This window comes from Malus domestica, chromosome 17 (genome assembly GCF_042453785.1).
Source record: "Malus domestica chromosome 17, GDT2T_hap1".
In the NCBI taxonomy this organism is placed as follows: domain Eukaryota; kingdom Viridiplantae; phylum Streptophyta; class Magnoliopsida; order Rosales; family Rosaceae; genus Malus; species Malus domestica.
Genome location: NC_091677.1, coordinates 6,486,442 through 6,557,545, shown reverse-complemented (window position 1 = coordinate 6,557,545; position 71,104 = coordinate 6,486,442). Strand labels below are relative to the sequence as shown.

Below are 71,104 nucleotides of genomic sequence, written 5' to 3'. Positions count from 1 at the left end.
GAGGAGGATGGCAGAAGGAGTTCGAATCGGTTCAATCTCTTCTTTATTTTAACTATTAATTTAAAAAAGATTTATTTTTTTGGTTTGGTTGTGTTTAATTTGGTTGATTTAAATTTGGTTGTGTTTTATATTTTTCGTTTGGTTGTGTTTATTTTTTTCGTTTGGTTGATTTTAATTTGGTTTTGTTTTTGTGTTGTGTTGTTGGTTAATTTTAATTTGGTAAATTAGGAGTTTTCTGTTTGTGGTTTATGAAATAGTTTTTCTACTGTTGGGTTTTTCTCCATAACCCGTAACAGCCCTCCCTTCACCAAATATCCCCAATCTCTCTTATTTATTTGTCGATTTATAGGTTTTTATGCTGCACCTGTTTTGCTTTTCTTGATTGTGCATGGTAGTAGAAGGGTGAAATGGTAGATGTCAGCTGTAATGCATAATTCAAATTTCTTGAATGTAATTTGATTCACTTGGAAATTAAGAAATGCAAGGATTGTTGTTTAATTGCTGATGAGCAGCTTAAATCTCATATGTTTCCTGATGGTGCACTTAAATTTCTTGATTAGTTTAGATGTAATTTGCCAATAACCAGTTGTATATGTTTGTTTTAAGGTATCTCATTAAGTGCATTTGAGGACTGATTGAAGAATGTATTCAATTTTTTCGGCAATTCAGAATTCTTTTTGCTATTGAAGAAGACGAAGAACGGGAGGATAAAAAAAATAAAAATAAATAAAAAACCCGAACCGGGCCGAAACCGAACCGGAAAAAACCGAACCGAAAAAAACCGAAAAAAAATTGAACTGAATTTCGGTTCGATTTCGGTTTTGGCAAAAAACCGAAGCGTTAAGAACCGAACCCAGCCCTAAAAACAAGTGTGTGTACCTAAGTACTGTTAGTGTGTGAGTATCTAAAAACACAATATCGCATGGATTCTCAAGAAATTTTGGTTAAGAATCTGGTAATGAAAGTTAAACAAGAATTGTTTTCACCGGATGTTGATCTTGTTTCTCTTGTTCTTCCTTCTCCTTACGACATTGCGTGGCTGTCGATGATTTCGAATCCTCACCGAGGATCAGATGAACCCTTGTTCAAAGGATGCTTGGACTGGGTGCTCCAACACCAAACCACACGAGGCTTTTGGGGAGATGATGACCATGTTCCAACCATAGAGTCCCTCACTTCAACTCTTGTTTGCATTGTTGCACTTGCCACATGGGATGTTGGCCATGATGCCATTCAGAAAGGTACGTAAAAAAAAAGTAAATGATCAAATTTCGCAAACCCCGAAAAAATTTACTGTCGGAAATACCCGTTTATGCATTTGGAATAATTGGTTGTTACGATTTTTTCTTATGTTTATTGTTTAGGGCTAGCATTCATCCATGCAACCACAGAGAAGCTACTGGAAGAGCAAAATAATTCTTTTCTTGAGTGGTTTGTGATTGTTTTCCCAGCAATGGTGGAACTTGCAGAGAGCAAAGGACTGCATGTTCATTTTTCTCATGGTTCAACAGCGTTGGTAGAACAAGTCTTCCAAAAGAGACAACAAATATTCCAAATGCATAGGTATATATAATTTTTAGTTTTTATAATTTATTTAGAAATAATGAGAAAATACAAGAAAGAAATTAGGGATGAATAAGGATAGAGGATTGGTGGCCGGTAGAACATGGAAGAAAAACACATTAAATGATACACAACATAAAAACTAAAAACTGAAAACAATTTTATCGTAGATTTTCTTTTTAATTTTTGTTTTCATTTTCTATCGCATTACATGTGCATTTCTCCCTCCTCCCACACTACTCAAGCTTATTGAATCTAGTTTTTGTCGAAATATTTATCAAATCGACCGTAGTTAAGTATTTAATCTAGATTTTGTTGGAGCAGGTTGGTGCATAGTGGTGATCAGCAACAGTACTATTCACCAGAACTCATGCAATACCTAGAAGCTTTGCCTGCTGAAGCATATGATATTAACCTCAATGAGACTCTACTATTATGCCAAAGTGAGGAAGATGGGCTGTTAATCCAATCCCCATCAGTTATTGCATATGCTTTTATGAAGACAGGACGCAAGGAGTTTTTGTCCAAATTGAATTCTATTGTCCAAAAATGCGGGTTCTCAGGTACGTAGGACATGCATGCATTTCAACTCCATCTATTGCCCAAAATTTCCAAATAATGTTTATGTTTTGTTTTTTTCTTCCTATGATGTGATTGCTGGTCTACGATGCGTAGTCTGCTGTCACCTGTACAAATGTCATCAGATTTAACCCTGATTTGGTACTGAGGTGATTCTGAAAAAAGTGGTTATTAAAAAAAGCTGAGAGTTTTTTTATATTTGGTAAACATTCAGCTTCAGTTTTTTTTCACAGTTTTGGATGAAAAAAAGCCAAAAACACAAAGCTGCAAAACCCAGCTTTGAAAAACCAGTTTTTTTTCACATCTGTTTTACATAAAAGTTTATCAAACACTATAATACTGCTTTTTTTTTTTCAAAAGTACTTTTACAAAAAAGTTTACCAAACACTCTGATGCTTTATTTCACAGCTGCTTATTCTCACAGTACAGCAGAAGCAGTTTTTTTTCAAAGCACAACAATACCAAATCAGCCCTATATATACACACATATGAGATATGTCTGAGTATGCTATGTTATTCTTTCAACTGTTAAACTGTTACTGAAAATATAAAAATAAAGATCTAACGTTTAAAAATTGAAGTTATCGTACACTTGGTAGCATTGTCGAATTTTTCATATACACTGTACCAAAAAAAATCATTAAATCATAAAATAACCAAGCAAGTGGATTGTAACTTAGTTGGTTAAGAGACGTTTGTCCTTGCACCCAAAGTCTCGTGTTTGAATACCCCTCCCCATATTTACAAATAAAGTAGATTATTTTAGCATCTATGAAAAAATGACTAATTAACCACATGAAATCAAAGAGTAAGACAACTCTGTTATACATTTACAGTTCCTGCGATCTACCCCATGGATGAAAACCTTCCAAGGGTTTGTCTTGTTAATCGTACTGAGAGGCTGGGACTGGCAGAGCATTTCATGGCAGAGATAACAACTATGCTGGGACAAGTTTACAGGTGACGACCTAATATTCATCATTAAGCAATATACGCACACGATTAACTGGTTAATTAATCAATTTTTTTTTTAAAAAAAAACAGAAGTTACATCAGTTGCGAAGAGCCAAAGAGCAAGGAAAAGCATGCCATGCCACTTCAACTATATAAAGATTCACTTGCGTTTCGACTTCTCAGACTTCACGGTTATACAGTATCTCCTCGTAAGGATCAATTAATGCTTAATTGCTGTTATGTACATGCTTTCAGATTATAATATTTGTGATGACTTGAAACTTGGTTTTTTCTAGTCTCGTTATGATGTTGTAACTCTGTTGTGACACTCTAGGCATACGTTGTATAATTTTGTATATATCATATCATTTATCAATAAAAAAAATCAGTTTATTTATTAATTTACATACCAAAATTTGTTAATATTTGCAGGGAAGTTCTGCTGGTTCCTTCATGACGAAGATATGATGGTGTACATAGAAGAGCACCATGAAACTTTTCTGAGTGCCATGTATAATGTATACAGGGCGACTGATGTGACCTTTACAGGAGAAAGTGAGCTTGAGGATGTTAAGGAATTCTCTAAAAGAATACTAGAAAAGGAAACAATAAAAGATTCTAAGAATCTGGTCGGGCCTTCTAGTATGAATGGCTTGCAAGACCAGGTATACATATTCAGAATAAATATAATAAAAATTGCAATAAGAAAATATATTCAATCATTATAATTAGTTATTTAATGATAATGATCATCTCCTGATTAATTTTGTTGCATATCTCCCTTGAGTAGATTACGCATGAAATTAGTATTCCATGGCTTGCTCGGTTGGATCATCTGGAGCACAGGAAGTTCATTGAGACGAAATTAGAGCCTGCTGGTCCATGGATAGGAAAGGATTTATCCTGCAGGTAATTAAATTAATACTAATTAATTGAATAGATTAAGGCAGTCAAATCTCGGATTAAGCAGTTTAATTCATTAATACCTTGCAGATTATCATGTCAAAGCAATGCCATGCTGCTACAACTTGCTATAGAGAACTATACACTACGGCAGTCCATATTCAGAAATGAATTAAAGGAGTTAGAAAGGTTCGTACTCACTCTCTACACTTTCACTAAAGAATTTCCATTTTTTTTTAAATTTTAATACTGGAATTAGTTAACCATGAAAACCTTTTTCTTTTTCCGTTGTGGGTGAAAAATTAATCATGCAGGTGGTCAAAGGACATTGGTCTTGTTGACATGGGGTTTGCTAGACAGAAAACCGCGTACTGTTATTTTGCAGTTGCTTCAACAGCATCACATTCTTCCCTGTCATATGTACGGTCCGCACTTGTGAAAGCCGCAGTCCTTGTTACAGTTGCTGATGATTTTTTTGACAAGGAAGGTTTGATGAATGAATTGGAAGCTCTTGCCAATGCCGTCGAGAGGTACAATATATTAATGTATGATTAGTGTGTGCATGGGTTATGTGTTGAATTTCACATGCATGTTCTAAGACGGAAATATATAATCCACGTATAGAAATTTAAAGTAACTCTTGTTATTATTTTAACTAATTAAATCTGTACATCGTACAGATGGCAGGAAAAAGGACTAGAAGGACATGGAAAAGCTATATTCAAGTCTCTAAAAGATTTTGTTGATGACATTTCTTGGCAATTCTTCAAACAAAATGGATATGACATAAAGAGTTATCTTCAGGATCTAGTAAGATTTTTGGTAAAATAATTTAGTTGAAATAATTGTAAAAAATAAAAATAAAAAAGTGTTACTTATTCTTCTTTTTACTCTTTGCCGAATGAATTTAGTGGCATCAAGCATTTGTAAGCTGGTTAAAGGAAGCAGAATGGAGCAAAAATGGGCATCCCTTGTCAATTGTTGAGTACCTCCAAGTAGCCACAAGCTCCATTGCTTCACAGACTATTATTCTTACAGCTGCTCTTCTACTTGATACACCTCCAGGATTAGAGATCCTAAAGTCCCCTCAAAGTCATCCACTTACAAATTCACTTATGCTTTTGACACGGCTTTTGAACGACATTCAAAGCTATCAGGTATAGGAAGAGATATTTTTTATTGTGACCGTCACACTGCCATATAATATTATTAATGTACCTATTATAATAGTAGTAAACAACTATATTGTTATATTAGGGAGCCAGAGTATATCTTTAATAAAACATGCTTTGAAAAAAAAAATTCGCGTAAATAGATTAATGATAACTTCACGTAGTGGTGGGATAATCAGACTGAAATATCTCTCGGACGAGAAATTCATAATGACCACGTTCTTGATTAGTTGTCACCATGTTAATTAGTATAATCTTAACTAATGGAGAAAACTGAATTTAATGATTTCATTGCAGAGGGAGCAAGAGGAGGGGAAGCCAAACCTTGTTCTGCTACACATGAAGGGAAATCCCAATTTGGGGGCTGAAGAATCAATTGGGATTATACAGAAGGTATTGGATGAAAAGAAGAAAGAGTTTCTAGAACAGGCTCTGGTGAATAATGGCATCAATGGGGATGATATGCCAAAGGCATGCAAAAAACTCCATCTCTCCTGCCTCAAAGCCTTTCATATGTTTTTCAATTCTACAAATGCATATGACTCCCCAACAGAATTGCTTGCGGACATCAACAAAGCGATTTATGATCCTTTGAGGATGGATGCACAAGGAATATTAAAGAAGGATAAACCTAAAAGCTTGGCTAGCTATGGAAAATCCCAGACTACTTGTGTTGTGAAAGTCCAAGGGAACTTAAGGAAAGAATTTGTGGCCAAACCTTACTTTGGATATGAGGTCTTGTCACTTAAGCTGAGAAAACCAACTATTTTACGAGATTTCGGAATTTCAAGGTTTGCATCTATTCCGGCTACTGGGGTTAACACTCCTCCTTTAGCTTCGTGCACTCGTCATGTTAGTGCAGAAATAAATTATAAATTATTTACTTTGTAAAGCAGATGAATAAAAAGATGAGAGTGAAAAAGGCTAGTTAGTCACCTTAGAGTGAATTCCACATTGATAAGAGGGGATAGACTTTGAATGAGCTTATAAATAAGTTAGATTACTCTCAGTCTTCATGTTGCCAATTAGTTTTATGTTGAAGCTTATTATATCTGGCAAATGATGCGTATGCATGGTTTTGTTGATGTATAATAATGTTTATGAGTGGAATTGTTCCAAAGAGTATTGTACATATTATTTTGCTTGCTTCCCCTTTTTGCTAGCAAACTATTATTGGTATTCTAAAAATTCAATGGTGCACTCTTCTTAAGATTATCTTTCATTTTAAGTGTAGAAAGTTAATTTAGAGTGCACAATTAGATTATTGGAATACCTATAACAATTCCCTAAAAGTAAATCAATTAGGAAGATAACTTGTAACATATTTTTAAATCTTGTTTTACATACCAACCAGATTTCATCTTAAATGAAGGCTGTCTAGGTAGATATATAATAAGGGAACTTTAACGAAAAGCTCCCGGTATTGTTCATTTTAACGAAAAACCACATTTTTACATTAAAAAGTCAATTATGATACTATTCATTTTACCCTTTATTTTGTCCTTATAGTTAAAACTCAAAATTTTCAAACTTTTTTCATTAGTTTTCCTATATAATAAAGCACCTTAAAGCCTGATTTTGTTATTAATAAAGCACCTTAAAGCACCTTTGCCCACTCAATATATTTAACGAGTAATCTAATCAGGGTTTAAGTTTCACAAGCAAAAGATTGCTCAACATATAATTTCTTCGAATTTCCATATGCTAAGCGGTTGTAAACAGAATGTATAAAAGGGATTTTCCCTCTCTTGTAATGTACTGTTGCATTTTCTGAGAAATACAAGTTGTCTTGTATTTTAAGTTTCTTCTTTTTGATCGTCTGCATTTCTTCTTTCTGTAATATTGATCTTAGTGTTAATATGGTATCTCAGAGCCACTTTGCTTGCGTGATGGGTTCTTGGTGATTTTTTTTTTTTCCGCTATGGTGTTCTTCGAGGTTTGGTGGTCTCTCTCCTCGACTTCAGTCATCTGGTAAATTGTAAATTTTGGGAATTTTTTTTTCGGATCTTGTTTCTTTGTTCAAGACTATAGTAGTAGCTTGTCTGAATTCAAGGCCGATGCCCAGACAGCTTGATTGATTAGATCATTTCAGATTATATGCTATTGAAGCGTTCTTGAAGGCTGATGCCAATTCACATGATTTCTGTGATGAATTAAGGTCGATAACCAGTTGTTCATCCAGTATTGTTAGTTGATTGTTCTTCTTTGTGAAATTTTGGACGCGAAATTTGAGTTTTACATCTGGGTTTTTCTCCGAAGTCGGTGATTTTTTCCGATTTCATCTTCTTGGTTTGTGGTTGTGATTCTTGATTGATATTGTTGCTACGTAATCATGTCTGAGTCAGTGAAGCTTGAGAATCTTTTAGGGATGTTAACAATCAAGTTGAATGATGATAATTTCATTAAGTGGAATTTTCAGTTTTGCTCAGTGCTTCGTGGATATGATCTCTTTGATCATTTCACTGGTGAATTTGTGTGCCCTCCTAAATATGTGCTTAATTTTGAGATGGAGGTTACTAAAGAAATTAGCACTACTTATAAAACGCTATGAGTGCTACAGATGGTCTAAAGAGAGGAATGGAAATGATTGACACTGGAGCTCCTTTAAGTGTTCCAGTCGGTGGAGCGACTCTAGGACGAATTTTCAACGTTCTTGGAGAGCCGGTTGATAATTTAGGTCCTGTAGATACTCGCATAACATCTCCTATTCATACATCTGCGCTTGCCTTTATACAGTTAGATACAAAATTATCTATTTTTGAAACAGGAATTAAAGCAGTAGGCCATTTGGGTCAAGACAGATATGCCATTGCTTAGTCTTCTTATTGCTACACTTAGTGATGATGCTATTGAGCATGTGGTTGGGTGTAAGACTTCTCATGAAGTTTGGACTGCTTTGCAAAATAGATATATGTCTATTTCTAGTGCTAGTGTTAATCACTTAAAGGCAGAGTTACATATCATTCAGAAAGGTGGTGATAATGTGGATAAATACTTGTTAAGGATGAAGGTTATTAAAGACAAACTTACTGCAGCTGGTGAAAAGATCATAGATAATGATGTTGTTATAGCAGTTTTGACAGGATTACCTGCCGATTTGATATGATTTGAACTTTTATTCTTGCCAGAGACACACCTATTACTTTGAAAGAATTCCGAACTCAATTGTTAGGGGTAGAGAAGAATCTTGAAACTATGATGCAATCTCTTGTTCATAGTATGGCTACTATGTATACTAATGCTGGTTTATCTGCATCTAGTGTTGTGTCAACTGCTTTTGCATCTTTTCCAAGCTCAAGGGTTGCTTAATTATGCTTCATTTCTCCAGAATTTTGGTTTTGGGTTTGTTGCTCCTAAACCATCTAATATGGGGTTTTCTCAAGCTCCAGTCTTTTCACAGAATAATTCTTCTTCTTTTTTTGGTTTTACATCTCCTGGAAATCAGTTTAATGGACAAGGGCATAACAGTTTTGGTGGTCAAGGACAAAATAACTACAATGGGCAAGGGAATTGATGTTTTGGTAATAATAATGGATATAGAGGCAAGGGTTCTAGTGGTTATAAATCCAAGTTTAATGGTCCTAAAAATGGTAACTTTTGGTCTGGCTACACATCTAATAGAAAAAGATTGTTCCTGAATGTCAAATTTGCATGAGGAAAGGCCATACTGTAGTCACTTAAATATATAGATCTGGTAACACTCAAGTGGTTCAAAAATGTCAAATTTGTGGTAAAAATGGACATATTGCTATTGATTGCAGGCAATGCAGGGGTTCCGGCTAATGTGTTATTTTCCATAAATTTATTTTCACCTGAGTTACTTATCATGTTAATATCTTGGTATAGCATACTTATGATTATGAATATGTGAAGCATGATTTGAATTGATATATATATATATATATAACTTGTAAAAAAAAATTTGGGCCTGGAACTTTGAAGAAGCGGTTTAGGGGGTGATTTTAAAGTGGGAGAAGAGAAGTGGGTTTAAAGAAAAAAACCTTCTTCATTTTTTTTTAGAAAAAAATTACACATAAAGTATATTTTTAATACTTAATTTTATATTGAGATTATACTTTTTAAACATGTCAACGAGAGACAAAAATTAATACATATGGAAAATAACATCATTTACTTTTTTTTCTTCTGGACTCTAAGTTACGAAAATACCTTTTATCTTTAGTGTCTTTTCACATTTCTCTCCCCTTTCCCTATTCCCATTTCATAAAGAAAATAAACAGCAAAAAATGGATTGGGTTCCGAATTTATTGCAGGGAAAGAAAATCATGTATACGTATCATTTGTTTGGGTATCTAATCCCAAGAAAAATGTATTATCATAATGGAACAAGATTTATTGTGAAGGGAAGCTCTACAGAGTTCACAGTCACAATACTCCACACGACTTCAAAGCAACTAGGGTTGCTTTTTTTTTTTTTTTTTTGGAAAACAGCAACTAGGGTTGCTTAGCTTTTTTGTTGTGTCGGAATTTAATTCCAAAAATAAAAAATAAAAAACAATGTGATGAAGATAGTTGGTGATAGGCATCCTAGTGGGTACGTCCCATTTTTTATTGAGAATTTTAATAAAAAGTTTTTGGTACTGTTCATTTTAATGAAAAATTATATTTTTACACTAAAAAGTTAATCCTGGTACTATTCACTTTACTTTTTCTTTTGTCTTTATCATTAAAAATCAAAGTTTTCAAAACATTTTCATTAATTTTCTTTTTTTTATTTGACAGTTTTGAAGCTTTGCCAGAAAGCTTCTACTTGTTAAAGCTTTGCTTCCCCTAATTCCAAACACAAGTTGAGTTTTTCAATTAAGCAAAAATAAACAATTGGGTTAGCAAAATTCAAAATAACAAACGAGTGAAAAAAACACACCTGGGTAAAGGAGAGTGATGAGTAGTAAGAGCAACATATATAGTTGATATACTATGTATGTATGAGAAAACAATTTCAAAGAGACATAAATTATATATAATTAAATTGTCCGTAAAGGGTATTGAATTGATTATCAAATAAAATTGTCACCTCTTCCATCCATCTCTCTCTCTCGTCACTGTTTCCTTTTTCTTTCTCTCTTTTTTTTTTTTTTTTTTTTGGAAGTTCTTTTGGCTTTTGACATCTCTCCAGCTTTGTTTCTTGATAGTTGATATCCATAGAAAGAGTAACCAAAATGAGTATATGAGATTTTTTTTAACTAGTAAAAAATGTGGAAGATTAATTAACTAAATTAAAAGTAATTAAAAATTATGAAAATTTAAAAAAAAATACAGAAAAATTTTAAATTTTTTTTCCCTATAAATACCTAACCCTCATTTCAACACATTTCAATATTTTCTACACTTTCTACATTTCAATATTTTCTGCACTTTCTACCTCGTCTTTCCCTTTTTCTATCGAAGTTTGCAGCACGTTTGGGCTATCTGACCCACAGCTTCCATAACACGGCAGGACTGTTAGGCCATCTGCCTTCTATGGTCATCATTCTCATCCTCCTCCATTGCGAAAGACTCATCTCCACCTCCACCTTCCTCGAGATTGATCAATTCTTCCTGTTGTGCCAACAATCTTTTATTTTGCTCCTCAAATTGTTTATGCACTCTCCTTAAAGAAGGCATTGTAAAAAAAAACTCAAGATTTGAAAACGATGAAGAAGGATTCTGAGCTAAAAAGAAGGATTGAGTTTGGTGTGAGGATGGATGTGGAGATGTAGGGTTTATATGGACAAAAAAAGAAAGAAAGGATGAGGTTTTGGACAATGCCACGTGGCAGAACGTGATTGGTTGAAAATCTTATCGAAATATTAGCTAAATTATTGCAAACAAGAAGTAACACTTGGCGCGTCGGGATTGGTTGAAAATCTTATCGGAAATCTATCCACAAAATAGTACGTTCGAATAATGACATGTGACATAATAAGATTGGTTGAAAATCATATCATAATTTTGGCTAAATTATTGTAAACAGATAGTGACACGTGACGTGTTAGGATTGGTTAAAAATCTTAACGGAAATCTATTCACAAAATAGTACGTTCAGATAATGACACGTGACGTGACGAAATTGGTTAAAAATCTTATCTGAAATTAAAACTATTTATTTATTTATTTATTCTTTTATAAAAAAAATTTTTAAAATTTAAAATGGGTTGGGTGCCAACACATTTTGTAGGGATGGAGATCGTTTGTGCCATGCATTTTTTTAGAGGTGGAGATGCATTTGACCTATTACTGTTCATTGCGGTCTATCACTGTTTACTGAGTGGATAAATGAGCTGAGTGCTAACGTATTTGTGTTAGGAGTGGAACTGCTCTAAGTATTGGTATATTGGGATTTTGCATAAAGGAGAAGTGGTTGTGAAGACGACATCTTCCGAGACTAATCACCCTTACGTGGCAGCCTGATGTCATATCGCTTTAGGTGTACAAGGGACAAGGATTGTCTGCCCTCCTAGTTGTGGTGCCCTTCCATGCCCTCCTATTTTATGCGGTCACGGTTAAATCACGTCAATATTTTATATTTTTATTATTTTTTGTCTTATTATCTCATTAAAAAATTAATATAAAATATTGACGTGGCTTAACCGTGACCACACAAAATAGGAGGGCATAGAATGGCACCACAACTAGGAGGGCAAACAATCCTTATCCGTGTACAGGTGCCCACCGCCCATCGAATGGCCCTGCTGATTTGGATGGGCTTGGACTTTGGAGTTGTTTTGTTGCCCACATGGAACCATGGGTCACGACACAAGCGGAAAAATATACTGGAGACTTTGGAAGCTAGCAAAAGACATAATGAATAGACATTTTGTGACTTTTCCTTCAACATGATTAAGACTCTCACGTGCACTAGTCTCAATCCTCGCATTTGCCGGCCGCCTCCAAATATCAGATTCACACATGCTTAATTTAAGTTGAGTGGTATTTCTATTCACTTGTAAGTGAGAAAACGAATTTAAACCATATTATTGCTAGTCTGAGGTTAAACCCATCATTTTCCCCCTTATTATAGATAATATCGTTTATTAAAAAAAAAGAATTTTTTAAATTTTTTTTTAAAGGTGAGGAATTTAAAGAAATTTGAGAGATTTCATACTATATTTGAAGAATGCACAATCTCACCTCTCCCCCTAAAATTTCGAAGGAATTAAATCAAAATTTTACATAAAATTTCTACAAATCAATTAAACCCATCAAAATCCATGAATTTATAAATTCTTTTAAATCACTCAAAATTTCAATTGAATACACACCCTATTGCATCAAGATACCTTCAAGCATAGCCTTTGGTGCAAAGCACCAGTAATCATCCCCACAGAACACTTAAAATCTAACTCCAACTGTATATCGGAAAATCTTTTCTCCACACATGAAAAAATAGCCGCCCTTATTGCTTCCGCTTCCGCCATTAAACTAGGATTGCAAGGAAAGTTCCCGAACCCACCCGCCCCCAGAAAAATACCTGTAAAATCCCTTACTACCCATGCAAAGCTCCCTCTCCCCTTGCTCCATGCTCCATCACAATCAATAACGGAGCCATAAAATTTTTCTTGGGTGGGCTAACTTAAATTATTAGCATGTAATCTTATGAATTATTATTTTTTGCCTACATAAAATTATATAGTAATCTACATAAAAGTAAGAACATGAAGTACTAATCCAAACAAGTTTATTAATTACTTTCCAACTAATTTTTACACAAATAAAACATGCATACAAAAAAGCAATAGAAAGAGAACAAATATTATCACTTTTGTTGATAACAAGTACCCAAAAGAAAAAAAAGGTTAGGGGATACCAATTCAAGTCGTGCCGTAGATATATGGAATGAAATTGAAATCTTTTGTTATTATTAGAATCGATATTGTTGTTGAGCCCTTTTTTTTAGTTACAAATACAAGAACCATGAAACATGGACTATTCCCATAATCTTTAACCCTAATAGACAAATTCAAGGACTAAAAAAAATTAACCTAACAATTGAATCAAGAAATAAGTTAAATGAAGACATGAAGAGCATACCTAGTGTTGAATTTCATTAGAAAATAATTTGATGGTGATTTATAGTTTTTCTTTTCTTAGGGTAGAGGGTTTAATTTTTTTTGTTTTGAACGAATAGGGTAAAAAGCATGGGGAATAGGAGAAACCTAATTATGTATTAATTTACCATTTTTACTTTTAGTCTAAAAATAATAAAATAATATATAAGGTAATAAAAGTATTATTTATAAATTAAGAAACACATTAACTAATAGTTTTGGCAGGATTTTGATGGGCTATTATACATACAATAAGCAACAACAAACTCATATATAAACTATTATACCAGCAGTTTGTTAAAATCCTCCCTAGGCTACAGCCCACTGTAGCCGTGGGTGTAGCTCCGCCAGTGATCACAATTAAGCTTAAGTATACGAAAAGGTCACCGTTCTCAAGATGTGGGAAAAGATGTAGAAATAAGCGTGGATGCCTCACTACATCTACCATCATTGCCCATTTTTCATCTTCTAAAACTCATCTCAATGTTGTTGTAATATCATTACTGCATCCATGGGATGAACATTCTTCTTTTCAAACACCATAGTGTTCCTACAGTTCCATGGCCGCCATAGTATCCATTATCTAATAGGTAGTTTAGATAATGAATATAGAAAACTTCATTTTAATCTATGGCAAAAATGACGTTTAGATTAAAAGCATGAGTAAGATCGAAATCTAATTTTAGTCCCTTGATACATTAATAACCTCATTTATTAATTATATTTTGATTTTTTAATTATTTCTCTTTTTCTTCCTAATTTTTAATGTATTAATTTGATTTCATTTTCATTTCATTTATTGTAATATATTTTGTTATAAACATTTAGATAAACTAATTTTTGTTATATAATATATTTCGATGTACTTTGTCTTCTTCATTTAGATTAAATTCATTATATTACATTTTGGTGCATACATTTAGGTACACACATTTTGGTACATATATTTCGATACAAACATTTAGGTACATTAATTCAATATAATACATTTTGGTACTAACATTTCAGTGCATACATTTCAATACACACATTTAGGTACATTAATTTAATATAATATATTTCGGTGCATATATTTTGATACATACATTTTAGTACTAACATTTAAATACATTAGTTCAATATAATACATTTCAGTACACACATTTTGGCACTAATATTTAGGTACATTAATTGAGTCTTTCAAGTTTGAAGAATGTTAAATAAAATTAAGGGTGATTTTGTATAAAATTAATTAAAAGTTATGATATTAACAATAGGTCAATCAAATTTATTGGAATTATAAATAGGTCAATGAGACTTTAAGATACATTAAAATAGCTCATTCAAATTAAAATTACAAATGATGCCATTACCATTTAAAACACCAAACTTTTCCATCTCCTTCATTGTAAATCGCGCCTCCCACCACCTTCAGACTTCAACCTCCCCGCCTCCCACCACCTTCAACCTCCATTTTTCGAACACTGCAACGCAATGTTTGTTTCCTGCTCTGTGATTGTGCATTCAGATTCAAATAGGTTTGTAGATTCAGACACTTCGTTGTAGTGCCTGTTTCCTGTTCCTTGCTCTTTACCAGTCCAATCCCCTGCCCACGATTCACACGATGTATGATATTTCCATTGTTTCTTGGATTTTTTATTTCTCGATTTTGTTTTTCTGTTTTTTGTTTTTGCAGAAATTATGAAAATGAATTGGATTTTGTGATTAGGGGTGGGCACTTGAAACCGAAAACCGCAATCGAAACACAAACCAAATCGAATCGCACCGAACGATTTGGTTTTGCGGTTTCAAAACGGTTTCAATTTGAAACCGAACCGAATAGGGGAAAATGGTTTGGTTTCGGTTCCGGCCCTCCGAAACCGAAGCCGCATACCTTTATTAAATGTTAAATTCTAATTGGTTATTTTCATTTAGTAGAATTATTTTGTTGTGCTATGAATTCTATTGTCATCAACTAGGTAATGTGAATTTGTGATGGTATCAGACCCTAAACTTACGCCAATCATGAATTTGTGATGTAGCGAGGCAAGGAAGTAATTAAGCAGATCGCTTGTTGGGCAAATCCTTGACAATCTCATCTACAATTACAGTCTGACTTTCTGTGGGAAGGCTTTGGCTTTCTTCCTGAATTTGAATCGATTTGGGGCAGTGCTCTTCAAACTGCACTTGTATTTTGGATTTGTGAACATGAATTTATTAACTTTGGTTGCCTCAAGTTGAATTATTTTGTTGTGGTGGATGTGAGTTTTGTTGTCATCAACTAGGTAACCATAATAGTTTTTTCCAATAATAAAACCAAACCAAAACCGTTTGAAATCAAACCGAACTGAACTAAATGGTTTGGTTTCATTTTGGTTTTAGCCTCAAAACCGCACCGAACCAAACAGCAAAAACTTGCAGTTTTGGTTTTGGTTTCACTCAAAACCGCACAAAACTGAACTGCGCCCATCCTTATTTGTGATTGTAATTATTTGGGGTTTTTTTTTTTTAATTTTTTTTTATAAGTATTGGGTTTTTGGGATTTTGCAGAAAGGGGAAAATGGTTGTGAAGACGACATCTTCCGTGACTAACGTCATGCTGAAGTCACCCTTACACGTCAGCCTGACGTCATATCGCTTTAGGTGTACAGGCGGGCGAGAATGGCCTGATTACTTGGTTTAGGGGGTTGGACCCACCGAATTGCCCTGCTGATTTGGATGGGCTGGAGTTGTTTTGTTGGACTTCCTCCTTCAGATAGCCCACATGGAATCATGGGTCACGACACACGCTGAAAAATATATAGGAGACTTTAGACGCAAGCAAAAGATAAAATGAATCAGACGGTAGCTAGTCACATTTTGTGACTTTTCCTTCAACATGATTAAGACTGCCTTTTGCACTATTCTCAATCCTCGCATTGGCCGGCCGCCTGCAAATGTCAAGTCTCAATCCTCGCATTTTCCGGCCGCCTGCAAATGTCAGATTCACACACACTTAATTTAAGTGTAGTGATATTTTTCTTTATTTATAAGTGAAAAGTTTTAAGTCGATTCTCACTATTGAAACCCTATTATGAAGCTTAAACCATCTCTTTCTCCTTTAGTCTAGATAATATCGCTGGTAAAAAAAAACAAATCTAGTGATGTATATAACTACAGCAGGGGTGGTCCAGTGGTTGGTAATGAGTCTTAGTGTCAGTGAATTGCATGATGGTAGCCAACGAAGACTAAAATGCTTGCGTGAGATTTTTCGATCCTAAAAAAGGTGAACTTTTATGGCAAAATCACCAACTGTTTTTTTTTTTTTTTTTAATTCTAGTGATGTATATAGTTATAAAAACTGTGGCCATAAATCAAGGACCACTTCCATATTCAGAAAAGTACTTATTTTTGGGTATGCTTTTGTGCATTTAATCGATCTCCGCTATTATGGCCACTAAGTACGTACCTATACTTGGGTATACTTAATTAGCTATCATACCTCTAGTACATAAAAGTTAGAAAAATTGAGAACAAAATAATTATCAAGTAAAGTGAGGCATATTCAATAGGGATTTTAAAGAATTTTAATTATTTTAATAAATTGAGGAATATTTAATTAGAATATTAAATGTTTCTTTAAAATTTAATGTGTATTCAATCAGAACTTTATGATAGTTTATTAAAATACTTAAAAAATCTGAGTGTACTCAATTAGAATTTTAAAGAAGTTTATAACATTTCAGAGGTATTCAATTAATGATTTATCGTTTATTTACCACTTAGTTCAACAGTCTAGTGGTATTCCTTTACACTTATAAATGAGAATTTTTAGGTTTGATTCTCGTCGAATGTGAATATGAACCACACTATTGCTAGCCCATCATGAAGCTAAGCCCACCCTTCACCCCCTTAATGTAGATAAAATCATTTATTAAAAAAAAGGGATTTATTTTTAAAAGGTGAGGAATTTGAAGAAATTGGAGAGATTTCATAACGTATTTGAAGAATGCACAATCTCACCTCCCCCTTGAGATTTCAAACGAATTGAATCAAAATTTTATGTAGAATTTCTACAAATCAATTAAACTCCATCAAAATCCAAGAATTCATAAATTCTGTTAAATCTCTCAAAATTTCAATTGAATACATTCTCTATTGCATTTGAAATGAAATTGAAAAGATTATTCATAAGAGTAATGTTGCACTTATATTTGTCCCACCTCTCTAATTAAGATATTGACCCACCAACACATGTCCATTCTATCTATATTAAAAAGATGGTACATATATCGTATGAAAAATACATTTCCATACAGTAAGCATAACATTTTTTTTTAATTTTAACATCAAATGTTACCCTTGAGGCAAAATCGAATGTCATGACTATGGAGTCACTAGTACTAGCCTCCTACTACGTGTCTACTCTGCTACATTACGTTGTACCTTGTGTTCACACAGAATAAAGTGTTACCACGTTGAAAAATCCATATATGTCGGCCAGATATATGTAGGCCAGATACCCTTAGCCCTCGGGCATCGACTTTTATTTTATTTTTGTGAAAAATACAAAACGGCACTAATTGCAGGTTACAAGCGTATTAAGTTAGGTAGGTTAATTCATTAGGAAGTACTTATAATTGTACTAGTATGCTTGTTGACCAAGAAGCACGAAGAAAGAACCGGCGCAGATTTTTCTAATAATCATGATTAACATGCCTCTGTCAGGCCCTCGGGTACTAATAATGTGTCCGGTCTTGAATAAACACTACACACACGCACACAAAAATTGACATATGCCAGCGAGAGAAGATAATGACTTGATCGGTCGAATCACTAAATTAATGTGGAGCGACCTTTTCTACATGTAACAGTTTTAATTAAGAGTTCCGTGTCTAAATTAAGGAGAGAACTAGAACTAAATAGAACTAAACTTGTTTTAATTGGAAGGAAAGAAAAAAAAAATAGGAGAGAACTAGAATTTAGAACTAAACTTGTTTTAATTGGGAGTTTCGTGTTTTAAATTAACTCATGCTATAATAAGTCTTATATAATTTAGTATACTATATCTTAGATTCGTGAAATTCAAACTCGTGGCTAGCTCGTGGATTAATGAGTTATACTAATTCAAATGGTGTGATAGAAAGTTTAGCATACATTTTCAGTTGGGTTGTACTAGAAGTCAAAATAGTCACGACGAGAAGAAAACCTAAATCTAACAAAGTGATTATGGGCTCGGTTAGAAATGCTTTTAGTATGGATTAAAGTGCTTTTGGCCCCTTATATGAAGAAAAAAATGAAAAAAAATGGGATAGGATGCCCAAAGCCATTTTAAAGCAAAAAAAATGCAATGAATGGGGTCAATTCATGGTGAAAAAGAAGGAAAAAGGCTCAACTACTTAGGCCATCTACAACCGAAGGGCCGAAAATAGTCCGAAAATCGTCTCCAATAGAGAGATAGGCTAGAGGGCTCATGGGCCCCACAGAATCTGAAAAGGCCAAAGGGCCAATCGGCAGGGTTGGATTTTGCATTATTCTTGTTGGTTATATCTGACAGGATTGTATTTATTTATTGTCGGTTATATCCGATAGGAATGGTAGGAATTTTTTTTTGGGCCTTTTTATTTTATTTTATTTTTTTATGAATTTAAAAAATTCCTTTTTTTTTCCTATAAATACACAATTTCTCACATAATTTTCACCATCCATACTATCTCACTTCATTCTATTTCAATTCTTCACATAAATTTAAATAATAAATTATGTTTGGCCCTTGGTTGGAGATAGTTTTTTGTGACAATGCTAAAACGAGCTATATAGCCCTTGGTTGGAGATGGAGGCAAATATGACCATGTACTATTCATTAAAATATTAATTTATTGGAGGGACAGAGGATTAAAACGAGCTATCTAGCCAGCATTCGGTTGGAGATGGCCTTACATATCTCTTTTTCTCTCTTTTTTTAGCCCCCTCTTACATGGTCGAATGGTTTTTTTAGCTCTAGTCTTTGATAGTCTGAGAGCGTGACAACAACATTTCTCAAAATATCTGATCTTTGAGATTTTATTAAGAATTGATTTCAAAAATGTTTCCACTAAAGATGTTTTCAGTCATTTTAAAAGTATTTCCAAACGAAACCTATGTATCCATGTAGTGGTGTTATTATCGGAATGCCATTGTGAACTATGTACCAAATGGGTTGACTTCAACTGACTCTAATGTCTGCCACAATTGTTTCGAAACATTGTATTGAGAAGAAAAGTAGTGTATGATATTTTTTGGTTTACGCACGCGGGAAATTAGTTTGTGTATGCTTGTAGCTCTCTATAAATACCACAGAAATTATATGCTTGATCTGCAAGACATAACAAAAGCAAAAAACAAGTGTACGTACCTAAGTATCTGTGAGTGTGTCAGTATCTAAAAACACAATATCGCATGGATTCTCAAGAAACTATGGTTAAGAATCTTGTAATGAAAGTTAAACAGGAATTGTTTTCACCTGATTTTGATCTTGTTTCTCTTGTTCCTCCTTCTCCTTACGACATTGCGTGGCTGTCAATGATTCCGAATCCTCACCGAGGATCAGATGAACCCTTGTTCAAAGGATGCTTGGACTGGGTGGTCGAACACCAAACCACAGGAGGCTTTTGGGGAGATGATGACCACGTTCCAACCATAGAGTCCCTCACTTCAACTCTTGCTTGCATTGTTGCACTTGCCACATGGGATGTTGGCCATGATGCCATTCAGAAAGGTACGTAAAAAAAAAAAGTAGTTGATCAAATTTCGCAAACCCCGGAAAAATTTACTGTCGAAAATACCCGTTTATGCAGTTGGAATAATTGGTTGTTACGATTTTTTCCTATGTTTATTGTTTAGGGCTGGCATTCATCCATGCAAGTACAGAGAAGCTACTGGAAGAGCAAAATAATTCTTTTCTTGAGTGGTTTGTGATTGTTTTCCCAGCAATGGTAGAACTTGCAGAGAGCAAAGGACTGCATGTTCATTTTTCTCATGGTTCAACAGCACTGGTAGAACAAGTCTTCCAAAAGAGACAACAAATATTCCAAATGCATAGGTATATATAGTTTTTTGTTTTTATAATTTATCTAGAAATAAAGATAAAATACAAGAAAGAAATTAGGGATGAATAAGGATAGGTGATTAATCAATGGTGGGTAGAACATGGAAGAAATACACATTAAATGATACACAACATGAAAATTAAACATAGAAAAGAATTTTATCATAGATTTTCTTTTTTAGTTTTGGTTTTCATTTTCTATTGCACTACATGTGTATTTCTGCCTCCTCCCACACTGCTGCACTTTCTTCCTATATCAAATCAAAAGCTTATTGAATCTAGTTTTTGTCGAAATTTTTATCAAATTGACGCCTAAATATTTAATCTAGTTTTCGTTGGGCAGGTTGGTGCAAAGTGGTGGTCAGCAACAGTACTGTTCACTAGAACTCATGCAATACCTGGAAGCTTTGCCTGAAGCATATGATATTAACCTCAATAAGACTCTACTACTATGCCAAAGTGAGGAAGATGAGCTGTTAATCCAATCCCCATCAGCTATTGCATATGCTTTTATGAAGACAGGACGCAAGGTGTTCTTGTCCAAATTGAATTCTATTGTCAAGAGATGCGGGTTCTCAGGTACGTAGGACATACATGCATGCAATTCAACTCCAACTATTGCCCAGATTCCCAATAATGTTTGTTTATGTTTTGTTTTTTTCTTCCTATGATGTGATTTTTGGTCTACGAAGCGTAATGTGCTGTCACCTGTACAAATGTCATAACACTATTATGTACACACACACACGAGATATGTCTGAGTATACTATATTATTCTTTTAACTGTTAAACTGTTCTTAAAATATAAATATAAATATAAAGATCTCACGTTTAAAAAATTAAGTTATCGTACACTCGGTAGCATTGTAGAATTTTTTATATACACTTTACCAAAAAAAAAAAAATCATTAAATGACAAGTTAACCACACAAGTGGTTTGTAACTTAGTTGGTTAAACAACATTCGTCCTTGCACCCAAAGTCTCGTGTTCGAATATCCCTCCCCATATTTACAAGTAATGTAGATTATTTTAGCATCTGTAAAAAAAATTGACAAAATTAACCACATGAACTCAAAGAGTAATACAACTCTAGTATACGTGTACAGTTCCAGCGATCTACCCCATGGATGAAGACCTTCTAAGGGTTTGTCTTGTTAATCGGATTGAGAGGCTGGGACTGGCAGAGCATTTCATGGCAGAGATAACAAGTATGCTGGGACAAGTGTACAGGTGACGACCTAATATTCATCATTAAGCAATATACGCACACTATTAATCTGGTTAATTAATTAATTTTTTTTACCCAGAAGTTACATCAGCTGCGAAGAGCCAAAGAGCAAGGAAAAGCACGCCATGCCATTACAACTATATAAAGATTCACTCGCATTTCGACTTCTCAGACTTCACGGTTATACAGTATCTCCTCGTAAGGATCAGTTAATGCTTAATTGCTGATATATGTACATGCTTTCAAATTATAATATTTGTGACGACTTTGAAACCTAGTTGTTTCTAGTTTCGTTATGATGTTGTAACTCTGTTGTGACACTCTGACAGACGTTGTAAAATTTTGTATATGTCATATTGTTTATCAAAAAAATCAGTTTATTTATTAATATACATACCAAATTTGTTAATATTTGCAGGGAAGTTCTGCTGGTTCCTTCATGATGAAGATATAATTGTGTACATAGAAGAGCACCATGAAATTTTTCTGAGTGCCATGTATAATGTCTACAGGGCAACTGATGTGACATTTAGAGGAGAAAGTGACCTTGAGGATGTTAAGGAATTCTCTAAAAGAATACTAGAAAAGGAAACATTAAAAGATTCTAAGAATCTGGTTGGGCCTACTAGTATGAATGACTTGCAAGACCAGGTATATATTATTCAAAATAAATATAAGGGATTTTTGAACATTATTTCTTGTAAAAGATTAAAATTTAAAAAAACTTGATGCTAGATTAAATATTCAATTTAATCCTTTGAGTGTACTTTTATCAAAATTTACATTCAATTTTTCTATTTAATGTGTATTTTTATTTAATCTCTCCATATTAAATTTTAATTTTATTAATATGCACATATTTAATTTTTTTAATTAGAAATGAACGTAAATGAGAAAATATTAAAAAAAAATTGTGATACAAAAATATATAGATACTACATAAGTGTACATAAATGATTGTGCCAAAATATATAAAATTGACTTTTTTGTACCAAAATATTTGTACCTACATGATTATACCGAAATATATTATAATGAACCTAAATGTATGTACTGAAATGTATTATATTGAATTAATGTACCTAAATGTCAATACCGAAATGTATGTACCAAAATGTACGAACCTAAATGTCAATACCGAAAATGTATGTACCTAAATATCAATACCAAAATGTATGTACCTAAATGTATTTACCGAAATAATAATTTAATTAATGTATCAAATGTGTGTATCAAAGTGTATGTAACGAAATGCATTATATTGAATCAATGTAACTATACATGTTTGTACCGATAGATATACCAAAATATTCAAATGTATTAATGTACCTAAATGAACATACAAAATTGTTATCGGAATATATATTATAAAAAATTTAGTTGCCTAAATGTAGACATTAAAATATATTTTGATGAATGAAATAAAAATTAAATTTGAATGTAATTAATACATTAAAATAAAAATAAAAAGATAAAATAAAACATCAAAATACAACTAATAAATGATATGATTAAATGTGCTAGGGACTAAAATTGGATTTTAATCTTACATATGGTTATAATCTAAAACTCATCTTTTTTAAGGATTAAAATGAAGTTTTCTATAAATATAATAAAAATTGCAATAAGAAAATATATTCAATCATTATAATTAGTTATTTAATGATCATCTCCTAATTAATTTTGTTGCATATCTCCCTTGAGTAGATTAAGCATGAAATTGGTACTCCATGGCTTGCTCGGTTGGATCATCTGGAGCACAGGAAGTTCATTGAGAGGAAAGAGCCTGTTGGTTCATGGACAGGGAAGGGCTTATCCTGCAGGTAATTAGATTAATACTAATTAATTGAATAGATTAAGACAGTCAAATCACTGATTAAGCAGTTTAATTTATTAATACCTTGCAGATTGTCATGTCAATGCAATGCCATGCTGCTACAACTTGCTATGGAGAACTATACACTACGGCAGTCCATGTTCAGAAATGAATTAAAGGAGTTAGAAAGGTTCGTACTCACTCGATCTCTATATTTCCATTTTTTAAAAATTTAATACTGGAATTAGTCAACCATGAAAACCTTTTTCTTTTTCTGTTGTGGGTGAAAAATTAATCATGCAGGTGGTCAAAGGACATTGGTCTTGTTGACATGGCGTTTGCTCGACAGAAAACCGCGTACTGTTATTTTGCAGTTGCTTCAACAGCATCACATTTTTCCCTGTCATATGTACGGCTCGCAGTTGTGAAAGCCGCAGTTCTTGTTACAGTTGCTGATGATTTTTTTGACAAGGAAGGTTCGATGAATGAATTGGAAGCTCTTGCCAATGCCGTCGAGAGGTACAATATATTAACGTATGATAATTTTTTTTTTTTGTCAAATATTAATGTATGATTATTGTGTGCACGGGTTATGTTTTGAATCTCGCATGCATGTTCTAAGCGGATATATATAGGGGTGTGATATCCACACACCCTTTTTTACTTCTCCCACACCTTTTTAGTTTTCTGCCGTCAGATCGGATGAATTAAAGAAGATCAACGGACAGAAATTAACAAGGGTGTGTGAGAAGTAAAAAGGGGTGTGTGGATAGCACACCCCTATATATAATCCACGTATAGAAATTTAAAGTAACTCTTGTTATTATTTTTAACTAATTAAATGTGTACATCACACAGATGGCAGGAAAAAGGACTGGATGGACATGGAAAAGCTATATTCAAGGCTCTAAAAGATTTTGTTGATGACATTTCTTGGCAATTCTTCAAACAAAATGGATATGACATAAAGAGTTCTCTTCAGGATCTAGTAAGATTTTTGGTAAAATAATTCAGTTCACATAATTGTAAAAAAATAATAAAATGTGTTACTTAATCTTCTTTTCTCTCTTTGCCGAATGAATTTAGTGGCATCAAACATTTGTAAGCTGGTTAAATGAAGCAGAATGGAGCAGAAATGGGCATCCCTTGTCAATTGTTGAGTACCTCCAAGTAGCCAAAAGCTCCATTGCTTCACAGACTATTCTTCTTTCAGCTGCTCTTCTGCTTGATACACCTCCAGGATTAGAGATCCTCAAGTCCCCTCAAAGTTATCCACTTACAAATTCACTTATGCTTTTGACACGGCTTTTGAACGAAATTCAAAGCTATCAGGTATATGATTTATTGGGACCATCATACTGTCATATAATATTATTAATGTACCTGATATAATAGTAGTGAACGACTAGATTGTTACATTAGGCACACAAGGTATATCTTTAATAAAACATGTTGTGACAAAAATAAATAAATACACATAAATCGATTATTGATAACTTCACGTGGTGGTGGGATAATTAGACCGAAATATCTCCCAGACGAGAAATTCATAATGACCACATTCTTGATTAGTTGTCACCATGTTAATTTAGTATAATTTTAACTAATGGGGAAAATTGAATGATTTCATTGCAGAAGGAGCAACAGGAGGGGAAGCCAAACCTTGTTCTGCTACACATGAAGGAAAATCCCAATTTAGGGGTTGAAGAATCAATTGGGATTATACAGAAGGTATTGGATGAAAAGAAGAAAGAGTTTCTAGAACAGGCTCTGGTGATTAATGGAATCGATGGTGATGATATGCCAAAGGCATGCAAAAAACTCCACCTCTCCTGCCTCAAAGCCTTTCAGATGTTTTTCAATTCTACAAATGCATATGACTCCCCAACAAAATTGCTTCCTGACATCAACAAAGCAATTTATGATCCCTTGAAAATTGATGCACACGGAATATTACGGAAGGATAAAACTAAAAGTTTGGCTAGCTATGGAAAATCCCAGACTACTTGTGCTGTGAAAGTCCAAGGGAACTTAAGGAAAGAATTTGTGGCCAAACCTTCCTTTGGACATGAGGTCTTGTCACTTAAGCTGAGAAAACCAACTATTTTTACGACATTTCGGAATTCCAAGGTTTGCATCTATTCCGGCTACTAGGGGTAAAACTCCTTCTTTAGCTACATCCACTCGTCTTGTTAGTGCAGAAATAAATTATAAAATTGTTCAGATTGTAAAGCAGAATAATAAAAAGATGAGTGCGAAAATGGCTAGTTAGTCACCTTAATGTAATTGTTGAGAGTGCATTACACATTTATGGAGAAAAGACTTTGCATGGACTTATAAATAAGTTGGATTACTCTCCAGTCTCCATATTGCCTATTAGTTTTATGGTGAATCTTACTATATCTGGCCGTTGTTGCATATACATGTTTATGTTGATGTATAATAATTTTTATGACTGGAATTGTACCTCTTACATATATAAATAATTTCTTTGGAGTGGAGTTCTATAGAGCATTGTACATATTATTTTGCTTGCTTCCCCTTTTTGCTAACAAATTATTATTGACACACAAAAAAATTAATTGTGCACTCTTTATAAGAGTATTTCTCTTTCTAAATGCAAAAATTTAGAGTGCATAATTAGATTTTTAGAAGGCCAATAACAATTTCCTAAAAGTAAATCAATTAGCTAGGAAGATAACTTATAACATAATTTTAAATCTTGTTTTACATACCAACCAGATTTATCTTAAGAATGGGTACATTTTAAGATTAAAATTTTGAAAAATTACATGAATGAGTACATATAAGATTAAAAAATTGAAAATATTTTTTTAAAAGACTAATCGGTACAAACTTATTCTAATTTTTTATTGTCACAGCCTGTCCAGAAATATTTATTTTCGACGGCTTGAAATTACTTATTTACCCTTGGACGTTTTGTGTGGTTATGTGGGTTAAGTTTTATTTGGACCAATTCAAAGATTTTCCTAAGTTTTTGGAACACTTTAGACTTAAATGTTTGTTTTGTGTATTGAAGGACCATGTAGGACCACCACACACCGACACACACACTCAACCTTTCCCCGTGCACTCTCTCTCTTCTCCTTTTTGATTTTTTTGCTACGTCCGTACAAGTGTAAGGATAAATCTCGAACTCTCTCATTCAAACGCGGATCGATGTCAAGAAGGTAAGATTCGAACTCCTTGCAAGCTTTTGAGTTCGTATATGCTATTTTTAGAACTTGACCGGTGCGTGGCGGCGTGTGGGTGGTCAGAAATTTTTTCTAAAAATATGGGGATGTTCGTGAGGTTGTGTAGATCACGTTGATATATTCAAACATCCCATTTAAGCAATGTATGAGAAGTTATTAGCTAGTATTGGTTATGTGCTTTAAATTAATATTTTTATAGTTGTTTTGCATATAGGGGAGACTTATCTCGAGGACAAGCGTAGTCAAGGATGACTCGGAGGCTACGACCTTTCGACATACCAGTGAGTGGGCTTTTGGTTTTCAGTATATATTTATATACTCGATATTTTCCCAGAAAATGAGTTTAAATGAAAGTATGCTTTGAAATGTCATGCATATAAATTTATATTCAGCATATGAATTAGTATATGATGCATAATATATAATTGCAGTGTTGTGGACGCTCAGGTAAGCCCAGGTGAGTTTATGAATTGTGAATGTGAATAACGGTTGTGATTAATTGAGAAGCATAGAGCTCATAGACCTGCATCCCGGGTGATTGTGATTTAGTCAGAGATATGGTACATGCATGTTTATAATGTCACCTCTCGCACCTTATGCTGACATTGGATCCAATTTAGGTGCACATTCTTGTCGTACAGACCATCATAGATGGTTCCGACTCATATGTGACTAGCGATTTATCGCACAACTATCATGAGAGAGTAGCATTGAGCATAACTATATTACACCCAGTCCTGTCGTACAGACCATTACAGTGGTTTCGACTCGTGTACAATGTAGTGCCGTATAGGTCACTTGCAGTGACTCCGGCTAGATTGATTAATGAGCAATGAATTCAGCCGTATAGACCTTGCAGGGGTTCCGGCTAATATGTTATTTATCCATGAATTTATTTTCACCTGAGTTACTCATTCTGTTATATATTTGGCATGGCATACTTATGTTTGTGGTTATGTGAAGCATGATTTGAATATATATATTTATATTCTATTTTTGGGAAAAATTATATATGTTTTACGGCGAGGGGTTAGAGCATTTGATAAATGAAATAGTTTTGAAAAGCTTTGTTTTTGCCCACTCACGTTTTCTGTTTTGCGCCCCTCCAGGTTTTAGGTAAGCCTGATCGTTGGTGGCTCACAAGGATTGAACAGAGGTTCTGACAAATTATCACAATGTAGGACATCTTTGGGTGTCGTTTAATTAGTACTTATTTTTTGGACTGAACTTAGGCTACTTATGCTCTGATTTGTGAATTCACACATTTTCGAGCACTTACCTTAGCTAGTACTCTTATGAATTGGTTTTTAATTATTCGAATTCTTTATTATCCTTCTTGATTCCGCACTGTGCACTTAGCTATGTCACCCTCACGTGACGGCCAACATACCCCAATCACCCTCAATCTATATAGCAATTAATCTAATCAGCGTTTAAGTTCCACAAGAAAAAGATTGCTGAACATATAATTTCTTCGAATTTCCATATGGCTAACACAATCACATGTCTCTTTCTGTACATCCTATCATCAACTCTTATCACTACCGAGAGTGACCATGGCAAAACAAGGGTTGAGCATTAAGCTAATCCACCACGATTCCCCCGAATCACCCTTCTACCTGTTGAGGATAGTGATCCAATACTTAATAAGATGCCACTTGTCATTAGATAAGGAAGGTTGTTATATTAGGTAGTTACAAGATAGCTTAAGAGATAAGGTTTACTGTGTAAAAGAATATAAGTATGTAATGTTCTGAACAGCAAATGTAATGAAATAGTCTTTAGTATTGAACGACTCTCTCTTTCTTCTTCTCAAGATATCTCTGTTCTTCGTCTTTTCATCTTCTTCTTCTTCATCATATTACAGTAAGATTTACATGGTATCATCGCCGGAATTGCTAATCGCTCGGTGATTGATCTTGGTTCTATTGCTTCCGCTCTATTTCTTTCCTCTATCTCTGATCATAATTCTTCTCTTCTTGAGTTCTTTGGTTCTCTTCTTGCGTTCTTTGGTTTTTTTGTGCTTCTTCAGCAGTGCTCGAGCAAGAACTAGTTTCTTGCACACCAGGTGTTTGTTAAAACGTTTCTGCGATATTGAAGTTCGAATTGTTCACCAATGGTGACATCTTCTCAGCTCCAGATTGTTCAGTCTCCGATTACGGCTCTTATCTCTACTGTTTCTACTTCTGTGACAGCCAAGCTTGATGAATCAAACTACCTGACTTGGAACTTTCAGGTTCAATTGATGCTCGAAGGTCATGGAATTATGGGATTTGTTGATGGGTCCATGCTGTGTCCTTCAAGGTTTCTTACTGCGGCATCCAGTGGTTCAGAGGTCAATTCTTGCACTTCATCCATCCAAGTCGAATATGAGGATTTCAAGATTTGGAAGATGCACGATCGAGCGCTTATGCAGTTGATTACTGCTACCCTCTCACCACCTGCTGTCTCATGTGTTATTGGCAGTACAAGTGCTCAAGATATCTGGAATCGCCTAAAAGAGAAATTTTCCACAGTGACTCGTACCAGTATCTTTCAATTGAAATCTGACCTCCAGATTATCACAAAGGGTAATGATTCTATTTCGTTATATTTGCAACAGATAAAAGAAGCTAGAGATTACTTATCTGCTGCGGCTGTGAAGTTTGATGATGATGATATAGTAATCCTCACTCTCAATGGTTTACCTGCTGAGTTCAATACTATTCGGTCTATTATTCGTGGAAGAGAGAATGTAATTTCTCTTAAGGACCTCCGATCTCAACTACTTGCTGAGGAAGCAATGCTTGCACATGTATCTGCTACTCCTTTCATGTCTGCTATGGTAGCTAGAGATCCTGATCTACAGTTCAATGATAAAGGGTCGAAATTTTGGACTCATTCCAATTCTGGAGATCAGTCAAGCGGTTTTTCTGATGGTAATTCATCTGGTTATAACTCCTCTGGTTATAGACCTTTCTATAATAAGAACAAAAGAAAGGGGAAATTCCAGTATAGTTCCAATTCTAAATTTGCCAATGGCAAACAGTTCTTTAACAATTCCACTCGAGGGATTCTTGGTTCTTCTCCACAAGGTTAATATCCTTCATCCAATTCTCAAGTGTCACCATGTCAAATATGTGGTAAATATGGTCACTTTGCTGATACATGTAGATTTCGGAATACTGAATCTCTAATTCCTGAAGGTTGCCAAATCTGTGGAAAAAGAAACCATAGTGCTCAGTTTTGCCATTTCAGGAATTCAACTGGTCCATCTTCTCATCCATCTATGAATGCATATCATGTTAGTGCTTCAGCACCACCTTTGGGACAACAACTGAGTTCCCAGCAAGTATGGCTCACTGATTCTGGTGCAACCAACCATATGACTGCTGATCTAAGCAATTTGTCTTTGGCTACACCATATCCATCCACTGAAATGATTCAGACTGCTAATGGTGAAGGTCTGAGTGTGTCTCATGTGGGCTCTACTATTTTACAACCTTCTGCTCACAAATTAAAGCTGAATTATGTGCTTTGTGTACCTAAACTCACTCAAAACTTACTCTCAGTACATAGATTATGCCTTGATAACAACTGTTGGCTAATTTTTGATGCCTTTTGTTTTTGGATTCAGGACAAAGTCACAGGGAGAGTACTGTTCAAAGGCCTCTGCAATAATGGATTGTACCCTATTCCTATTCCTACAAGTCCTGCATCCATCAAACCAATTTTTCCAGCTGCTGCATACCTTGGTCATCAAATTAGCTCCAGCCTATGGCATAGCAGATTAGGTCATCCCTCTAACTCTATAGTCTCTCTTATGCTTAAGAAATCCAACATCCATATAGAATCCGATTCTTCTCCAGTGTTGTGTTCTACATGCTTAGAGGGAAAATTTAGTAAATTGCCTTTTGCCTTTGCCTTGTCAAAGTCAAATACTCCTTTTGAGATTGTTCATAGTGATGTGTGGGGCCCTGCTCCTTGTCTCTCTATAGAAGGGTTTAAATACTATGTTACCTTTATAGATGAGTGTACACGATTCTGTTGGATTTTTCCTATCAATAATAAAGCAGCTGTTTGTTCCATCTTTGTTGCCTTTTATCAGTTTGTGTTAAATCAATTTTCTGTATCCATTAAAACATTACAAAGTGATGGTGGGGGTGAATACATAGGGAAACACTTTCAAACTTTTCTGGTTCAAAAGGGTAAAACTCATCAACTGTCTTGTCCTCACACACCAGAACAAAATGGTCTGGCTGAAAGGAAGCACAGACACATTATTGAAACTTCAATCACCCTGTTACAACAAGCTCAATTACCTCTTAGTTTCTGGTCTTTTGCTTGTCAAACCTATGTCTACCTAATTAATAGAATGCCAACTCCAACACTTCATCACCACTCACCATTTGAAGTCTTATATGGATCTGTTCCTGAAGTTACTCATTTAAGAACTTTTGGTTGTTCATGTTACCCATTGTTACGACCATTTAACTCCACTAAGTTGCAGCCCCGAACTAGTAAGTGTGTCTTTCTCGGTTATGCTTCCAAATACAAAGGATTTCTATGTTATGAAGTGTCTAGGAAGAAAGTCTTTATCTCTCGTCATGTTTTATTTGATGAACGGGAGTTTCCTTACCCATCTTTGACAAGTACACAACATTTACTAGTGTCTAAATCACCACCTGTACCAGTGTCCATTCCTACTCCAGTTCCTAATTTTCAAAATGTGCTTATATCTCCAGTTTTACATGCTTCCACATCACCCCCATCACACTCTAGATCTCATGAGTCTCCTTTAGTACAACCTTTAACATCACCAGAGTTTACACTACCTGCTTCCATATCTCCAATCCCAGATCCTTCAGTACGACAACACTCACCACAATCCATTACTGCAGTTGAACAATCATCCTCCTCTACTATCCCTGTGACTCCTGATTTCCAACCGGAGAGACTGCAAGTGGTTCTTCCTATTCCTCCATTAAACTTGCATCCAATGCAAACTCGCTCCAAAAATGGAATTTCCAAGAAAATGGCTCTCTTAGCAACAATCCATGAGAATGATGGCGTAGATTTATCACTGGTTGAACCTGCCACTTACAAATCTGCCTTAAAGAGTGAAGTTTGGTTACATGCAATGAAGGACGAATTGTCTGCATTACACTCTCAGGGCACATGGACCTTGGTACCTCTGCCTCCCCATAAAAACTTGGTTGGATGTAAATGGGTATTCAAGATTAAGAAGAATGCTGATGGCACTATTGGGAGGTATAAGGCTAGGCTAGTTGCTAAAGGTTTCAATCAGGAAGAAGGCATTGATTATGGGGAAACTTTTAGTCCTGTAGTTAAACCAACTACTGTGAGACTTATGTTGGCCTTGGCAGCTAATTTTGGTTGGAAACTCAGGCAATTAGATGTGAAGAATGCATTTCTTCATGGGGTTTTACAGGAGGATGTGTATATGTCTCAACCACCTGGATTCCTTGATTCTTGTCATTCAGATTATGTTTGTAAACTCCATAAGTCTCTGTATGGTCTTAAGCAAGCTCCCCGAGCTTGGAATGAAAAATTCACTAGCTTCCTCCCATCTCTTGGTTTTGTTACAACTTATGCAGATTCATCTCTTTTTGTGAAGCAAGTTGGTTCTGCAGTTGTGATTCTCCTATTATATGTGGATGATATAATAATTACTGGGAATGCTACCTCTGGTGTTGATGATGTTATTACTGCTTTAACCAAAGAGTTTGAAATCAAGGATTTAGGCTCTCTCCATTACTTTCTGGGGATTCAGATTATTGAACAGGCAGATGGTTTGCTTCTCTCACAAGCAAAGTATGTTACTGATCTTCTTACAAAAACAGAGATGTTAGAATCTAAATTCTGTGCCACCCCTTGTTTACCATATAATAGGTTGCTATTGGATGATGGTCATCCATTCAACAATCCTGCCCTTTACAGAAGCATTGTTGGTGCTTTACAGTATCTAACTTTTACAAGACCGGATATAGCATTTGCAGTCCATCAGGTGTGCCAATTCATGCACAAACCTATAGAATCACATTATATTGCGGTAAAAAGGATCCTCCGATATCTTAAGGGTACTATCAAGCTTGGGATTAAATATGTGAAATGTTCTATGGATTTACATGCTTTTTCAGATGCTGATTGAGCTGGTGACCCCAATGACAGGAGATCAACAACAGGTTTTGTGGTATTTCTTGGTCATAACCCTATCTCTTGGTTTTCTAAGAAGCAGCAAACGGTTTCTCGATCATCCACAGAGGCTGAATACCGAGCCTTAGCAACTACTGCAGCTGAACTTGACTGGATTAAACAACTACTTGTGTTTCTCAAAGTTTCAGTTTCTACTCCCACTGTTCTCTTCTGTGATAATATGTCTGCGATTGCTTTATCTTGTAATCCAGTGTTACATCAGCGCACTAAACATATTGAGGTGGACATCCATTTTGTGAGAGAACGAGTTGCTCAAAAGTTCCTTCAAGTTCGCTTTGTTATATCCAGTGACCAGTTTGCTGACATTCTAGCCAAGGGACTATCTGCTCCACTATTTCAGACCCACTGCAACAACCTCAGGCTCGATTGCTCCTCTCCTGAGTTTGAGGGGGGATGTTGAGGATAGTGATCCAATACTTAATAAGATGCCACTTGTCATTAGATAAGGAAGGTTGTTATATTAGGTAGTTACAAGATAGCTTAAGAGATAAGGTTTACTGTGTAAAAGAATATAAGTATGTAATGTTCTGAACAGTAAATGTAATGAAATAGTCTTTAGTATTGAACGACTCTCTCTTTCTTCTTCTCAAGATATCTCTGTTCTTCGTCTTTTCATCTTCTTCTTCTTCATCATATTACAGTAAGATTTACACTACCAACCCAACCTCACACAATAAAAAAGAACTCGAAAACTCTCCTAACCAAAGCCCGCGCCAACTACTTCCGCCAAGGTTTGCAAGCCGCCAATCACATTTATTCTTCCAATGTTGTGCGTCAAATAGTTGACCATCAACTGGAAACTACAACATTGCCAAACTAAGCATAGGCACATTCAAGAAGTCATCACCCATATCTTACTTTCTTCTCATGGACACGGGAAGCGACCTTACATGGATCCAATGCCAAGGGTGTAACGATCCAGGACACCATTGCTTTGTGTAAAGACAACCAATTTTTAATCATTCACAATCCTCTTCTTATCGGAGAATTGCTTGTGGTAGCCACCCCCTTTACCGTCGTGGAATATGCCATGGAAACTTTTGCTAGTACCATGAAGAGTACGGTAGTGGTAGCAGTTCTGAAGGTGAGCTTGCATTAGAAACCCTTACATTTGATTCAGACCCAAGGTTCCAAAAAGAGAAGATTTCAAACATTGTTTTTGGGTGTGGTACTAAACAGACAGTTATGGATCATTGGGGCAAGGAGGGAGGTAATGTTGCGGGTATATTAGAGTTAGGATGGTCGCCTCGATCCCTTGTCACGCATTTAGGCTCTACAGCACAGGCAGGTTCTCATATTACCTCCAAAAACTTGCCCCTAACGATCATTGTCACACTACATATCTCTGATTTGGTAAAGATATACCAACTAATCTGTACTTTCGCAATACGGAAATGTAACATAATCCTGTCTCACTTATTGGTCTAATTGTTGCTTACTTTTATTAACTTGACAGACATTAGTGTTGCAGGCACACCTTTGCGAATTCCACCCGAAACCTTTCTTTGGAAAAGGTCCCGTGGGGGAAACCATAATTGCCTCAGGAGCTCCTTACTCGTGGATAACATTAAACCAGCATACGAAATCTTGGAACAAGCACTGGTGAATCGCTTCTCTAGGATGATAGGCATAAGACCAAAAGGAGTAAGGCAGGGATATGCCAATCTTCCAATAATTACATTCCATTTGGTAGGTGCCGATCTAGTGGTGCAGCCTCCGAGTGCATATGTCGTGAAAATCGATCAAAGGAAATTTGAGTATTTTTGCTTGGCAATGATACCGGAAAGTGATGGAGAAGGTGTAATCACCATAGGTGCATACCAGCAACAAAATTACCGTTTCATATATGATCTTAACAGAAAGACATTGCGTTTTGGACCCCAAGATTGTGTTAAAAATCCATGAATTGTGCTAATCATTAGCAATTATTATACTAAAAATTTCATAGAAGTTTCAACCTCCCTTGAATTGAACATACATATGTGTGACTGTTTTCCTGAACTTTTTCATGTCGATTTGTCATGATTTGAATATCACTGAGATGTTATGGCTCGAACTGATGTACAGCTGCAACTGCATAACCATGAACAAATAAAATATCTAAATCCATCTTAATTAGCTAAAAATTTCTGTAGTGAAAATATTCGAACCATCTTTGCCATTAATTAGGTCATAATCTGCATAAAAACTCTTACATATGTATAAACCATCTCTGGTTTAAATAAGTTTCAAAGAAGTTTGCATTATGATAAGGCTCCATTTGGATGAAATGATTTGGATTTCTTAACGAGGTTGAATTTGCTACAAAAGCTAGAAAACATTAGATTGTGTTTTGTAGTGCATTTCTAGACGCTAAATTCTCCTTATTATTGCACACTATTGTGTATGAATGTTCAAGGCCGTGCCTGAAATTTTGGGGTCTTGTACAAAATTTATAAAGGGAGCCAATCTTAAGACAGTCTTCCAGAAAAAAAGTTGAACAATGTATTGATGATGCTAAAAAGCAATAATTAAAACTGAAATAAACTTTAAAATTTACACTAATTATCAGTTTCTAGATATCATTAAATGTAAAGAAAGCTACAAAAATTACATATTACTAAATAATCAACAATTGGTTCAATCTTAAGAAACCGAATGAGTAAAAGCTTCAAAAAAGTCTAACATTGAAGTTTCACTTAAAATGGTTCTTCATGCATTCTTTGTTGCAAAATCATCAATTAAATATTCATAATCAATTTTGTCTAAAAAACCATTTTCAATCGATATCAAAGCAAGCATATTTAATCTTTCCTGCAACATATATAATTGCAAGTATGATTTGTAATTGTTGTAGAGCCCACTAAAGTATCATTTTTTTAGTACATCGATATTTTTACACTATGGGAGGGGAAGTTCTGCTAAGTCACACAATGGGCAGCCTAATTTGGTATCGAATTTGTCATTCACAAGATTCGAACCTAAACCCTCTCACTTGTAAGCGAAGAGGAATACCACCAGACTGTAGTACTGAGTGACACAAACACAAAGTATCATTAGATTGCTAGAAAATCAAAAGGTGGGATAGTTTATTTATTTTTTTAATAAGAAAAGTGGGAAAATTAGAAAAGAGGGAATTGTAAGTCCCACTTGAAATTCTTTTCTTTTTTTTCGTTCACATTCAGGTATAGTAATGCTGTGTATTAGATAGCAAAATTTTTTTGGGAGCCTCTTAAAGTTTGGGACCCTATTTGGTCGAACACTTCAGTTGTGGAAGATGGATATACCAGCTGTGGATGTCATTCATGCTATAACTATCTATTCATGTCTAATTAATTAATAATGGGGAAAAAAAATTAGATTTCTCTTTAAGTTGTGCATACCCATGAATTAATGATTTACAAAAGAAAGATGACAACATTCATTACTTGTGGATTTTGAGATCTTTCCTTAAACATTACGTGCAACAAATCGGATTCTCTCTTAAAAAGGAATCACCTTTTAAGTTTTCCTTCCCCCATCACATAAGCCATGTGAATCTGTGATCTAGGTTTAAGTTTCACAAGTAAAAGATTGCTTAACATACAATCTAAATTTCCATGGCCAACGCAGTCAAGTTTCACAAGTAAAAGATCAATGTTTTAAGAAATTAGTATTGAGACTAGTCTAAGCAGTTTTTTAGACGGGCTATCAACATCTCTGCCTAGCGAGAGTGGGCTGTAGACTAGCCTAGGCGTTTGGGAGGTGCGCGTAGACGCCTGAGGCGTTGTCGAGGCACCACTTGAAAGCCACCTTATTTGGATCCAATGCCAAGGGTGCAGAGATCAAGGAAACCATTGCTTTTACCAAAGACAACTGATTTCAATAATTTGCAATCCTGAAACATGCCTTGGAAATTTTTGCTCATACCGTTTGGAGTGAAAAGAGTACCATGAATTTAGACTACTCATCAGATGTATGTACCATAAATTAACATTTTGCTAGGACACAATCAGGTCATCGAGGGACTTTAATTGATTCGGGGAGTAATTACTCATGGATTGTTCGACCAGCTGCCTACGAAATGTTGGAACGAGCACTGGTGAATTACTTGTTAGGATTCCTGGCATAACATTGTAACCAGATTTTATCTTGTAAATGTTAGAAGAAACTTCTTATGCAGTCTATTTTATTTTACCTTTGATGCAACTTTGCATTTCAAGTTCGAACATTCATTTGATGCTTAAAAAAACCAAAAACAAAAACAAAAATTGTAATCAATATTTTACTTAAGCAAGTGATCATTTACTACAATGGTGGGAAATAATTAAGTATTTTTGAATTAGATATTGTAGAAATTTCTAACATGTGAAACATCTCAAATGCCATGCATGTATGTTATGAAACACAACACAATCGACGCGATCAACGATAAAATTTTACTCTTAACGATATAGAAATTTTGAGTCAAAGGGAAAACAGTAGAACCAAGCATTTGTAAATTTGTAATGTATGGCAAAGAAAGCAAGCACGATCGTTTTCTCTGATCCACTGAAAAATCGAGAGCCGTGTGTTACTTTCCCGATCAATCAAACACTTGAGTCCCAACAAAAACTCCCACGTAAAAACATAGCCATTTACATCACATTGGATTCCTCAAGTTCTCTGAAAGCTCTCTCGATTAACCCAACAAAATGGCTACCCTTAACACGATCGCAGCTCACAACCTCCCTTCACCCTCAACCTCCTCCTTCGCCACCCAATCTCACAAACCCAACTCGCTTTCACTCTTCTTCTGCACCCAAACCTCCAGCAAACCCCACCCACCACGGCTTCCGGCCTTCCCGACCAGGAAAAAACGAAGCTGGATTGTTAGATCGATCACGGAGGACAGAGAGGTGGTTCCCTTGAAGAAGAAGGATACAGGGGAACAAGATAGCAGCTTGCTGCTTAATGGGTCGGGAGAATTTCAGGCTCTTTCGACATCATCGGAGGAGAAAGGAGAGGGGGATGATTTGGATAAGCTGACGAGCAGAGCTATTAATGCGTTAATTGTTCTGGGATTTGGGACCCTTGCGGTCTCTAAGTTGCTCACAATCGACCACGATTATTGGCATGTAAGTTATCTCATTCATGTGTATATGTGTATAGGTGTACATATTGGTACGTGTGTTCATGGATTATGTGCTCATATGAATCTTGGAAGGGTTTCCTCTGATGGGTTTACCTTAATTTGTTGGTTAATTGATTAAAGTTTTCAGCTTTAATTCTGGAATTGGTTGATCCTTAATACTTTAATCTATACTTAGTTAAGTTTCACTGCCGGATTTGGAACATCTTTTAGTAGAATGATGAGCCGAATCGAAATTGTTATCTGTGAATTCATGGATTTTGATGCAAATAAGCTGCAGAATGTTTAAAGGGTTTTCTTTTTTGTCTTAATTTGGTAATTTGCTTTAAGTTTCCAGCTTTGTTTTTGGAATGGGGTTGATCCTTAATACTTCAGAAGTTAACCTATACATGGTTGAATGATGAGCTGAATCGAAATCGAGTTCTTTTTCTTCTCTATATTGAATAAGATGGTTGCCTCAGTAAGTTGTTGTATTTTGGATGTCAAAGCTTAATTTTCGAGACGTTTTTTCAGGGATGGACACTTTATGAGATACTAAGATATGTACCGGAACACAATTGGATTGCATATGAACAGGCTCTCAAAGCAAATCCTGTTTTTGCCAAAATGGTGATAAGTGGGGTTGTCTATACTCTAGGAGATTGGATTGCTCAAGTAAGTCTCTCTTCAGATAAGATTAGATAAAGTTCATCTCAATCATGACTTGTTTTTGTGGCTTCTAAGTTGTTTCCTATTGTATGTGAAGTGTTTTGAAGGGAAGCCGCTTTTGGAGTTTGACCGGAAACGTATGTTCAGATCAGGCCTTGTTGGCTTTACTTTCCATGGATCTCTTTCCCATTATTATTACCAATTTTGTGAGGTGATGGTTCTGGTCTATATTTGCTTATTTCTAGCTTGTTTGATGGGTTTCTATGAATGGCTAAAATTATCGACTCTGATTTTCAGGCTCTTTTTCCTTTGGAGGATTGGTGGGTGGTCCCTGCCAAAATAGCCTTTGATCAAACAGTGTGGTCAGCGATTTGGAACAGCATCTATTTTGTGGTTTTGGGGTTCTTGCGTTTCGAATCCCCAACCAAGATTTTTGATGAACTTAGGGCTACATTTGTGCCCATGCTGACTGTGAGAAACTCTTCTAAATCTTCCTTAACAGTTTTGCATGTCTTGTTTTTGTTTTTGTGATTGTCTTTTGCTTGTTTTGAATGGATTACGAGATTATTTTCTTACCAGATAGAGTTGGATTTCTGAAAAAACATTGAGGATATGTTCACTTGTATCTGATTCAAGTTCTCTGACTCAGTTATCATTGCTTGTTTTGCTTCATATGCTGCTTAAGTTTAATAATATTTCATATCACAATAACAGATAAACGGAATATGTCGTAAAGTACAAAAGTATAGCTAAAAGATGAAATTTGAGCTAATGGGTCTCCAACAGTAGAATTGCTTCTTTCACTTGTACTTATGCAATCATACCAGCAGAGCTTAGTGTTATACCTGAAAAAAGTATATACAAAGATCAAGGGGATAGAGGAAAAAAGGAAATTCATTTTTTCAGATATTAGTTTACGTTAGGAACTAGCAAGTAAAATCAAGTAGAAATTGTTATAATGCTGTATTTGATCTAAATGCTTGTGGTGGTTTGAGTTTTTAGTGAATACAGGTTTAATTGGTATGTTATAAGTTGTAACCTACTTATATCTGTGAGTCAACTGGCATGACAGGCGGGATGGAAGCTTTGGCCATTCGCTCATGTCATTACCTATGGCCTGATCCCTGTTGAACAAAGGCTTCTTTGGGTGGACTGTGTGGAGCTAATTTGGGTTACTATTCTCTCAACGTAAGCCTCCAATCTTAGTTCTTTTATGTGGCGAGAATTTCTGTGTGCGAACCCCTACCCTGAGAAGTGTAATCTGCCCTATTTTGTATGCATTTTAATTTCAACATGCATATATCGTCTCTCACTGATTAAATTTTCTTTGGGTAGTTATTCAAATGAGAAGGCAGATTCTAGTTTATCTGAGGCATCTTCTGGAGCAGATTCTGCTTCTTCGTCAAGCAGTTCTTCAAAGGTACGTCATGTTAGCAGTCAGTGAAGGGCATATTTCAGAATATCAATACATGTTTAGGTCCAATAATGAATTCTTCAAATAATGAATTTGTGATTCCGTGGGCAGGACTAAATTTTGAAAAGCATGGACCCCATTAGGGTGTGGAAGTCAAAAATTCGATACTATAAGTGCGAGTAACATACTCGTTGAAAGGGGAGATCGTCATCCATTGGATGTGCAGACCCCCATATACTAGGAAGCGGCATGGGATAGCTTGGGAGACCAGCAATTATTGGTTATCCGAACCAAACACATACGACACGAAGAATTATTTGTCCCTCAGGTGTGTTATATATTCGTTCTCAAATTCAGTCAGATCTCCCTGGCGATCTCGTGCTATGTATATGTATTGGAGTAGCTGTAAATTTCAACAGGTACTGCAACTCATGTTGCAGCTTGGAGAAACTGTATACTTGTAATTATAGTGCCACAAAGATGAGTAAGAAGATTGAGATTTTGCAACTACATTTTGTTCGAGGTTGAAGTTGAAATGACTGCCTTTTTCGGAAAGTTTTGAGAACACTGCTTGGCTCCTTCCTCGGAATGAGCTTCATCTTCCTTACGAATCGTAGTTTCACGTATATGCCGCAATAATTTATATAGTTCGGTTGTTTATTACCGAACTGGCCTTTCATATTCGGTGGTTATTACAGACCACCCTTGTAGCCCAATGTGGCTTTGAAAGGCCCACTTCTCGTTTTACATCACATGCAGTGCACGTGACCTCCCAACATTTCACAGAGCGCGCGGGATTCAACCAGCGTTAACCGAAACCAACCTCCTCCGCCTCCCTCAAACAAGTAGCAGCATCCCCAACATTTTCAAAATTACAGAACGAACCCCGGATCTGAAAAATCTCTTGCACCTAGATCCCAGAACCCACTTTTAGATCCTCGCCCGCGTGAACCGGGTCAGAAAACAACAATGGCGAAGGTCAAAGAATTGCGCCAAGAATCCAAGGACGCCAGCGTTGCGAAGAGTGAGAAGAAGAGGAACCATGGCTCCACCGAGTTCTTCGTCTTCGTTGATTACCTCTTCCTCTCCATATTCTTCGCGTTCCTCTGCTTCATCATCTTTAAGATTACATCGGATTCTTTCTATCTCTAGTCACCCACATTCTTTCGAATCAGGTCCATCCTCTAATCCCTCTTCTCAATTTCCCTGATGGGTTTTGTCAATTTTGGGTATTTTGAATGCAATTCGTGTAATGGGTTTGCTTTGCGATTTCTTGATTGTTGTGGGTTCGACCCGTTTTGGTTGATTTGAGTAAGAAAAAGATAAAAATATCTGATAATGAATTGAAGGAGCGGCTAAATAGATAGCGTAATTATAAATGTTGAGCCTTTAATATGTGTCCATGATGCAATTGGATGTAGCTTGAGCAATTGTTCTAATCTAATATAAACTAGGGGGACGGGGATTCAAACTTGGGTGGAAAAGGGGAAGCACATTGATCTAGCCAACTTAGTTAGGCGAGGCCGCGGTTGTAATTGTAATTGAATGGATAGGTAGAGGAATCAACAGGACTTTGAATGCATGGAAACCGAAATGAAATCTGGTATCAGTGGAGCTGCAATTTGTTCTCATCTTGGTGCGATGGCAAGTGCCTTCGTCCATGAGCGGTAGGTCTCGGGTTCGAGACTTGGGAGCAGCCTCTCCATAAATTGGGGTAAGGCTAGCCGACATTCACCTCTCCCAGACCCTGCGTAAAGCGGGAGCCTTGTGCACTGGGTACGACCTTTTTGGGTAGTTGTTGGATTGATGATTGGCGTGTTCAATGTGAAAAATATGTGGTTGGTGGTGGAATGTATTCTAGGCATAAATATGGCTATTTAATGCCAAAAATAGTAAGTTTGTGCACATGTTGTTATGAATCCAAGTAAATAGTGAAAGTGTCAGTTCCATAGATTTACATGGCTGGGATTAACATATAAGCAGCTTGGAAAGTTAATCAACTTCCAGATAAAATTCACTCAAAGATTTAAATGCCGTTTTGTGTCAATTGGTTTATGGTTATAACTAAACCCGTGTGTGTTTTGTTTCTGAGCATTTTTCGGTAAAATGTTGTTGGAAGTTCGTAGTGCTCTATCGATAAAATGAACATTGATGTGATTTCAACTTAGAAGTATATGCAGGTTTCACTTCAGGATTGTTGATTAGTACCTAGCTGTTGTTTATGCCCTTGCAGCTGTTTCGTTTAGTGACATCTCTGGGGATTATGTGACAGGTTCAGGTCCAAGCTTGAAGAACTTCACGGGTGTTTGCATCGTCGGATTCATGATGTGTTAGGGTGAATCGGAGAAAAAAACATGTTCCCTTTTGATCGAATGTAATTTAGCAACAATTGCTTTTTGTGGCCTCTATTTCTGGGAACAGACACATGTATTTAAGTGTAATATTCGTATATGAATTAAGATGATGGATTATGTCTTTCTATTAAGTACTAGATGGTGTTTGTCAATTGGTTTCATACCAAATTTAATTAATGTCGGATTTGAATTATTCTTTTTGCTTTTCTGGTGTAATTTGTTTCTAATTAGTAGGTCTAGTTGCTTCTTCTATAGGTCCACCTCATAAAAATTTTGTCCACCACAAGAATAATAGTAGGGAAGTGATATCTGCACTCACGTTATCTTCTTTTGCGCTCCTTTTTCTTGGCCGTTATAGAGAATAAATCAGAAGGAGAAAACAGGAGTGTGAAAATCATTGCCCGCAAATTAAGTTTCCCTTTCTCTCACACATACAGACACAAAAACATGGCTAAAGAGTAAAGAGAATAACAACTGCTGAGCAGCATTCATTGATTCGCATCAGAAGTGCAACATAAAAACAGCAAAACATAGATTTATTAACTTCACTACTTTATTCGAAGCTAGAAAAGCAGCATGCTGTTCTCTCAAGAATCTAGCTCTCTCAAACTAAACAACAAATGACAGTAGAAGAAAAACACACATACAACTAGTCGACTGATACAGAATCGTGACCTAGCACGCTTATTCGAAGCTCATTTGGAAACGAATTCAGGGATTTGGAGTAACTGGAGTGCTCGGAGTGCTCCCGCCACCATTCCCGGGGGTTGGAACCTCATTACCGGGGTTTGGGACGAATGTGTCATCACCGCCTGGAACATAGTTGTTACTACTCGGGCTTCCACCACTTCCACTTCCACCAGTGCTGCCGGTGCCGCCCATGCCAGGGAACGGAGCAAAATGCTTCAATGGTGGTAGCATCACACGCCCAATGCCAGGAATGAGAAGACTTCCGTCATGGTCAAGTAACCACTGAGGTTGTTTCTTTTCATCTTTGTTGGAGATTGTTGGCACATTTCTCCCGGCAACTGCTCCTCCTACTAGGTCAAGGAGGATAACGGAAACGGAGATGAGAGCAAAGAACGAAAGGCGGGTTTTGTAAGCCATTATCGGAGCAATGGTAGAGGGAGGGAGAGATGAGAGAGAAGGGTAGTCTTGCTGAAGTTAGCTTGGTGATTTGAATGTAGAAGAAGGGCTCTTCTTATAGCTGAGGATTTCTGGCAAGTTGGGTGAACAGTTTGTCGGTGAGTTAAGATGCCATGGATAGAGAGGAGATATACAAATGTATACGTGCATGGAGAGAGAAGTGATGATGAGTCATTGAGTTGGGTTTTTCTTAGGTCGATAATTTTTATGCACTTTTAAGGACTGGGTAGTGTTTGGTTAAAATTAAATGACCATGGTCTTGCGAAATTCCAGAATACAACAATGTATGACATATATTAGGAAATTTGACGATTGGATGTATGCTTTGATATTTAGAGGCAGAATAACTGGTGAATGTAACTTGCTTATAAGGTAATGTATACTTTACATTGATTTACAGTACACCGATGTATGACATACATTGTAGAATTTAACGGCTAATGTGCGTTCTGATATTCAAAAGAACCTATTGGGTGTATCGGATATGCTGAAAATGTAATATATATTGATGCAAAGTTCAAAAACTTCAGGTGGTTTTTTCTTAGTTACCAAGATTGAGTTATACTTTTTTTTTTTTTGGTAAAGTACAAAAAACTATCTCAACTATTGGTGTCGTAACTCTTTCATACCTCATCTTTTAAAATTGACAATATCATACCTCATCTTACGAATTTGTGCCAATGTCAGACCTCCGACAGTTTTTCTATTACTTTTTCTGTTAAATGCTGAGGTGGCCAAAAATGGGACCCATTTTTATTAAAAAAAAATTAAATATTAAAAAAAAAATTAAATATTAAAAAATTAAAAAAAAACCAAAAAAAAACAAAACCAAAAACCAAAAAAAAACCCATCATTCCCTGTCCCCCCTCCCCAAAAACCCAAATCCCTTTCTCTGAGTTCTCCCCCACCCAACCCTCTCTCCTTTCTCTCTCTCTCTCTCTCTCTCTCTCTCTCTAACCTCTCTCTCTTCTCTCTCCCTGCAACCTGCATCCCTAAAATCCTAAAACCCATAAACCATTCCCACCCGAGTCATCACCGCCGACGAGCTCTCAATCCTCTGAGCCAACGATCGCCAATTAACCCCAGACCTTTCCCTGCCACTCCCACTGGCGTCGAAGCTCTCCTTTTGGCACAATAAGTGCTTCTGGTTCCCCCACTTCAAATACCACGGCAAGTTGAAATTGTGCAAAGGCTTCGCCCTCTCAGTACCCATCACCATGGACTTCACCTCCACTCTCTCTCCTCATCTGACCCGCCTATATACACCATTTATCGGAAACTCAGACCAAAGAGAGCTACTCTCAGATCAAAACTCTCTCTCTGTTTCTCGCGCTTGCTTTGATTTTCTCGGAAAATCTTGGAATTTTCTGGGAAAAACAGAGAGTTTTTCTATTGGGATTGTTGTTGTTGTTGTTATTGTTTTGTTTTTCTCTCGCAAATCACCGGAAGGGCAGACTCCGAGGGCGAGGAGGAGAAGGGAATGTTGTTGTGGACGTTGTGGCTAGAGTTAGGGTTTGGGGGCGATTAGGGGTCGTGGCTGTCATCACTAGAGTCAACAACAGAGGTAGGGTTTTTGTCGGTGGGATCGAATAGGAAGGTTGGGGGGGACGGGTGGGAAGGATTTCTGGGTTTTGGGATTTTAGAGATGCAGGTTGCATGGAAAAAGAAGAGAGAGAGAGGCGAGAGAGAGGGTTGGGTGGGAGAGAACTCAGATAAGGGGATTTGGGTTTTTGGGGAGGGGGGACACGGGTTGATGGGTTTTTTTGGTTTTTTGTTTATTTTTTTAATTTTTAATATTTAATTAAATTTTTAATAAAAAATAGATCACGTCTCTGGTCACGTCAGCATTTAACAGAAAAACTAACGGAGGTCTGACATTGGCACAAATTCGTAAGATGAGGTATGATATTGTCAATTTTAAAAGATAAGGTATGAAAGTGTCGTGACATCAATAATTAAGATAATTTTTTTGTACTTTACCTTTATTTTCGGAAACTGAATTGAGTTATACTTTAAACGTATTAAAATCTGCCTATATGTTCCACCAACCCCTGCGGCCATTAATGATGTGCAGATCTGCCTACATTCCTATGTGAATGTGAATCAAAGAGTAATTACCATTAATTTCAGCTGCTTTTTTCTGTGTCTTCATCTTCTTAATTTACAATATCACTGTCGCTTTTGAGTTCATAAACTGTAAATTATTTTACTGCTGCCAACTTTGAAAGCACTGGTGCGTTTAGCTATAAAGGAGCCTGCCATTTAAGGTTTCATCTTTATCTTCTGCAGACATACTTTTTTTCTGGTTTGGTCTTTCCTTTTCTTCACTGACAAGGTATTTAATGGGGTCATTTTCCACATTGCAATTTTCCATCTACCCCTTTATTGTTGTCGTATCATAGGAAAATTCTTACAAGTGGCACCTATATGTTAGGTATTGCTGCAAAATTATGCCACTTAATTGGAAAATTGAGTAATTTGTCACTCAATTTTGATGCTGTAATGGCCCCTACGACTAAGGTCTAAAATATCGATGATATCGGAAATATCGGTAGTTCAAAAACACGGAAATATCATGATATTATCAATATCGATAAAAATTGAATAAAAAAACTTTGAAATTTTTATTGAAACTTTGCAGAATGTTTATTTAGTCAATTATCTATTAGTTTATCACAAAAAATTTGAAGGAAATGCATTGCATGATGGATTTAATTGATTTAAGTTGATTATATAGCGAGCTAGCAAACATTGTGAGTATAGAAAATATGTAGTAATTAATGAAATAAGTTTAAACACACCATAATCATTTATATATAATGAATTAGTACAATATTTTACACTTTATACATTGCATTGTAAGATACATGAGTGACTTAGTACCATAGAGTTCCTATCAAGGTCTAAAATATCGATGATATCGGAAATATCGGTAGTCCAAAAACACGGAAATTTCGATGGAAATGTCAAGATAATATCGATATTTTAGACCTTGCCTACGACTAACTTATCCATTTTTTTTATCCAAAAGGTTGCCAGTGTCAAAATGATTCTTTAAACGCATCGATATTTCAGACCTCAAAATATCTTTTAGAGATATATGTCGGTTTATCCCCTGAACTTATATAAAGGTGTCAATTTCTCCCTTGAACTTTAATTTTAGCTGATTACCCCAGAACTTTTATAATTAGCCAATTTCCCCTTAAACCTTAACTTTAGCCAATTACCCCCTAAATTTTTATAAATAGCCAATTTCCCCCTCCTAGCGTTAGATTTTAAATTTTTCATCCAATTTTCATCCATCCAATTTTTCATTCTTTTTGCCCCCATGCAGTTGTCATGTGTTGTCCGCATGACCAAAATTGATTAAAAATTGGATGAAAAAAAAATCTAGCGGCATGGGTGAAATTGGTTATTTACAAAAGTTCAGGGGAGTAATCAACTAAAATTAAAGTTCAAGGATGAATTGGCTAATTATAAAAGTTCAGGGGTAGTCAGCTAAAATTAAAATTCAAAGAAAATTAGGACCTCTATACAAGTTTACGGGACAAATCGACAAATATGCTTGTCTTTTAAAGAATTTTTAGAATCACATGCTAACTTTTTAGACGAAAAAGTAGATGGAGTCAGACTAGGTGATATAGAGCAACAAAAAGTTGATGGAGTCAGACAAGGCGGCAATGGGTTTGAACAATTCAAGAGCTGAATCTCACAATGCATCAATGTCTTGCGTACGTACATTACGCTGCGGGATCGTTTCAACCGTCGGATATGATGGTTTCATTTTTAAACGTAGACGTTCGGTTGAGCAATGTATTGCATAAATTTCCAGTAGAAATGTGGAACGTAAAAATCTAGGCTGCATCTACATCTGATCTGGACTAAAGAATGTACATAAAACTTAGAAACACAGAATTATATTTGCCTCAGCTACCTGAAGAGAACAGTTTCCTTACTTGTGTGCCTTCTGCAACAAATGCTGAGGAAATGGAAACCCAGAAAGACTTATCTTTTGGATTTTAATGAGGGCAAAAGATGCCATAATACAATAAACGCTAGCCGGTTTCGTTTACATTTGAATCACAATTTCTAAGGCCTTTCTTCGGAAAATCTAGGAAGTTGAACGAGGGAATTCACGCGTGTCACGCCTTCCAAACCCAACCAGTTCTCTTCAGCTGCCACTGTTTCTTCATTCCCTTCAATCTCAACCGGTAGTCTACCATGAGCATCACTTTCATCAGATGACCTGACAGTGAAATTCCTCTGCAAAGATGGCTCCGACTTCTGGCCATCATCTGATTCAACTGCATTGCCGGAGTGATTGCTTTGAAGGGTTGCAGATGAAAAGCCTTGTTCCTCATAATCAGATTCCGAGTCCATTTTCCCATCCAGAAACAAGCAAACGACTGCACAGTCATCCATCTTTGAAGTCGGGTATTTGAGTTTCCATTCGCGAGCAGCTGAGTCAACCACAGTCCTTGCTGCTGATGCCCGGGTTGGGGCTGAGGAGACTATCTCAACAACCTCTTCATTGCTTAAGACATCCCAAACCTATAAATATACAAGTTAAAGATCATCGAGTGAAGTTAAATACGAAATTTTAGGTTTACTATATTTCACATCTAATGCCACGCTACACCATCAACAATCAAGCTTATAAATTACAAGTAAAGCAAGACATTAATAAGCAGAGCATTCTCGTAGGTGCGCAGCAATCACTTATAAATACCGATCATGTTATCTCCAGCTTGCCTTAGGTTCTCCATATAACTTTTAAGGGATTAAAATTTCCATAGAGAAAACAGGGAAAGAGGACATTAATAAGTCCTCAAAGGTCTGAACAATTTCACATTCTGCGACCCCTGCTCGTGTGGAAGGTACAGGAGATATTTCATTCCTCATTAAACTATAATGTACACAGTACAAGAACATGCTGAGATGTAAGCACTCTTTTGTCACTCGTGTTTTTAGAATCCAGATGCTTTGGACTTTCTTACTGGATCTTTACATCTCATAAGAACTATCGACACTCCTTGATAATGTTTGGTGATTTAAATGTGACTTGTCTGTAATTCTATCACTTCATATTTGGTTCCTGTAAGCCATTTCAAGAGCAAATGGATATTCCTCATCATTGTACGATTACTATGTGAATTTTTAACTTTCTTTGCATTATTAAAGCCAGCAGTGCCGTGTAGAAATAATCAACAAACATCAAACCAAAAAGAACAAACAATATCGAAATAAACTATAGAGAATTTAGAAATAAACTATAGAGAATATCGAAATAGGATATTATCAAAGACGAAATTTTTACCCCGTCAGAAGCAAGAACAATGAACTGGTCTCTGTCAGTAAGTATCCGGTGTGAGAACTCAGGTATTGAGATCACTCCATACTCCTTTAAACAGAAATCGCCGAAGGCTCGAGCCATAGCTAAACCAGGGGCATCATCAAAAGGCAACCACACTCGAGACACTTCAGGCTCATCATGCAAAGCAAACACCCTACCCTTACACCGTTTAATTCTTTCAGCTTCCCCTATGACATTTACATAAGCATCAACCAAGTAAGGTTCAAATAACAAGAAGGCAACCAAAGCATCGGTGACAAGAAATTTAGAATATTGTTCACACTTGGCAGATCAGGCTTTAAGTCAACAGTTAACTGGATTGCCACCATGGAATCACTACTGTCCCTTGATCCCAGGATTGCTCGGGAATCCCCGATATAACCCATGAAAAGATTTGACCCCTGAAAAGTGAAGCAATCAAAAACAAAGCAAACGAAATAGGCAAAATTAAGAGTGCAGATGGTGTTTGCTGCCGTACCTGTTTGACTAGAGTGACAGCAGTGCTACCACTGCAGAAGCAGTCCAAATTAGGATGAGACCTCAGCTCCTTGTCCATAGCTTTATATGACTTCAGGAAAGCGTCTCTCCATGATAAATTCAATTTTTCCTCATCCAAACCATCCTTCTCAGTATCTCCACAATCTGACTTCTTTAGGTTCCCTTTGAAACACGTTTTACTGGACCCTTGGTATGAATACAAGAAGGATAGCAGCTTCATTGGCAATGCATCCCTTACTTTGCGAGCAACAAGATGGCCGTGTGGACCATGGCCGTCAAAAACACCACAGAATATCGCATCATCGGACATGAAATCCTTCAAAAGAATATAAAATCAAGAGTTCAGCAATCATAAATTATCTTACCAACATGTTCAATTAGTATTCCCACTGTAGAGGAGAAACTTACTTCCCACACAAGCATGGCATCTTGGTTTATGCCTTTGCGGCCCTGCTGTGTGAATATGCAAGAAGTCTGGCTCTTTCCGTTGGTAAAAATGCGGTTGGGCAAGGTGTGTAAATTCTGAAGAGTATATGCATGGTCAGAGAATGTCTTCTTCGTTCTCTTTCGACCGCTAAATTGAATCCCCAAGCATGGGGGTGTGACTGCCTCTCTGTTGCTGTTGCTGCTACGAGTACCCTGACTACTAGTCGAAACACAACCCCCCATTTCCTCAGCTCAACATAGACGACATCTGACTGAATAAAGGATAAGTCCTACTTTAGCCAACCAGATCGCACATGAAATTCTGAAACTTGCCAAAAATGGTCAACCGAGCAAATGAATATCCAAATACCAAAGATTCCCACAAATCCAAACCACCAGCCATATTACAAGCCCATATAGAAAAATGAGGTCATTTTATCTTGGTCAATGCAGTCCGTGGATGTAACGTGAATCGATAATAAAACTAGCTGAAGAGAACAAGAAGACATTAGTTAATTACTTTTTTAATCTCTGGCAACACATAATGCAAAAATGGCTGCTTCTGCTTGTAAAGAACTAAACAAAACAAACAAGATGTATTAAAACAACACAATTCCATGTTTCAAGGAATAGAAATACTTAAAAAGGCCGTCCACATCCTATTGCCCTTCATGAGATATCACACTGATAATAACCAAGTGGTAGGATTTTGAGCAAATTGATTTATATAAAATAGGTGCCAAAGACCCGTCGATTATGATATAACTTAGATTAGAATGTCGCTAAAACAAATAGAAGCTAATCGAGACACAACAAAACAGAAAATCGGGTACACAAAACCGAGAAATGCCATAAAAACACCAAATTTACCCTGTATTCTGCCAACTATGAGATTCGGACTCATCAAAATTCAATACAACAACAACAACAAAGCCTTTTCCCACTAAGTGGGGTCGGCTATATGAGATGCACTTAAAAGATTCTTAATAAAACAGAACTAAATTGAGATGCAAAAACCAGAAGAACAATGTGACTATTGAAAATCTTGCCCAATTATGTATACCAACAAACAAACTCAGAGAAACCCAACTGTTTCTAGGTCATTAAGAAACAATCAAGATTTTCTGAATTAAAGTGCATACCAATTAAGGAAACCAGAAAGAAATATTCTTGACAACTTGGAAATTTTTAGTACATGTTAAATCTACCTCCATTTTCACAGCAACCAAACAACAAAGCATAGACTACTTCGGAGGAGGAGAGAGGGGGAGAGAGAGAGAGAGAGAGGTAAAGGCAATATTGAAATTGGTACAAAGTTACGAACTGTTGTTTTCCCACTAGAGAGAAATCCGAGAGAGATAAAGCAAATTTTTTTTTTTTGAAAGCGAGATAAAGCAAGTTTTGAAAAAGCAGGAAAAAGACGAGAGGAATGCTCTTTTGTCAAATAACATAATCATTTAGGTATAACTATTTATCGTACAAAGAATGAAAGTAAACAAACAAAGCATACACAGGGTTAATCCTTGTTTGGTTCCTGAGAAAATATCAAAGAAAATCCGTAAACTTTTGAGCATAAGAGATCACTCAAATATTACATGATCATTCATAAGGGCAAACAAAGCAGAAAAACCCAATATCACAAACAACCATCAAAATCAAATGGTATGTTTAGTTTTCTATGAGAATGCAGTAAAAGTTTCAGTCTTTACAAAGCGCACCAAAAAAAATGAAATTTGAGATGTTTCTCTCTCTCTCTCTCTCTCTCTCTCTCTCTCTCTTACCCAGTACCAATAGAGATCAAAACCCAAAAAAGATAAGTAGATGGATTAGAGTGCAGATAGACAGAGAAGTTGTACACGCAGATCTTTGATTAGTCAGTGATTATTGCTCCAAATCACCCATAATTTCGAAGCAAACAGAGATGAGCATTATTGATCACAGATAATGGAAAGCAAATGGTTTAAACAAACAAACATTTGAGAATTAGAAATAAAATTGGATTGTTCGAGAAAAATTGAGAAAACGGTAGTGAGTTTTTTACCTTTTTGTTGAATTTTCTTAGCCTAGATTGGAGCTTTGGGATCAGAGTGAAGAAAACCAGAACAGAAAAGAAGAGGGGGGGTGGGGGGAGGGGAGAGAGTTGAATGGTTATATGGTGGAGAGACTGGAGGGTGGTGCATTAATTGCAAAAGCAGCGCAGAACCGAAAGGGTAGAGAGAGAGAGAGAGAGAGAGAGAGAGAGAGAGAGGTTACTGTGGAGTAGCCGTGCACCTCCCGGCTAAAACGATGATTGAAATCAATCTCAGATTCTCATGATGCAACTGCCACTATTTAATACACTTTCCTCATGGCGCGTCCGATCATCCTTACCCCTTTTTTCTTTTCATTTCTTTCTTCTTCTTTTTTTCTTTTTTCTTCATTCTACCCAACACTAAAAAGGATTAGGATCCTAGTCGAAACCTTTTTCTGAAATTCCGAAAATCAATTATTATGTACATTCATCATATATTGTATGGTCCGAAGCTATTTAAAATTAAATATAGTATCTAATGAAAAATAATCACACTATATATGATGAACGAACACGATTGATTAATCTCTAGATCTCCACAAAAGAATCCAGAGAGGATCCTCATCCAAACTAAAAGGCTAAATACACTGAAATAATGATCTTCAAATTTTTATGCTTGTAAGACCGACTCTAATAATTGAGTTAAAATCTAAAATTTAAGTTATAAACTCATCAAAATCATCTCTAACTACGGGGCCTAAAGCAAGTTTGGGCATATTTAGCTCAATAAACCGCCCAAACCTATTTTTTGGCCCATCACTGAGCGTGGACGTGCCAAACTCAAACCTACTCTCGGCGCGCTAACGCGCCCAACAGTTCATATTCGAACTTACTTTTTTATTTTAGTTTATAAATTAATTAAATCCAAAATTATTTTGGGGTAGGTTTAGTGATTTTATTTTTTTTGGTCAATAGGTTTAGTGATTTTACATTACTTATTAGAATCTAAATATTTTTAGGTTAAAATGTTCATAAAAATAAATTAGGTTAATCTACATAAATTTTATTTTATAAAAATTACCGAAAAGAAAAACTAACATAAGCTTAAATAATCTTTAACATTTTAAGCTAAATCATTGGAGAAGAAACATTGTTTTTAGATTAAACTGTAATAAGTCAAAAGTAGTTACATGGTTAATCAAAATGTAAATGATAAAAACTACATGCTAATAACATAAGGGTGCTTATGTACGGCTTATTTTTCTTAGCTTAGTATCTCTTCAATTGGATTTCGATTGGAAATTTTAGTCAAACTATTTAAATTTTGTATTCACTACATGCAAGTTGTTTTAAGGGTGTTTTTGTTATGTTATGTCAATTTGTGGTTAATCTGCAGCAGCAGTAAGTGTTATTTTGGTGGCTAATTCAAAATTTTATCTTTTGTTGGTTGTTCTTGATTTTCTAAATCATATCCGCTTTGTGTTCGGTTTTGTCTCGAAAATTATGTAAATTATGTCGTATTGCATTGTTTTCATGACCTGGTCTTGGTTAATCTTTAATGTTAGGAGACTAAATTTGTTAATAAAATTGGCAAACTAAATGATGTATCACTAATATAAATAAGCACATTTATCAAATTTGAAGTAATAATTTAATCATTAATTTTCATATCATTTAGTTTTTAAATTTTCTTTCTAGCATTACGCTAATTTTTATCAACCAAATTCATAAGCATGTTTACCAACAGTAGAAAAAACACGAAAATATAACAAGAAATTGAATACATATATATATTATGCGCCAGTATTCTGGGGTGAAGAGTGTGAAGGCTTGAAACCTGAAACTGAGTCTTGATGAAAAGACATAAAAGTACACGCCAAACTGACTCAAACTCGGGACACAAGACGTGGCCGAATGTCTCACCCTTAAAAGTAAGAAAGAGTAAACTGCCGATTTGTCCCCTGAACTATCACCCAACTTTCGATTTGCCCCTGAACTTTTTAATTGGAAAATTAAGGACTTAAACTAATTTTTTTGGCCAATTTGCCCCTGCTGTTAATTTTTCATTCATTCCATCCAAATTTCTGTTAAATGGAAGCATATGCACAACATGTGTGGGTAGTTTGGTCACTTCATTCTTTAAAATAATTGAAAACCTTAGATTTCTAAAATATAAACCTATGCAAATATGTGTGATTCTATAGCTTTTCTGTCTGAAGGTCTAGTGAAATGACGCTTTTGTCTACAAATGAGAGTTACGTGGTTTGCACATGATAAGAGTTAACGTTAATTTGGATGAAATTTATGAAAAACTAACGGTAGGGGGGAAATTGGCCAAAAAAATTAGTTTAAGTCCTTAATTTTCTAATCAAAAAGTTCAGGGGGCAAATCGAAAGTTGGGTGATAGTTCAGGGGGCAAATCGGTAGTTTACTCTAAAAGTAATAACTTAAACAAAAGTTGCCAACTTGCCCAACTCTTCTTCGGATTAAGATTTTCTTCTCTTTTTTTTATCTATTTTCATTTTCTTTTCTTACTTTCTCTATTTTGTTTTTCTTTTTTTATAAAAAAATTAATATAAAATGTTAACGTGGTTTAACTATGACCGTTTAGATAGGATGAGAGGGAAGGAAAAGAAAAAAAAAGAGGGGAGAGAATCCTACTCTCTTCTTCCTCCCTCACTTTCTCCTTCTGTTCTTCCCATCTACTACAAACCCTACACACGCACTCACCTTCGTCCGTGCTAAGATTTCCCGGTCCACCTTCCCTTTCCTTTTCTCCTTCCTCCCACTTTATTTTGTTACAAAGATCAAGTTTATCATGTTATGATTTAGGGGTATGCTATCCACATACCTATTTTTGCTTCTCACACACTCATTATTAATTTCTATCATTTGATCTTCTTCAATCCATCCGATCCAACAACCGAAATTTAAAAGAGTATGTGAGAAGTAAAAAATGATGTATGAATATCATACCCCATGATTTAAATGTCAAGCCTAATACCGCAGGCTTGTCACTAGTTGTATTGTATGAGGTGGTTGAGTCCGGCTCTAGACGCATAGGGCACAAACCCTACTCGCTCCGCTATGGATAGGTAGCAAATATGATGATTTAAATGGGAGAGAGGGAAAGGGAAAGGGAAAGGAGATGGGGCTAATTAAGCTAACCACCAAGGTAAGGTTGGCAATGACAATTTTGGCAAATATGGAAACAACCCTACTTAAAACTTATATAAGTGGGGATTTAAGATTTCTTCCTAAAAACCCAAATCATGGCATAAGATTAGGCTTTTACCAAACTTGTCTATTACTTAAACTCCTTATGTAGTTGTCTCAATATGATGTTGAAGACACGATTAGCATAATTTTTTTTAAATGATGGTACATTACATAAAATATCATTGATCGTTGTCATTATTTAATAGTGAGTTTTGGATGGACATGAATTAGAGCAATTTGGTTGTCAATTAAACATGTTCATCATTCATTGGCTCTAAAATTACTCAAAAAAATTCTATGTTAAGGTTGTCGCATACAAAATAAAATCAAATAAAAAATTGTCTTGGAATGCAAATATATCCCCTTGTTCCTTTTGTCTCTCATCACGTATTCTTTTGTCTCATAAGAGCAAGAAGAGATTGAAAAACAAATGAATATATACTTCCGAGACAAGCAAGTTCACTCCGTCGCATAAGACAACTTTCTTGGTATGATGATTGCTCTTGTATTTCTTCATTAGACCCAATAGTCTCAGTGTGAGATAGTTTCCTTGTACAACCTTATCCAAGAATTTCTCTTCTCTCCTTGCGCTTTTTCACATGTTATCCATTTGATCTAGTGCAAACCCAGCTACAATTCAAACTTGAATCTATAACCACAACTCTTTTAGTTGTATACATGCTTGCAAGTTGCAAGGCCAGCATTGGTTAGGTTTACGAGTCTGTGACCCAATTAAATTGTGTTCCCCTTCGCTGTGAATAGCAAGGCTGGAACTAATCTAAAACCAGATCTTGTGGAACCGGAAATGATCGATATTAAATGGTAACCCAGCTCCAAAGGAAAAAAGGCCTTTTACATATTCCTTTTCAATTTCTTTACAAAAATAATTGCAAATGCATCATACTAAATTATATATACAATCCTATTTTGTTTGTATCATACTTTAACAACCTCAAAACTACGAGCAATGTCCAACTTCATACCTTTAGAGACCCACTGAAGGATTTGCGTTGAGGCACTTCTGTCGAATCACAAGAGTTTCTCTCCAACTAGGTGACCAATCACAATGCTACATTTGTCAATGTCATAATAAAACTTCTAAAATCTCGTATCAACCGTCGGCGAAAGTGTACGACTCTCCTCAACAATAAAAGGATATAATTCTCCTACAATCAATCCCTAATGCAATTATTGTACTTAATTCATTATTATTATACTTAAACCACTCTATCATGTACACTCTAGATTGACCCAAAAAAACCTTATCATAATCATTTGTGTAGATAAACTTGTGAGCTCGACAAACTCAATCCGGCTTTCATACTATGGAATAAAAGAATTCGAACCTATGCATGCCGGTTCAGCAATGCTATCAAGCATCCAAAATACACCGGGGTTGTAAATGGCCTAGCGCAACAACCATTTCATCCAACATACTTATTTTTTTCTATTTTTCCAATGAATTTACATCTTTCATTAATGAAATTTTTTTGATGTAGTGAGTATTAGTCCTTCCATTGCTTCGGGATAACTTAAAACATGTGGGCCTACTAAGAACGAACACGTTACACTTGGGACATGACTAATTCAAACCCCACCTCTTTTTCTTCTGAAAAATGAAAGATCATGTCTGCAAATCTGAAAGCTTTTTCTTTTCTGATATTATATAACCCGAAGACATTGACCAACCAACATGCGTTTGCATTTATTTTTATAAAATAAAAAATAAAAAACAACCGCAGGAGTGTGCATTTCTTGTATAATTGTTTGCATAATACATGATCGATATGGACCTATTGATCAAGTGTGGCACCAAAATAAATAAGATGAAAATTTGAATGAGGAATTTGGAATCATAATTTTGATATTTAAAGAAAACAATCTGCCATTTTGTGCGCTGTTTTAGGTTTAGATCCCTTCAGTAATTTATCAATTTAGTAATATTTCTCTCGCTTATAAATAAAATGTTTTAAGTTAACGAGTACGATACCTATGTACGTGTCATGGCATAAAAAATGCTTAGCTTTTTCCATAATTTGAAAAATGTGGACAAACAGTTTTGGGTATGCTCCAACTTTTTATGCCTCCTTTAGCTTTTTGATATACTTGTTTATTTGAAAAATCCAAGCGCTAACCCAAATTGAAATTTAAACCTTATGTTCTTGTTCCTTGTTTCTCAGTCTATCAAAATTCAGAAGAACCAATGCATCCTTTCCACAAACTTTTAAAGTGGTGGCTTTACTTTACAACAAATTTTCTTAAAGTGTAGGCCCTTAATTATCTCAACTTTGTTATGTTAGTCCACATATAATTAATTTAATAATTACAAATGATTATTTGATCATGATTACTTATCATAACCATACGGGACGATCATGCAAACGATCATGCAAAGTGTGATTATTCTCATCTAGTGTTCTAATTGGTAATTACCATTGTTCAATACATTCATATGAATCATAACCTGGCCCTCGGATTCCTTTTCAATTTTATTTTGTATTTTAGCTTATTTTCCAGGAAAGGCTGCCCAGTGATGCCCAAACGTATGTTATATGCAACAGCCTTGTAGTTCACTTTGTATATTCAGTAAAAACGGGTTTTATTTTTTAAGAAATGATAGAATACTTACAAAGATACATTTATAATAAGCTATTAACTCACCAACAATAAACTACAGTGGACAATAATTTATTATCGGACTCATTGTAAATTTGTATTATTATCGGTATATGTGAGTCAAATCCGAATTGTCTTCTATTAAGTGAAGACTAATTGCCTCTGACTTATCATTACAAGTCAAAAAAGCTGAGGACAGTTTCATTTTTAAATGTACGGGTGCAAGGTAAAATGATGAAAAGAGAACACAAATGTTAACCTTGGCTTCTTTATGGAGTAAGTTTGTACCACATTACAATTTCGGATCCAAATTATACTGTAAAATAATATAAAGATAGCAGCCGAGTGGGGTTCATATGTGCAAAGCAGAGAACAAAATCGGAACCAAAACCGAGGTTGAGCAAATATGGTCCTGGTAAACAAAGTTGAAAAGTAAAATTTGGCAAGCACTAAGAGTGAAATGAAGAATTTGGGGAACAAAACAAGGGATGTAAAGCAAAGGCAATGAAGTTTCAATGAAGTTTTATGTGCAAAGATTATAATGCATGTGCTAAAAGCTTCTTTGGAGTCTGGGATTGAGGGATTTAGGGGATGATTTTGACTTGAGTATGAACAAAGTTTGTAGAACACCAACCCAAACAAGGCCATTCAGATTTGGAGCATTTGGTCAGAGTCCAAAATCTATAGCCCAGTGTTTTTAAAGCCCGAATCATGTAGGCCCATGTTTTTATTGACTTATGGGAGTTAGGGAATTGTTTCCATACATTGGAGAAAATTCTCTGTATTTGAGATTTGATATTTCAAGTTGATCATGCATTATATAGAAAGTGAGTTAAGATAACCGTGCATGCTTGATTCAAATACCATAAACGTGACAATATAATCCTTGGTAGATGTAAGTTTTTCTCCATTATATCATCTCCAAAAGTAGACTTCTCTTTATGTATCATATTACAAGGTTTGTCTTTTGAAACATTGATATCTATTCCAAAGAGGCATGATATTTGGATAACAATGAATTAACTATAATTAGTTATCAAACCCGTGATTCATACAAGCCGAATTTAAGACCTTCCAAAATATCATAAGACCCTATTGCTAGTTGCTTTCAAACTCCAATTTTAGTTTCACTTACACAACTTTCTACCCTCTAATTTTGTTGTTTTAGAACAGCCCAAGGCCTTGCAACTTCAAGTAGCGTGAACCTAATTAACAACACACACCCCCCAGCAGATCTCTATCCAATGCCTCATTGGTTCACCTCTCATCCGAAAAACCAAATAAATAAGATAAGGTGATAACTGATAAGCACACGTGGCACAAATCCAATTACTGGTTACTCCTACAAACACATTCTCTCTCTCATCCCCAGTCCTCTCTCCCTCCACTCCCAACCATGGCCTCACCAACACTCCTAACTCCCACCTCTAAACTCAAATCTCTTCCACCAATCAAGTCCACCAAATCCACCGCCACCGCCACAATCCCACAACCTCGACGCCGCGAATTCTTATCGTTCGTGGCGGCAGCAGCTGCAGCAACTCTGTCCTCGCCAGCATGGCTCTTCCCGCTCACACCAGCTGCATTTGCCGCTTCGGACGAGGAGTACGTAAAAGAAACGGAGGAGGTGATAAACAAGGTCAAAACCACCATTAACATGGATAGGAACGACCCCAATGTGGCTTCTGCAGTGGCGGAGCTCAGAGAAACATCAAACTCATGGGTGGCCAAGTACAGGAGGGAGAAGACTCTGCTCGGTAGGGTTTCTTTTAGGGACATTTACTCCGCAATCAATGCAGTTTCAGGGCATTATGTCAGTTTTGGACCGACTGCTCCGCTTCCTGCAAAGAGAAAGGCGAGGATTTTGGAAGAGGTGGAAACTGCAGAGAAGGCATTGTTGAGGGGCAGATAAATTTGTAAAAGAGATTACTGGTAACTGATCAGTATTCAATGGAGAGATGAGAGAGTGAGAAAATTTTAATTTTCTTTTTCTTTTTGTATTATTACTAAAATTAGTATTTTGAACTGTTTTATTGTTCACATTTTGTTTGTTAATCTTGAGGTTACAGAGTGAGATTACTGGTAGGGTTTTTACTATTATGAAAACCCTCCATGATATATTAACATCTCTACAACATGCTTATTACTTTAACTAGAAATAGAACATGACGAAATTATTGTGCCGTATTGAACCATCACTACGTGATATATTATATGTTAGAAGTTTATTTAACTTTCTTAGGGCAACTCCACAGTGCTCCATAGCCCGATGGACCGGCTCCAGAACAAGGGGCAATTGCCCTAGCAATCATGTCCAGCCCATGCGGGTGATTGCGCAGGAGGGGGCCTGAGCAAGAGGCCCAACGAGAATCCCTAGCCCGAGGTGGGGGTGATGCAACGCTGACATCAGGGCGACGTCAGCCACGTTTTATTATTTTTTTAGTCAGGTGCGTGCATAACACGCACGCGTGGGGGCGCGTCCTCGACATGTTTCAAGCGTTGGGGCCTGCAGTGCAGGTGTGCGTAATGTTACCGTTGGAGGCCACGTGGCTTTGTCTCAGCCGTTGGATTTCAACGGTTACTTGTTCTTGACCGTTGGATTTCCAAAGGTAAAAAAAAATTGAAACCTTCCTAAATATCAGCCGTTAGATTTGAGATCAACTGTCCATGTTATTCGCCTTTCTAAATTAAAAAAAATTAACATTTAAAAAATCTGAAAAGTTACCGTTGTGCCACATGGCACAATCTGGACGGTTGGATTTCAATTTTTTTAATCCAACGGCAGAAATTAATTAAGTTAATAAAAAATCAGAAAAAAAATTAAAAAATAAAAATAAATAAATTGATTTTACTTTTCTATAAATATATCTTCTACCCAAGGAAGAAAATATAGGTAAGATCGGAAATATCGGTAGTCTAAAAACACTGAAATATCGATGGAAATATCGGGATAATATCGATATCGATAAAAATTACATGGAAACCATGGAAATTGTAAGAAAAACTTGGAAATTTTTAATGAAACTTTGCAGGATGTTTATTTAGTCAATTATCTATTAGTTTATCATAAAAAATTGGAAGGAAATGCATTGCATTATGGATTTAACTGATTTAAGTTGATTATATAGCGAGCTGGCAAACATTGTGAGTGTAGAAAATATGTAGTAATTAATGAAAGAAGTTTAAACACACCATAATCATTTATATATAATTAATTAGTACAATATTGGGAGGTTTTATTTAGGATATTAAAAAAAAAAAGGAAGTGAATAAAATGATGAAGAATAATGTGCCGAATTTGACACTTTAAATTTCTTACACATAAGCATGCGTCTAGGCGTTAAAGTTCCAAATTATAGTATATCAATTAACGATTGAAAATCAATATGTTGAATAAGACTAAACTTTAATTTGGATGCCGATTATGTTTTTTCAAGTTTATATAAAGTAAAAGAATTGAATTTTGGAAGCCAGGAGTGTGTCAATTGTTTTATAATTCGTCCGAATACATATATCAGGTTGCTACTCAACGTAATTTGAAAGTATATCTAGTGCAAGGACTTGTCTTTTTTTTGTTGATAAGCAAAGGGTTTGTAGCTTTTTTTGCTAAGCAGTAGAACATATTATGTTTGTTTAATCTTTAGCATTTGATCGTTGTCCACAAATATAGGATAAAAGGCCCCAAATTAGATCTGGCTCTTAAGTCTTACCTAGTTGGAGTCACAAGTTCACATGTACCAGCCCTCGCAAGTCGCAACAAAACGTTTTGGTTTCTGTAATCCCACATCGCCCACGTAAGGGCAGTGAGCAAGGAAACAGGCCTATAAAAGCCACATTCCCAAGCTTGGTTTCTGTAATCTCGTTTATGTAATCCCACATCGCCCACGCAAGGGCAGTGAGCAAGGAAACAGGCCTATAAAAGCCACATTCCCAAGCTTGGTTTCTGTAATCCCACATCGCCCACGCAAGGGAAGTGAGCAAGCAAACAGGCCTATAAAAGCCACATTCCTAAGCTGTGAAAAGCATGCCTTGCTCGGCCCTTTTGGCTAAGATCAAATGTAGTTATCTGTTGAGACTTCTCAGCATTTTTTAAATATTTTTGGGTTTTGATCTGGCGATATTATAAAAAATATCGCGATAGTTTCGGAAATATCGCGATAGTTTCGGAAATATCGCGATATTATCGATAATATCACGATATTTAGACGAAACCCAATTGGATACCTATTAAAATATCGTTACCGTGAAAAACCGATAATATCGGCGATATTTCGCCAATATTATCGGCATTTTCTTCCTTGCTTCAACCTTATTCCAATCTTTCTCTCAAATACTTTCAACCATAATTTCATATTTTCTCAAAGTTTCAACCACAATTTTATATTTTCTCAAATACTTTCAACCATATTCCAATCTTTCTCTCAAAGTTTCAATCAAATTGGTTTCCAACAAAATGATTAATGATGTAGGTACAAATTGGACGCTTCTTGAAGATGTTACGTTGTGTTCTAGCTGGGTTGAAGTTACTCATGATCCGATTACAGGTAATGAGATGCAATTGCGAGAAATGTGGAGTCTTATTCATACCAATTATCTTGAGAAAATTGGTGGGAAAAGAACTAAAGAATCGATGTTCAGTCGTTGGATAATACTCAGCCAATCGTTTAGTCTTTGGAGAGACGCCTTGGCACAAGCTAGTGCTAATCTTCAAAGTGGGGAAAATTTAGCGGATCAGGTAACAATATATTATTTATTTGTTTGTACTATACCCAGTGTTCTAAAAAGCGGCCTAGGCGGCCGCTTAGGCGTTGGGCGTAGGTGTGCCGATCCGATTAGGTCCAAATCGTTAAGAAAAATCGGGGAGCTATTAGGTGTCCGCCTAGGCGCTCTTAGGCGGCCTGGGCGGTCTAGGCGGCGGTCTAGGCGGAGTGAAATGGTTTCCTGGATTCGGACTCTTCGCTCTGCCAAAGTAGCTCTGGAACGACGGGCTTCTGCACACCCAGTGTGGAACTCCTGCTTACGTGGCGCCAAAGGTGCTGAGGAAGAAGGGGTACGATGGATCTAAGGCGGATATCTGGTCGTGCGGAGTTGTGCTGTTCGTTTTGCTGGCTAGGTTTATGCCGTTCCAGGATGAGAATCTAATGAACTTGTACATGAAGGTTTTCAAGGCGGAGTTTGAATGTCCGCCGTGGTTTTAGACAGAGGCAAAGCGGTTGATCTCAAAAATGTTGGTTACAATGCAAAACAGAAGAAGAGGAAACCAAAAAAAAAAAGGAAGAATTTACAGAAGGAAAACGGAAAAAAAAAAAGAAAAAAAAAGAAGATAAACTGACGAAGAGGAAACAAAAAGAAAATGAAGACGATGAGAAAAGGGAAAGAATAAAAAAAGAAGAAAAGTTTTCCGATTTTGTCAAAATGGTTTGGGAGTCTCTAGGCTGATTTGAGTGATGGGGACTATAGGTGGAGGGGAGGGGTCACACCACCACACACGTGGTGCTTTATGAAATGGGGAAGAAAGGATGCATGCACCTCTTCATAATTGCTTTTTCATGATTTCCTGACCTCAAGCTCAACTTTCAATTGATATATAGGTTTCTGATCGGTTTTGGGTGAGATTTTTACTTTTTATGTTTCAAAAATAAGATATAATCATTTAAAATATCTTAAGTTATATAGCATATATGTTTAATGTGTTTTTAAATTTTGAACACTTGTTAGATACTTTTTTTGTATTTTATAATTCTTTTATTATCTTATTCATGGATTTTATACAAGTATAATTTTTTATGTGTACTTATTTACAAGATAAATCCACCTAGGCACCCGCCTAGATCCCGCCTAACCGCCTAGGCGCTAGGAGCCAGCCAACCGCCCGACTAGCGCCTAGTGTTTTTTAGAACCTTGACTGTACCCAAATTTACATTATAATTATTTGTTTGTATTATTTATTTGTTAACTACTTTGATTATAATTATTTCTTCTCCTACATTGTGTAGATACTTCAAGCACAAGCTTGGTATAATGTCAAAACCAAAAACAAAAACAAATCATTCACCCGGTGGGAATGTTGGAATATTGTCAAAGATTGTTCTAAATTTAGAGTTGTGTCTGTCAGTCCAGAAGTTGTCATGAACAACACCCATCTACACTATATACCCATTCACGACTCGCATGTTGAAGGAGACACAGAAGAAGTGCCGGAAACACCCCATGAACAAGCGTTGGTGAAGAAGGAACAAAAAACTATGAATAATGATAGAGATTTTGAATTTGGTGTGTGATTTTTGGTTCTAGATGGTGGGTTATATGGAGGAAAAAGAAAGGATTAGGTTATAGATAATGCAATGTGGCATGCCGTCATTCGTTAAAATTTTTATCGAAATCTACCCTCAAAGATTGTCTTCAAATTGCGACACGTGGCGCGACATGATTGGTTAAAAATCTTATCGGAAATCTATCCTCAACGATTCTAAAAAGGTAATAACACGTGGCACGACGGCATTGGATAATTATCTTATCGAAATCTATCTCCAAAAATTGTCTTCTCGGATAATGACACATGACGTCACTAGAACGATTAAAAATCTTATCCGAAAATACAAATAAAATTATTTTGTATTATTTTATAAAATAAAAAATACTAATATTTTATTACCTATTGTCATGGTTATTCAATGTAAGGGTGAAGATGCAAAAAGCAATTACTGTTCATTGGATGTTATTCAATAGTGACTTGCCCTAAGGGGGCCTTTTCAACGATGAAGTTGCTCTTAGTAGCTAAAATTCATTGCTAAGCTTGTACCATATACCCATGGGGAAGTTTCAATGAAGAGGTTGCATATATTTTCGATCATTCTGTTTTATGTTCCCACATTGTGTACTGCAATACAAAAATTTGGATAAAAGTTGGAATGTATTTTTGATCAAAGACGCATGGATCCATCATGTGATAACTGGTGTATATGATAATCCTTTTTTTTTAGACCTTCGGTATGAGTTTTCAATTTTGAGTAGGCTTTTTGACTTTTCAAATTGTTAGGATACACACAATTTTAAATCATTTTTCAAAGAACTTATAGTTCAATCGGTTGAAAATATTTACTTATACACTCAGGTCTCAAGTTTGATTCTCTTTCATCTGGAAATTTCGTGTAAATTTCCCAAAGCTTTTCAGAACGAAATTACAAGAAATTTTTTAATTCCGAAACCCTTGGATTCTCATAATTCTAATCCGAAAAATCCAGGCCTGATCATGTAAGGCCCACTAATAGGCCTTATTGCTAAATATATTTCGATCAAACAATCTTCACCGCCTTCTAAACAAAAGCCCAAAATGCAATTTAATTGGGTATATATTTCCTTCTTGTTCGACAATCAAAAGACTGTAAGAACATGTCGTTTCTTTCCTTTGGTTCAACCAAAAAAAAAGAGTGAACAACATGCTTCATTATGTTCCAAGATCTTTGCTAAATTTTCCAAGGAGGCCAATGTGGAGCCTAAAATCATCCTAAAAATCTTAGAGGTGACACGTAGACTTTTGCTCAAGAAAGACATGATTGCCCTCATTAAATGAGCAAACTTCTCAGATACTCAGCTCAACACCCGTGAAGGTTCAAGCAGCTAAATACGACTGTCTATAGCTCACCTACCCTTGGCAAGGAAAAGTCTAAACATTAAAGATAAGCATTAATTACCCAAATCCTATATTTAATACATTCTCAATTAAAGATTGATTCCATTCAAGTAAGTAATCCATATTTAAATCAATTAGAGATATTTAGTCCATTATCTCAAGATATTATCTCCTATTTAATATCTTGAGAATATTTCTCCATAAACCTTGGCCAATAGGAATACCTCCATCTCTACCAAATTTCAGTAAGTTTTTGTTATCCCTAAAAGCCCTCTTACACTTACTCTTTTCAGATAAACTAACTTAGGCATCGGAGATCCATCGTGGGCGCGTGAGGGTTTAGGTCTTTGATCAAAGGTGTTGATTGTTTTGCAAGTGCATTTTCGTCAAGACATATGGCGGAAATTTGCAAAAACAAAAAGCTAAAGGCATCTTTTGTTGGATGTGCAATTAAAACAACACAAAATGTTCTAAGATCACTAAATGAATATGTCAATGTGCATGTATATAAACTTGACATTAACCTGTAATCGAAGACATGGTGCCAGGGTTTGAGAAGGATGTCTTCTCAACTCACTACCAAGAATATATCACGCAAATGATATAGCTCGGGTTTCCTACTAATCTGTTTATTATAGAGTAGTTAGGGTTTGCCATAACTCTATGATGTCAATTAGATTTCTTGTCATGATAACTAATAGAAGTCTTCCTTAATTAGGTCTCCTCTTGTTGCATGGTATTAAGACTCCATATCATAATCATATCAAGATTACCTCACAATTTTGCAGAAAGTCAATCCGTAAAAGAAAAGCACTGTTAAAACAATTGCTTGCTAGCTAGCATGGGATGTTGTCCTCCATCGCAAGCAATGTGTTCGGTGTTCTCTCCTTGTTAAAAATTTGCTTACCTTCTAGTCTTTGTATATAGGGTCTATCCTTGTTAACAATTTGCTTACCCTCAAATCGTACGGCCATGCAGAAGATGTAGTCTCAACTAATTAGCAGCATGGTTGGCAACTGTTAAACATTTCACAATTGACGGGGTCCAATTTTAATTCAATAGCTTATCCACAAGCTTTCTTTGAAAGTCAAACGATGCGATAACAATCCGAAAAATACATTATTCTGTGGGCATTTTTTCGCGAGAATTCCCATTCATCTTATGCAAGTGAATGAGTTTAGGCCTTGACTATCTGTAATGTGTATGAAACTATGAATCTTTAGAGTTGCGTGGCCTTTTTTTTTCCTAATAATTAGGTTGGAACCGTAGCTTCCTTTAACTTCACGTAACTAAGAGGAGCAGCATGATGATGTTTAGGAAGACCTAATTGTGGACCAGATCCATGTTCTACGTGAAGATAGAGAATTTAAATGAGATAACCGTCATTGACTTCTTCATATATAGACTTGTTTATCGTTTTTTGTGGAATCCGCCTGCATTTAGCTTCACACAGATTGCTTATATATCTTAACGGTATCATTTGGCTACGCACGTTGGTAAAGGTTCAAGATTATTCAAAATTACGGGCAGTTATATGCATTACACTAGCTAGTCGTGCCAATTTTTTTTTTTCTACACTCACTCATTTGACTATTCAAGTTGGCATCATCTGATATTTGACTTCTTCTATGCAGTTCAGAGGTTAAGCATAAGAAGAAGAGAAAAATAGGCACTACTAGTCTAGCTGCTATAAACCCTGCAAGTTTAAAAGTGCCACTTAGTATTACGGTCTAGTGATATTTCTCTTCATTTGTAGGTGAAAGGTCTTAGGTTCGCTTCTCGCCAAAGATGAGTTTGAACCACATTAGTGCTAGCATATTGTAAGGCTTAGCTCACTCCCAAGCTCCCCTACTCATTTAATGTAGATAATATCGTTTGTTAAAAAAAAAAAATGTGCTAGACACTGTTAAACCATGTATAATATTCTGTAGGCACCAAATTAGCACGACATCACTTGGTGTTGCTTAACGCATATATAGCCTCTTTTGATCTTTAGGTACTAAACATTTGGGCTTAGTTAATGAGCATATATAGGTGATCCCGATCTCTCTCTCCAAAACCTAGGGGATTAAGTGATTTGGACTTTTAAAATTTAATTCAACTGTTAAAAATAGAGAAGTTAGTAAAAACTTTTAAAAACTATAATAATTTTTAGCCGTTGAATCAAATTTTTAAAGATTCATATCACTTGATCCTTGGGCTTTGGAGGGAGAGATCCAAAGAGAATCTCGTTCCCTCCATTTAACCTATTATCCAAAAAAAAAATTCATCAAAACCCCATCGTCCTATTGGTGTTTGCCCATTTTAATTTTAATTTCTGAGATAGACGTATGAATTAATTAGAGGTGGTGGAGTAAATTAAGGTACAAATATGTCCAATTCAATTTCATTTCCCATCTTCTTCCCCGTGAATATAGAAGACTTCAAGATCGCCTTCGATTGCGGGGACAAATTTGATATTTTTGTGAAAATTTGACAGGTATTGAAAAGGCATGCTTATAAAATAGGGAACTTTAACGAAAAATATCCGGTACTGTTCACTTTAACGAAAAACCACATTTTTACACTAAAAAGTCAATCCTGATACTATTCACTTTACCCTTTATTTTATCCTTATTATTAAAACTCAAAGTTTTCAAGTCATTTTCATTAGTTTTCCTTATAAAATATTATACAGGCATCAACCTTGAATGAAAAGCATACTCTTCAAGAGTGAGAGTACAACTTGAAAAAGAACAAGATAACAACAAAATTGAAGTCACTCAGTACGACGTCTACTTGTTTACTTGCTGATAAGATAATATAACATTAGATTACATTAGATTAAAAAGTTTTCTTGAAGACCCAAATACCATGTTACGAGTTCTTAACCTTTATTCATAAAATTATATTAGAAGAAAAGGAAAACAGAAAAATAAATTAAATATGCAAAACAATTTCTCCCTTTTTCTTTCAATTTCTTTCCTTCTTATTTCTTCCCTCCTCACAAGCTTGCTGCCCTTTATTTTTTTCCTCGGCATGTATAATTTTTTAAGTTCGATCGAAACCAAAAATCTAATTACGTTTTGTCACTGACCACTTTTGCAAACGATTTTGTTTATATATTAATGGCATAGTTTTCCTTTCAATGGCCTATGACAATGAAATCAAATGCACCTCAGTTTGACTTCCAATGTACACGGAAAAAGACTAATAAAAAAGATTCTTGAATTGACCTCTCTTTATTTGTGTATCAACTTCAACAACGATCAGTACGCATCAATTTGATTATTTTGTTTAAATTTTGTCACTTCTTCTTGTAGAGCTAAAAATAATCACAAGGCGACACATGAATTTTTTAGTAAAAGATGACCAAACTATCCTTGAGGCATACCGGGATTCCTACACACGAGCAGCTCAAAAATGATCCAAAGAGGTAATAATTCAATATTCATCTCATCAAATTCCCTTTTTTGCAAAGTAACCTCCAAAATAATATTAATTGGTAAATTAATAGATTAATTACTCAATTAATCCATTAATTACCTATTAAATTATACAATTTAACCTAAAAATTGTTAAAGGGCCGGCCACTTCCTTTTCATCCTCACCTTTCTCACTTTTCTCCATTTTATTACCCCATTTATACAAATAAATAATTTTGTAACCTCCCATTTACTTCTTTCATACTTAATTAGCCAAGAAATTGGCTAATTAAGCCAAAACCATAACCACAAAATCCCTTGAAAAACCGGCCACTCTTAGCCCTATAAATAGGCTCCTATTTTCACCAAACACTCATTCAAACACTTTGGCAAAAATCCCAAAAAAACTCTCCAAATACTTTTCTCTCTAAATTCTAACTTTGGCATCAGAGATTCTTCGGCTAAAGCCCCCCCATTCATCGTGGGCGCGTGAGGCTCCTGGCCTTGACCTAAGGTGTTAATTGTTTTGTAGGTGCAATTTTGTCCAAGAAGAAGAAGACGGAAATTTGCATCCACAAATTGGTGTTTTCATTAAGAGTTGAGATCCATACTCGTAGAAGATTCTCGCATAAAAAGCGATCCGCGAGGCTAAATGTGGTCATAGGTGGAGTGGTACCACCATTACGAGTTTCCACCATGGCCCAAGCCGTGTCATCCAAACTTGCACGGGCCCGAGCCCAAGCCTCACATTCTCATGCATCACTCATTGAGCAGCATGCTCCCGCTGAACAACCCATTTTCGTGGCCCAGCTTGCTCCCACCGAGCAACCTGCTCTTGCGGCCCAGCTTGCTCCCGCCAAGCAGCCCACTCCCGTGGCTCAGCCTGCTCCTGCCGAGCAACCTGTCCTCACTGCCCAGCCTGCTCTCGTAGCCCAACCTGTTCCCGACGAGCAGCCTACTCCTGCCAAGCAACCTGCTCTCGCGACCCAGCTTGCTCTTACCGAGCAGCTTGCTCTCGTGGCCCAACCTGTTCCTGATAAGCAGCCCACTCCCGTGGCCCAGCCTGCTCCCGTCGAGCAACCAACTTTCGCGACCCAGCTTGCTCTTGTGGCCCAACCTGCTCCCGCGGCTCAATCTGCTCGCGTGGCTTTCCAAGCAGCCCAAGTTGGCCCAAGATTATCTCAACCATCTGGACCTACCATCGAGCTGGGGGCATTCTCACCACATTTTTCTGCATATCTGACATTTCCCAACTCAAATCTCACGCCTGGAGTCTACCACCCTTCCACTTCCCAAGGAGGCACATTCTTTCCAAGCTCTTCCAATCCAAATGGCGAACAACACTTGTCTCAACAAGTCATAGAGTTGACGAGCGCCCTTGCACAACAAACAACTTTAGTGCACCAGCTCTTGCAGCATATCAAGATGCAACGTGCCCCAGACAAGGTCTCCCGAAGTAGGACAAGGGCAGACGAAGAACCTCTCCAGCAGGGTCCCGGCAAGCAGCCACTCGACCAACTACGAACCAAGCGTTCGGGCAGTGTACACTCCCAACTAGGCCCTCGAGATGACGTATACTCTCGTCTTACCTCGCGGAGCAGCGTGCACTCTCAATTAGGCCCACAGACGAACATACACTCACAGTTAGGGCCACACTTCGATAATCAACATGAGCAACCTTCTAGGCGAAGTGTTCATTCGCGGCAAAACCCGCAAGGAGCATCATCCACCTCACATCGGAGTAGGCAGCACAGTAGACGGAGATAAGCAATCACTCAATCTGGCTCAAGTTCAACCAGTAGCCTGCGAGTTACTCGTTCTCATGTTAGAAACATACCACATCGACCGTAGTTATGACATAGATGAGCCGAACACATGGAAAAGCAGCCTAAACCAGTAACTCACGAACGGGGGCAGCCAAAGGCTCTGCCACCCCCAACAAAGGCAAATTTAGGAAGAAGTATAAATACTCCTGATCGATTGCACGATTTTCCGCGCAACGAAGCTATTGACAAAGCGCTTTGATGAGACATGACCAATATAAGCGAGTCATCTTTCAATGACAAGATCGGGTAGACGAGACTACCTCACATAAATTGCCGGATATAAAGACTTTTTTTGTTTCGACAAACACAGCAGCTCAGCCTAATGGCACGCCGGGGGCAGACGAGTACCAGAAGAACACACCAGCCTGACTACCAAGAACCTGGGGCAGACCTTGTTCTCAACACTCCAGACAATTCCTCCCGCTGCACACAACCTGGGCCAAGCTAGCCCTATCTCTGATTTCACAACCGCGTCTGCTTGCTCCACGGCTTCCCGCAACCATTGATCTATCACTATAGTTCATAACTGTGCCAATCTTGCACCATGGTTCCCAGCCATGCAGATCTTGCCATGTGGTTCATGCCAACCAAGCCTAAAAAAGGCACACGACGAAACATCTAATGATGGCGCAATAATTATAGGAGCAGCTCACTGCGCTTACACCCTTACGTGGGTTCCACAAGCAGTTCAAAGTCTCAAGCAGTTCGCCAAACAAGACTTCGCAGG

At 36.2% G+C, this 71,104-nt stretch overlaps 7 protein-coding genes and 1 long non-coding RNA gene across 11 annotated transcripts in view; 6 read left to right on the top strand and 2 right to left on the bottom strand.

Annotated features, from left to right (window-relative positions):
• Positions 1-6,305, top strand: part of LOC103432127 (S-linalool synthase-like) — a 6,444-nt gene extending 139 nt beyond the window's left edge. Inside the window, exons 1-13 of one of the 2 annotated variants that reach the window (XM_017331410.3) lie at positions 1-29; positions 1,074-1,241; positions 1,365-1,563; positions 1,888-2,126; positions 2,979-3,102; positions 3,187-3,305; positions 3,529-3,761; positions 3,887-4,005; positions 4,090-4,188; positions 4,314-4,529; positions 4,680-4,809; positions 4,911-5,156; positions 5,469-6,305. The exon at positions 1-29 is cut by the window's left edge and continues 139 nt beyond it. In XM_017331410.3, the coding sequence (XP_017186899.3) occupies positions 8-29; positions 1,074-1,241; positions 1,365-1,563; positions 1,888-2,126; positions 2,979-3,102; positions 3,187-3,305; positions 3,529-3,761; positions 3,887-4,005; positions 4,090-4,188; positions 4,314-4,529; positions 4,680-4,809; positions 4,911-5,156; positions 5,469-6,062 (2,508 nt within the window). In that variant the 5' untranslated portion in view covers positions 1-7 and the 3' untranslated portion in view covers positions 6,063-6,305. Of the gene's footprint in view, positions 30-786; positions 1,242-1,364; positions 1,564-1,887; positions 2,127-2,978; positions 3,103-3,186; positions 3,306-3,528; positions 3,762-3,886; positions 4,006-4,089; positions 4,189-4,313; positions 4,530-4,679; positions 4,810-4,910; positions 5,157-5,468 lie in introns of those variants that run through there. The other variant, XM_070817231.1, reaches the window with a different exon arrangement.
• Positions 6,306-19,615: 13,310 nt separating this feature from the next.
• LOC108169295 (S-linalool synthase-like) lies at positions 19,616-23,883 on the top strand. The gene is made up of 8 exons (XM_029096968.2): positions 19,616-19,934; positions 20,060-20,258; positions 20,608-20,843; positions 21,372-21,473; positions 21,912-22,144; positions 23,201-23,316; positions 23,401-23,499; positions 23,613-23,883. The coding sequence occupies exons 1-8, from the start codon at positions 19,616-19,618 to the stop codon at positions 23,881-23,883; spliced, it is 1,575 nt and encodes a 524-aa protein (XP_028952801.2).
• A 9,887-nt stretch (positions 23,884-33,770) lies between these two features.
• LOC139193309 (uncharacterized) lies at positions 33,771-34,645 on the top strand. Its single transcript, XM_070816293.1, has 3 exons — positions 33,771-33,824; positions 33,920-34,028; positions 34,197-34,645. Exons 1-3 carry the CDS (start codon positions 33,771-33,773, stop codon positions 34,643-34,645), a joined length of 612 nt encoding a protein of 203 aa, XP_070672394.1.
• A 2,536-nt stretch (positions 34,646-37,181) lies between these two features.
• LOC103417101 (uncharacterized) lies at positions 37,182-40,401 on the top strand. Its single transcript, XM_008355302.4, has 7 exons — positions 37,182-37,815; positions 38,343-38,483; positions 38,575-38,688; positions 38,775-38,948; positions 39,550-39,665; positions 39,813-39,897; positions 40,003-40,401. The coding sequence occupies exons 1-7, from the start codon at positions 37,393-37,395 to the stop codon at positions 40,006-40,008; spliced, it is 1,059 nt and encodes a 352-aa protein (XP_008353524.1). The 5' UTR covers positions 37,182-37,392; the 3' UTR covers positions 40,009-40,401.
• A 297-nt stretch (positions 40,402-40,698) lies between these two features.
• Positions 40,699-42,438, top strand: LOC139193698 (uncharacterized). Its single transcript, XR_011578116.1, has 2 exons — positions 40,699-41,066; positions 42,170-42,438. It is a non-coding gene; the product is annotated as an uncharacterized lncRNA (long non-coding RNA).
• A 518-nt stretch (positions 42,439-42,956) lies between these two features.
• Positions 42,957-43,352, bottom strand: LOC114822409 (putative cell wall protein). The gene has a single exon (XM_029096732.1). The coding sequence runs from the start codon at positions 43,350-43,352 to the stop codon at positions 42,957-42,959; it is 396 nt and encodes a 131-aa protein (XP_028952565.1).
• Positions 43,353-47,282: 3,930 nt separating this feature from the next.
• Positions 47,283-52,142, bottom strand: LOC103404730 (probable protein phosphatase 2C 52). Of its 3 annotated transcripts, none has more exons than XM_070817229.1 (6): positions 51,710-52,142; positions 49,651-50,156; positions 49,223-49,558; positions 49,028-49,145; positions 48,709-48,932; positions 47,283-47,942 (listed from the first exon to the last, which is right to left on the bottom strand). In XM_070817229.1, the coding sequence occupies exons 2-6, from the start codon at positions 49,909-49,911 to the stop codon at positions 47,481-47,483; spliced, it is 1,401 nt and encodes a 466-aa protein (XP_070673330.1). In that variant the 5' UTR covers positions 49,912-50,156; positions 51,710-52,142; the 3' UTR covers positions 47,283-47,480. The 3 variants fall into 3 exon arrangements, with proteins under 3 accessions (XP_070673330.1, XP_008341905.3, XP_070673331.1); XM_008343683.4 differs by lacking the exon at positions 51,710-52,142 and adding an exon at positions 50,877-51,082; XM_070817230.1 differs by lacking the exon at positions 51,710-52,142 and adding an exon at positions 50,811-51,010.
• A 6,506-nt stretch (positions 52,143-58,648) lies between these two features.
• On the top strand, positions 58,649-59,554 carry LOC103425919 (photosystem II repair protein PSB27-H1, chloroplastic). Its single transcript, XM_008364019.4, has one exon. The coding sequence runs from the start codon at positions 58,911-58,913 to the stop codon at positions 59,424-59,426; it is 516 nt and encodes a 171-aa protein (XP_008362241.1). The 5' UTR covers positions 58,649-58,910; the 3' UTR covers positions 59,427-59,554.
• The last annotated feature ends 11,550 nt before the right edge of the window (positions 59,555-71,104 follow it).

Coding starts and splice junctions, on each gene's coding strand:
- LOC108169295 (XM_029096968.2), top strand. CDS start 19,616: ATGGATTCTCAAGAAACTATGGTTAAGAATCTTGTAATGAAAGTTAAA. Junction 22,145..23,200: donor TGAATGACTTGCAAGACCAG/GTATATATTATT, acceptor TCCCTTGAGTAG/ATTAAGCATGAAATTGGTAC. Junction 23,500..23,612: donor GAATTAAAGGAGTTAGAAAG/GTTCGTACTCAC, acceptor TTAATCATGCAG/GTGGTCAAAGGACATTGGTC.
- LOC139193309 (XM_070816293.1), top strand. CDS start 33,771: ATGGAAACTTTTGCTAGTACCATGAAGAGTACGGTAGTGGTAGCAGTT. Junction 33,825..33,919: donor TAGTGGTAGCAGTTCTGAAG/GTGAGCTTGCAT, acceptor GGTACTAAACAG/ACAGTTATGGATCATTGGGG. Junction 34,029..34,196: donor AGGCTCTACAGCACAGGCAG/GTTCTCATATTA, acceptor TTAACTTGACAG/ACATTAGTGTTGCAGGCACA.
- LOC103417101 (XM_008355302.4), top strand. CDS start 37,393: ATGGCTACCCTTAACACGATCGCAGCTCACAACCTCCCTTCACCCTCA. Junction 38,484..38,574: donor TAGGAGATTGGATTGCTCAA/GTAAGTCTCTCT, acceptor TTGTATGTGAAG/TGTTTTGAAGGGAAGCCGCT. Junction 38,949..39,549: donor CATTTGTGCCCATGCTGACT/GTGAGAAACTCT, acceptor CTGGCATGACAG/GCGGGATGGAAGCTTTGGCC.
- LOC114822409 (XM_029096732.1), bottom strand. CDS start 43,352: ATGGCTTACAAAACCCGCCTTTCGTTCTTTGCTCTCATCTCCGTTTCC.
- LOC103404730 (XM_070817229.1), bottom strand. CDS start 49,911: ATGGGGGGTTGTGTTTCGACTAGTAGTCAGGGTACTCGTAGCAGCAAC. Junction 49,146..49,222: donor CTGTCACTCTAGTCAAACAG/GTACGGCAGCAA, acceptor TTCACTTTTCAG/GGGTCAAATCTTTTCATGGG. Junction 47,943..48,708: donor TTGTTCTTGCTTCTGACGGG/GTAAAAATTTCG, acceptor GTATATTTATAG/GTTTGGGATGTCTTAAGCAA.
- LOC103425919 (XM_008364019.4), top strand. CDS start 58,911: ATGGCCTCACCAACACTCCTAACTCCCACCTCTAAACTCAAATCTCTT.